Source organism: Vitis riparia, unplaced genomic scaffold (assembly GCF_004353265.1).
Source record: "Vitis riparia cultivar Riparia Gloire de Montpellier isolate 1030 unplaced genomic scaffold, EGFV_Vit.rip_1.0 scaffold303_pilon_pilon, whole genome shotgun sequence".
In the NCBI taxonomy this organism is placed as follows: domain Eukaryota; kingdom Viridiplantae; phylum Streptophyta; class Magnoliopsida; order Vitales; family Vitaceae; genus Vitis; species Vitis riparia.
Genome location: NW_023269666.1, coordinates 147,755 through 219,843, shown reverse-complemented (window position 1 = coordinate 219,843; position 72,089 = coordinate 147,755). Strand labels below are relative to the sequence as shown.

Genomic DNA, 72,089 nt, shown 5'->3' with positions numbered 1-72,089 from the left:
TGCCTTAAAAGCTCTCATTCTTTTTTTGGTGCATTAAATCCCCATTTGCATATCCTTTAGTGCACCTTTGTGATTCATTCCAGCCTTAAGTTGTATTTGAGATATTGTTGAGCTAGGTTGAGAGATTCATTCTTGTTAATTGAGTGTTAAAGCCTTCAAGTGAGTTGAAACTTGAAGAGATTGTGTAAGAGCCCATTGGAGTTGGAATCCAAGTGTAAAGGTGATTAGAAGCTTGGTTGAAGCTTCAAGTTAATGGAACCCTCACTCGGTTAGGAGCTTGAGGAGAGTGGACGTAGGCAATGAAGTGCTAAACCACTATAAAATCTGAGTTTGATTTCTTTAACTCTATCTCTTTATATTTGCTTTTCTTGTGCTTACATTTGTTGTGTTTAAAAAGATTTTTTTTTTAAAAAAAAAAACCCAATTCACTCCCTTCTTGGGTGTTTTTCTCATTTAAGATTAGCCTTTATTTTCTCAATTGGTATCAGAGCTAGACCTCTTGTTTAAGACTTAATCGTTTAAGAAGAAATGGCTAATCCATCAAGCTCCTTTCACATTGAAATTTTTTGCAAAAAATATACCTCCATTTTTTACGGGAACTGATTATCCCTATTGGAAAACTAAAATGACTTGGTTTTTACAATCAACCAATTTAGATATATGGGACGTCATTGAAGATGACCCAACTTTTCCTTCAAAACTAGTTTGATGGAGTCATGGTTCTAAAACCCAAGCAAGAATGGATGAGTGCGATAGAAGAAATTTTCAATTAAATGCTAAGGTCGTTTATACTTTGCAATGTTGTATGGATAGAAATGAATATAGTAGAATATGTCAATGCAAATCGGCTAAAGAAATTTGGAGATTGCTTGAAATAACTCATGAAGGAACAAATCAAGTGAAATAGTAAAAAAATCATTTTACTTGTTCATAGCTATGAATTGTTTTTTTATGAAAGATAATGAGACTATTGTTGAGATGATCACCAGGTTCATCGACATTGTCAAGGGTCTTGAAGCCTAGGGAAAGACCTACAAGGAATCCGAAAAGATAATGAAGATCTTGAGGTCACTTCCATCAAAGTGGCATACAAAGGTCACCACAATTTAAGAAGCCAAAGACTTGATCAAGCTACCTTTAGAGGAGCTCATAGGGTCATTGATGACATATGAGATCAATTTGGCAAAGAAGCAACAAGAAGGTGAAGACAAAAAGAAGAAAAGCATAACTCTCAAAGCTACAACTAAGGAAGAAGAAGATGAAGATTTAGTCCTCATCATAAGAAAGTTCAACAAATTGATGAGGGGTGAAAGGTTTAGAAGAATAAGGTTCACTTCTAGAAGAGACCTTTCTAAAAAGGAATCTTCATCTCATGGTGACAAGGAGAGATGGGAAGAGAAAAAAGACTTGGTGTGTTTCAAATGCAAGAAATCGAGACACATTAAATATGATTGTCCTCTCTACAAAAGTGAAGCCAAGAGGAGAAAAAAAAAAGGCAATGATGGCCACTTGGAGTGAAAGTGAAGAATCCTCCGAAGAAGAAAATGAGAAAGAAGTGGCAAACATGTGCTTCATGACAATAGATGAACTTGATGAGGTAAACTCTAACCTTAGTGATGAAGATATACATGATGCATTTGAAGAATTGTATGAGGATTTTGAAAAACTTAGTTTGAAAAATATTTCTCTTAAAAAGAAAGTTCAACAACTTGAAAAAGAACTTGGAGAAGTAAAAGAAAATTTTTCAAATGTTGAAAATTCTTAAACTCATCTTGAAAAAGAAAATGAGATTCTAATAAAGAAAAATGAATGGTTGACCTCATTTCTTTCAATATTTTCTTGTGGACAAAAATCTTTTGAAATGATTCTAGCTAGCCAAAAATGTGTTTTTAACAAGCAAGGGCTAGGATTCAAATCTTCAAAAAATCAAAAGTATTTTAAAAACTATTTTGTAACGGAATCCACAAGTGCAAATCCTTCCACTACTGGAAACTTTTGCGGAAAAGAAAGGCATATTAGTAGTACATGTCCTTTAAGAAATGGTTCTTAAAAGAATTCAAATGCAAAAGTTAAAAAGATTTGGATTGAAAAATTCAAGGTCACTAACCCTCAAGGACCCAAAAAGATATGGATACCTAAATCAACTTAAGTTTTATGTTATAGGGTTCAAAGAAGGATAAGTGGTTCTTGGATAGTGGATGCTCAAGACACATGATTGGAGATGAATCCAAATTTGCTTTTCTTACAAAGACAAATGGAGGATATGTTATCGTTGAAGACAATGCAAAATGAAGGATCATTGGTCAAGGCAATATTGGTAATGACACATCCTCTCTCATTGAAAGTGTTTTATTAGTAGATGGTTTAAAACATAACGTTTTTAGCATTAGTCAACTTTGTGACAAAGGTTTTAAAGTAACTTTTGAAGTATCTCATTGCATCATCAAAGATATTCAAAATGATAGAACCATCTTCATGGGCCATAGATGTGATAATGTTTATGCTATAAATATTTCAAAATAAGATGGCCATGATAGATGCCTTTCAAGCATGCATGATCAAAGTTGGTTATAGCATAGGAGGTTGGGACATGCTAACATGGACCTTATTTCTCAACTCAACAAAGATGAACTTGTTAGAGGCCTTCCCAAAATAAATTTTCAAAAAGATGAAGTTTGTGAAGCTTATCAAGTAGGCAAGCAAATAAAAAACTCTTTCATAAACAAAAACTTCATTTCCACATCTAGGCCACTTGAGTTGTTGCATATGGATTTATTTGGTCCCTCTAGGACACCAAGTCTTAGAGAAAAGTCTTATGCATATGTTATTGTGGACGAATTCTCTCTAGATACACATGGGTCTTGTTTTTAAGTCAAAAGAATGAAGCCTTTTATGAGTTGTCAAAGTTTTGCAATAAGGTTCAAAATGAAAAAGATTTTGCAATTACTAGTATAAGAAGTGATCATAGGAGAGAATTTGAAAATATTGATTTTGAAGAATATTTCAATGAGCATGGAATTGACCACAATTTTTTGGCTCCTAGAACTCCTTAACTAAATGGGGTAGTTGAAAGGAAAAATAGAACTCTTCAAGAGATGACAAGAACCATTCTAAATGAAAACAACTTACCAAAATATTTTTGGGCTGAAGCGATTAACACTTCTTGTTATACTTTAAATGGAATATTATTGAGGCTCATTCTTAAGAAAACTCCCTATGAGCTTTGGACAAACAAGAAACCCAACATTAGCTATTTCAAAGTCTTTGGATGCAAATGTTTTATATTAAACACCAAAGACAATCTTTGAAAATTTGATGCAAAATCGGATGTTGGAATTTTCCTTGGTTACTCAACTTTAAGTAAAGCTTTTAGATTTTTTAACAAAAGAACCATGATTGTAGAGGAGCAAATCCATGTTATTTTTTATAAATTTAACAAATTTCTCCAATAAAGAGAGAGTTTCGATGATGATTTAGGTTTGGAGACCTCCATGGGAAGATTTCAAATTGAAGATAGGAGACAACAAGAAGAAAAAGGAGAGGATCCTAAGAAAAAAGGATCACTATTGGCACTACCCCCTCCTCAACAAGTGAAAGGTGAATCAAGCCAAGACCTTTCTAAAGAATGGAAGTTTGTCATCAATCACCCACAAGATCAAATTATAGGTAATCCATCTAGTGGGGTAAGAACTAGATTCTCTCTTAGAAATATTTGCAAAAATCTAGTTTTTATCTCTCAAATTGAGCCTAAAAATATAAATGATGCTCTAGATAATGAAAATTGGATGATTGCTATGCAACAAGAGTTAAATCAATTTGAAATAAGTGAAGTATGGGAATTAGTACCAAGACCTTCAAATGAAAGTGTTATTGGAACTAGATGGGTCTTTAGAAATAAAATGGATGAAAATGGCATAATTGTTAGAAATAAAGCAAGATTAGTAGCCCAAAGTTTTAATCAAGAAGAAGGAATAGATTATGAAGAAACCTTTAACCCTGCAGCTAGGTTGGAAGCCATTAGGATGCTACTTGCCTTTGCATGTTTTAAAGACTTTGTTTTATATCAAATGGATGTGAAAAGTGCTTTTCTAAATGGTTTTATAAATGAAGAAGTATATGTTGAACAACCACCCGACTTTCAAAGTTTCAATTTTCCTAACCATGTTTTTAAGCTTAAAAAGGCACTTTATAGTTTGAAATAAGCACCTAGAGCATGGTATGAAAGATTAAGTAAATTTCTTTTGAAAAAAGGTTTTAAAATGAGAAAAATTGACACAACTTTTTTCATAAAAACCAAAGAAAATGATATGCTCTTAGTTCAAATATATGTTGATGATATCATTTTTGGTGCTATTAATGTCTCTCTTTGTGAAGAATTTTCTAAGTGCATGCATAGTGAGTTTGAAATGAGCATGATGGGAGAACTCAATTTCTTCATTGGACTTCAAATCAAGCAACTAAAGGAAGGAACCTTCATCAATCAAGCAAAGTACATAAGAGATCTTCTCAAGAGATTCAACATGGAGGAAGCCAAAACAATGAAGACTCCAATGAGCTCATTGTAGACCTTCCATTTTGTCATCTTAGCACATGTCCTATAAGGTATTTGTCCCGTATTTTACAGCAATCCCCTGGTGGCTCATTACTACTCGTGTAGCCTATCTTTTCTAAGCCACCTTGGGGACTTTGGTTAAGGGATTCATCTAACTCCATTGTGACTTTTGGCAACCCTAGTTTAAACTTAGGCCCATTTAAGCACACTAGGCCCACTTAGGCACCTTTAAGCCCACTTAGGTACCCTAGGCCCATTAGGCACCACCTTAGGCCCACTTAGGCACCTTAGTGTCATAGGATGCTTCAAATGAGCCTCTTCATGGGTTTATATAGAGCCCAGGAAGTTTCTGGAGACTCCTGGAGCCATCTACATTAAGCCATTGGAGGGAAGAGTATGGAAGGTTCTAGAGATGCCTAAAGATGTCCACATATCTCTACACTATGGTGGAAGGCATAAGAGGAGTCCAAGGATTTCTAGAGAATTCTAGAAATCTCTTGTACATAGGGTTGCACATAGAATTGTGTAGGATATTCTAGAATCTTCTTGATTTGTAAGGAACCCTCCAAGGTTCCAGAAAGGTCCATTGGTGCTTATAAATAGGTGAGGGCCTCATTTGGCCAAGACACCACCCAAATCACTTCCTAACCAAGCAAGTGAGTCCTCAAAGCACTTGTAAAGGCTTCCTTGAGTAATAAAAGCTTCTATTCTGTAAGAGTTGCCTACTACGCCTTCTACAACTTTCGAGTCGCAAGTGTTTTAGCCTAGCAAGCTAAGCATTGGGAGTGAGGTTGACTTAGCAAGATCAAGCGTCTTGACTTGTCTAAGTGCTGTAGGAGCTTAGTAAACGACTAAGTCCGTGACATTAGGCCCACTTAGGCACCACCCTAGGCTCACTTAGGCACCCTAGGCCCATTAGGCACCACCTTAGGCCCACTTAGGCACCTTAGACCCATTAGGCAACACTCTAGGCCCATTTAGTCACTTTAGGCCCATTAGGCACCACCCTAGGCCCATTTAGGCACCTTAGGTATGAATGCATGGTTGCATGGCTTCATAGCTCATGTTTTTGCATAGGAGATTTATCATTAGAGAGTTTGGATTTTTTAGGAAAGGAAACTTGGAGGCTATGATTGAGAGATATTCAGTCCATGTTTGAAAATAATAATAATAATAATAAAGAAAGGAAAGAGAGACTCGGGATGGAAAGATAGGAAAATGTTTTTTAGGCCATGAGGTAGACAGAGAGTGAGTCCACGTTTAAGGAAGATGGGAAAGTGTAGCCGCATGTTTGAGGGAAAAAAAGATGATTTTTCGGGCAAGGAGGAGCATACATAGGGAGAATTGACATAACATTTTATGGTGGGCTGAATGAATCTGACTTTCAGGAAAGATACAAAGAGGTTTTTAAAGGCATTACATGAATTTTGAGGTGTGATATTCAAAGTTTTATTGAGAAAGAAATGAGAGTTTTGGGATAGAGAGGATTTAGTCGGAAAAGTGGAGGAAGAGGGAGATCTCCAGAGGAAGGAAGGACTAAAAGAAAAAAAAAAAAAAAAAAAACAAGGGTAATCTGGAGAGGCCGCACCTTGAGAGATTTTTTTTCGAGAACAACCGCACGAAGTGAAGGAAGAGAAGAGGTGATCTAGAGAAGCAACACCAAGTGAAGGAAAGAGAAAGGTAATCTGGAGAGGCCGCACATTTGAGAGATTTTCTAGAGGAGCCACACCATTGAGAGAAAGAAGGATCTTCATTCGATTGTACCGTTCTTCAGGCAAGCATTTTTGGAGGAATCATATAAACTATGCATGCTATCCAGGTATGCTCTCTATCACTTATGTTTTGAAATTTTATGAATATGCATGTTGTTGTGAATTTGATTTATTCTTGATGTGATCCTTAGGTGCTTACATGTATGATTGATTGCCTTAATATATGTTTGATTGTTTGATTTGCCCTTATTAAAACAAATGTTGTGTGTTATACTTCCAAACTAATTTTGATGTCTTGTGATAGCGCTTAAGAAGCGGTCCAGGTACGCACCCTAAATCTCCTTTTTGAGTATGATTGGTTTTTCTTGTTTGGCATGCTAGTTTTGAAATCACCTTAGCCTACCTAGGTATCCATGATCAACTAGTTAATTACCACAGTTCCCTCAACTTAGTCAGTAGAGAGCTTTATAGGGCTTAGAGGGGTGCTACCTCCTAGAAGTAGCTTTCCAATAAATAACGTGATCTTCGGACATAGACTCGGTGTAGACCCCCATTAGGGGCATGTTTTTTTTCTCTCATTTTGTGCAGCTCACTTGCCAGCTGGAGGGCTCCTTGAAAGCCACGTGTTGCTTCATGACTGGCTGCTAGGGAATCACAATAGTGGAGTTGATGGATGAATGAGGGGGCAACACGTATGGGAGGAGGCAGAGGATTTAGAGTCTGTTAAGAGGGGAGCGTCTCCTACAGCTGGGGGGGTGGCTTTTTGGACGTTTTTTTTGGCAGGTGAGGGGGGGCCTTTCAGCGGTGGTCTGAGAGTTCTCTTTTGGGGATTCCAGGGGGAGTTTCTGGAGCTTCAGAAGAGGATAACCAGAGAGGGGGTTTTCTTTTTCTAGGGTTTCTGGAGGCTGTTGAGAGAGCAGAGAAGGTTGTGAGTAGTTTTGAGTGACTTGAGAGAGGTGGAGAGCTAGGAAAAAACAGAGGAGTTTTTCTGGGAGTTTTGAGAGTATTTTTTCTGGGGGAGGCGACTATTTACAGGGAAGGGAGCTTGCAGGCTGCAGGGATTTTTGGAAGGGCAAGTTTTGCTGAAGGAGGAGGTCTTGCTGATTTCTGGCCAACCTAGCCAGAGAGGACCATTTTCAGGTATGTTCATTATGGATTTCCCATTCGTTTTCAACTGGTAAGTTTTTCTTCTCTTGTTTTTGTTGATTATTAGATGATGTTTGTTGGTTGGGAGTAAACATGCTCATATATCTCTTTTTAATGATTTTTTTGTTGAGGACCCGTTTGGCTCTGTTTCAGTTTCCCCATGGGATATTTGTAACTTTGTTTTGATTTTTGTTTGATACTCATTTGATTTCACTCACCTTCATCTGAGCCCATTGATTGATCCATGACATGAGGCTTGTATGGGTTCACTCTGTTCTTGTTAATATGTACTCTGTTTTGCCATTCTTCCCTGTTCCTGGTACCCGTCCTTGGTGCGCACCAGCTTTTTCATCCCTGTCTGAGAGAACAAGGAACTACTAAGGTAGCAAACTGGAGGGGAGTATTTCCAGGTTATGGAATCTGAGAAAGAACGCACAGTTGAGTTTGCGAGGTTCTTATTGAGTTATGCAAGCAATCCTACTGATTTCTCCAGGGAGGAATGATGTCTACGACTGGGAACTTGTTGAATCATCTGTTCAGAATCTGTTGAATGAGTTGATTGAGATGACTTGTAGAGCTCCAGCATCAGATCTGTCTGGGTCAGTGCAAAAATAATTCTCAGATAGATATGGACAAACACCAAGGCCTCTTGGCCAAAATATTGAAATGAAGAGAAGGGAGAGTGGTGATTCAGTAAAATTTCTCAGTTGGATAGCACCACCGACATGAACAGTGCCATAGGAGATGAGGATTTTCCTGAAATCATGCCATTGAGGAAAGGGGTTAACAGGTTTGTTGTCAGCACAAGGAAGACACCCTTAAAATGGAGTTTCTAATAAGATTCTTGACACAAGTGTCAGCAAGAGTTTGGATGAGATCCTTGGTCGCTCATCTGCTGTTTCTGGAGCAGATAATAACAACACCACTACTGCATAAGATGCTTGATTGGAGGGTCGTCCTCCATTCTCTGGCTCAGCTTCCTCACAACATGGATGCCCTAAAGGAAACAATTCCAGCTATGCTCCTTTTGTCCCATTACCTGCAGATGTGTTTGCCAATAAGTCTCATGATCCAACCTTCATTTTTCTTTAACCCTCTGCTCATAGCCGATACCTATCTCATCACATCCTCTCATTTTTCCAAGCCCACTGAACCCACTCTTCATTACTCTTCCTCATACATTGAACCTACTCTTCATTTACGGTAGCTAACCTCACTATCTATTTCTTACCCACTTTCCACTCACACCCATTAAATCCATTCCTCTCACTAATCATTTTCTATTTTGTCCACTCAGTCATAACCCACATATTCATTAAATCACTCGCCATTCATCCCACCCACTTGTTTTCCATCCTGTATGAACGTGAATCCTCATGCAAATGCCCTGTCACTCACCCTCATCATTCATTTCCGTCACTCTTACTTCTTATCTCTCATACCCACTGTCCATCAACAGCCTGCATCACCTTTTAGCGTCTGAGCAAATGTCTCCTTCTAGCCATATGCCTAACACACCGACGCCGGGTCTACTTTCCATCCAATTGCATCCTCAGATCCTAAGGTTTTTATCTTATCCCATACAGCAGTTACATGACTCTTTCCATCATGAAACCCCCCAGGTGGCAATCGTGGGTCTTCTGTAAACATGTATAGATTTCAGCCAAAAGGTAAATCACGTCGGAGTTAATTGGGATATTTGTCTAAAGAATCTACAACTTGGGCTGAGTAGGAGCTTCTCGCTCTAAGCCCGCTGGGTTATATCAACTACAAGGTGTAAATCCTAACGTAAAGCATCTTGCCAGGGCACGTCTAGACCTCATGCATGGAGTCTTGCCTTTGTGGCTGCAGTTAGAAGTTCGTCAGCTTACCTTATGCCCTCAGCGCACTAAGAGGAGGCTCACTTGAAAGTGCGCCAGCAGCCAAAGTATTCATAGGCGGAACTTTGTGTTCAGGATGGAGAAGAAAGTGAAGGGAGTGAAGATACTTACAGTGAGCCACCTGAGGAGGCTAAGCTTTTGTGGGGAATTTGCCTTATGATACTGATAGTGAGAAATTGGCTCAGCTTTTTGACGAGGCTGGAGTTGTGGAGATTGCAGAGGTAATTTACAATAGAGAATGGGTTTATAATAATGAGCACTATTGAAGAAGTCGAAAAGGCTGTGGAGATGTTCAACCGATATGATTTAAATAGAAGGTTTTGACCGTCAATAAGGCTGCTCCTAGAGGGTCACGTCCAGAACGGCCTCCGCGAGCATTTGAGCCTTCATTCAGAATTTATGTTGGCAACCTGCCGTGGCAAGTGGATGATGCTCGTTTGGAGCAAATGTTCAGTCAGCACGGTAAGGTGGTCAATGCCAGGGTAGTCTATGACCGAGACACTCAACGTTCACATGGATTTGGCTTTGTGACAATGTGCAGTGAGACAGAATTGAATGATGCCATCGCTGCTCTTGATGGACAAAGTTTGGATGGCAGGGCAATCAGAGTAAATGTTGCAGAGGAACGACCGAAGCGTGGCTCCTATTAATTTCTAGAGGTTGTTTTTTTTTTAGAGGTTTACGTGAACACTTAAAGGTCCAGTGTCTCCTTTTTGACAGAAGATATCTTAGGGCACTTTTTATGTTCCCTGTTTTATTGGAGCAACATGAGAAAATGCGCACTGCATGGCCACCTTAGCATGGCCACTTTTCTGAGCCACGTGCCCCCTAAAATCCTTTCCCTTTGTTTTCAAAAATAATTTCCTAACTCCACTGATGCCAAAAGGCATCGACCTTTTGATGTTATTGATGTCCCTCCAAAGCTTCTAGATTTGAAAGCTACCCTTGAAGAGCTTCTAAAAAATGATGATTTTGTTTATCAGCAGGATTTCCAGATTTCCACTGTGAGTTTGAAATCCAGTTCCCCATTCCTCTCATCATCCCTAGATAATTGTTCTTTATCTGGTGTCCCAGAGTCAATGTCACCACCACTTGCTTCCAGGCTCAGTGATATCCATGTGTCCTCCATGCCGGAGAAGAAAGAATACCCAGTTGACCCATCTCTTCCTAACATCAAGAATAGCATTTATGCCACTGATGAGTTTCGAATGTACTCGTTTAAGATCCGGCCTTGCTCCCGAGCATATTCCCATGATTGGACTGAATGTCCTCTTGTACATCCAGGTGAGAATGTTCGGAGAAGGGACCCAAGGAAGTTTCATTATAGTTGTGTGCCATGTCCAGAGTTTCGCAAGGGGGCTTGTAGGCGTGGGGACTCGTGTGAATATGCTCATGGAGTTTTTGAGTGTTGGCTGCATCCAGCACAGTATAGGACCAGACTCTACAAGGATGGCACAAGTTGCATGCGTGGTTATTCAGATCCTTTTAGAAAACTCAGGAAGTGAAACGGAATGAGAGAAACTGCAACTGGAGGCAGCAGCATGGCTGAAGTGCTATTTTGTGCTCGTGATTTATGGTATGACATGGTTTTTACGGTATGCTTCAATGCTTAATATGGGAAGGCATCAAGAAGTCACGTTTTATTCGAGGCTTCGACAGCTATGCAACCGTCTCATTGGAAAATATGAGACTGTGGATACATATTACAGGCGTTGTAGTAGTGCTAATTTTGTGGGAAATGTGTCAGTACCACTCCTCTGTATCAGCACTTTGGATGATCCAGTCTGTACAAGAAAAGACCATCTCTTGTATTAACCCATCTCCTCCTGATCACCCCGTCAGTTTGGTATTATGTCACCTATGGCGACAAGTGAGACCAGTGTTCCTCATAATGGGTACGTCATTGGAGTGGTGAAACATGTGGATGGTCAGTCAGTACAGAAAGTCCACATGACTCAGTTGAAGCTGAGCTATTGATACAACAAATGCAGTAAGACTCTGAGATTCATACCTGCGTGGTCGTCAATTCCTATTTCTTCCACTCATGCATGAATTGCATGGCCATCTTCAGGCCACCTGGTTTGCTGCCATTGCACTATTTCATTTCCTCATTCTTTAAATTTTGAAAATAATTCTTCCAAACTCCACTTTGTAAATAACTCTTTTTTTCAAATTGTGATTTTCAAATAATTCCAACTCTCCTCAGTTTTTCGTCCTTAGTTTTTTTTTAAGTCCCCAAGGTCACATTTTTAAAAATTTGCTGCCACTTTCTATTCGGCAAGTAATTTTCAAATTTTCCATGATTTTAAAATGTGTTAAAATAAGCGTGATTGAAATTCCGTAATCCCAAATGATGGAATTTACGAAATTAATTCACTCTGAAATAAATTGGGCTTTGGTGGGGGCCCTACATCAAATAATCTTCTTTAAAATAAAAATGAATTTGAATGAGATGTCATGCATGCTATTGGTGTTTCTTTATCTGGTTTGATGATATGAGTGATATACTTTATGCTCATTACTATGCACTAATCCCATTTTGTGATAGCGCGTTGCCGTTTGCCGATCAGGTACGCATCCACTTTCACTTCGGTTATCCTCTATTGCATATTCTGATACTCATATGTGCATGATTGATTCGAGTATTCATTGATTTTCTCATTGATTGCCATGTCAGCTTCATCTCATTAGTAGAGACCCGACTTTAGGGACTTAGAGGGGTGCCACGGTCTTTATCGTACCTTCCCGATAAGTAATCTGACCCCCGAACCCGATCCGGTTTTTCGTAGATCACCTTTTCCAAATAAGGAGTCACACTTAGGGTTTTTCTTTCTTATTTTGTTTACCCTTTTAAAAATAAAACAAAAATAAGTGGCGACTCCAAGTCATTTTTCAAACAATGAATAAAAAATCAATTTTTCGAATCAAATAAAAATCGAGCTCGCCATTCGAGTGGGAAACGCATTGAGCCGAAATGCGGGGTCCACACTCGGGTTTTTAAAGACACGTTTTTCTAAAAACTATGGAGTCACTTCTTTAGGGTTTTCTTTCTTGTTTTATTTTTCCTTTAAAATCAAATAAAATAAGTGGCGACTCCGATTTTTCCAAAAACAATTTTTTCACAAATAAAAAGCGAGTCTCACAGATCGAGTGGGGGCTCACGTGAAAAATGTGGGTCCACAAATTGGCGACTCCGCTGGGGATTTTGAGGATCAAGCTTGAACACTAGTTGAGGAAAATGTGGCATTTAATTGGTCGATTAGAGGGTACCTCTTTTTTTTTTAGGCAAGATGATTCAGTTTGCTTGCTTCATTGGCTCGCTATCTTAACATGTTTGATTGCCTTGAATGATCACTTGACTGTTTCGTTCACTTTAGCATGATTCACTCTCACATATGCTAGATAAGACTTTGTTTGTACGACGCTTATCTGCTTCGCATGACTATTTGTTACATCTCCTTTGCATGATTGTATGATTGCTTGTCTCTATTCACTATCTCACTTTAGATCTTTGGTTTTTTTTTAATGCACCCATATCCTTCACTGTTCACTTTAGATTATCCCTGAGTGTTAAGAGATGGGAGAGCCTTCACCGTTAGGAAACCCCTTGGGAACGTGAGGAAGTGCATGTGTGGACGTGATGACCACCTTGCATGGAAGCACCCCATCTCCTTGGAGACGTGCAGAGGGTTGTGTATTGTCAGAGGGTACGATCGCTTCTACTAAGGATCCTTTAACCCACCCATTTTTATCTTATAGATCCACCTAAACCTTGTAGGTTAGCCTAGACCCAATTAGGATTTCATTCTTACACGTGGGTACATCGTGGGCCTTTAGAGCTACCTTGGTTACAATTGGGTTCGGTTACCCTCTCCATAGTCTCATTTTGGTATGATCGGATACGAGTATCAGTTTGAGTATACATGGGCTATATGCTTGATTACTTATTAGTCGGTTCCTACAGAGCTACCTGTGTATAGCGTCTCATCCAGTGTTTCCGTGTTTATAGGAGTATTTTTGGTACCCAGTCTAGATTTGCCTTCTTGGACCAGAGTTAGAGGCAGGTTGACCAGAGTATCAAATCAGCCAGACCAGAGAGTAGATTAAAGAGATATGGACTCCTAGGTAGTCACTGTTGACCAGTTTGCAGCGGCCATGGCTTCGATTTAGGAGGCTATAGCCGGCTTCAACCAGAGGATAGATGGGCAGCAGGCCCCTCAGGCCCTGCCTCAGGATAGTGCACAGTATGACTTTGTGGCACCACCACCCCCTCTACTCAGTCAATCGGTTCCACACCTTACACCGTATGTTTTACATAGTCAAACTGATGCTACACCACTTCCTGTCGTAGCACCCATTCAGGAATCAGAGTATGCACATGCTCATATGGATAGACTCGAGCAGAGGATGAAAGAGATGAGGGTTTCAAATGGAGCTATCAATTGGAATGACTTTGATGGAGCACCGGTGGCTAGTTTACCAGCCCAATTTAGGATGCTAAAGATTGAGAAGTATACGGGCATGGATTGCCTTAAGATTCATTTGAGGTGATACAGTAGTATGATGAGAGCCCATTGGTTGGATGAGACCCACTTTATTATGCTTTTTCCCATGTCCTTGAGTGGTGCAACATAGCGTTGGTTTGCTTTTTTAGATGCTTCATGCCGTAGGACTTGGGATGATTTGACCCAAGAGTTTTTGAGACAATTTGCTTTTAATACTGTCATTGACATCTCGAAGAGAGAGCTAGAGGCCTTGAGATAGAGAACAGAGGAGTCAATGACTTCGTTTATCTCTTGATGGATGGAAAAAATCGCCTAAATTGTTGATCGTCCTCCGGAGAAAGACCAGATTAGTATGATTTTGAGGAGCTTACAACCTAGATTTGCCAGACATTTGATGGGATTTCCTCATTCGGATTTTGGATCCTTGGTACAGGCTCTATAAAGTATAAAGGAGGGCATTGCTAAAGAATTGTGGCCCGAGTCTTCCCCTACTGACTTAAATGGGAAGAAGCCCTCAGGAGGACAAAGACCTGGAGATATGAGTACTATTAGTTCAAAAGGATTGAGATCTCCTAAGCGCTATCAGACATTTGGGCAGACTTCAGGAGCCTATTACCCATAGCGTTATGTTCAATATAGACCGCCTAGGCCCATGACTCCTACATACCTACATTCGACCCTAGAGCCCGTTTTTGCCGCACAGGTCTCAGAGAGACCTCCTACCTTATACCCTCGGCCCTGAGTCCCACAGGCTGCTATTCCTCGTGCACAAAGGTCGATACGATAGTTCTCTTAGCTAGGTATGCCCTTGAGTCGAGCTTTCTAGAAGCTTATGGAGGGTGGTTTGTTGACTCAGTTAGCTTCTAGGCTTGTACCCCAGCCCATGCCACCTCAGTTTAAGATGGACCTTCACTGCACTTATCATTAAGGCCTAGGACATGACATTGATCGTTGCTATACTCTAAGACATGCTATACAGGACTTGATAGACCAGGGTTTGGTTAACTTAGGGCAGCCAAGTGTAACCATGAACCCTCTACCGGGTCACTCTACGCATGCAATGCCACCATCCTCGGGCAGTATCCATCTCATAGATTTTGTAGAGGATGACAGTAAACACATGCTGAGTTGGGATGATGGATTTCCAGAGCCGATTGTTTTGCATGATGGTTATGAGGTTGACACAGTGGGTTCTCATACTTCTACACCATCCAGTTTGATTTCAGATTGGGTACCTTTTGAGTTGACTCCTACTGCACCGTCGGCTACGGCACGTTAGGGCTCGTCCATCCCATTTACCCTACGGCCAGATGATGATGATTTGGAGGAGAGAGATGTACAGATTGTCACCTGTAGTGGGAGAGTAGCTCAACCCCCACCTCTAGTAGCTAGGCCATTTGATGGCGCAGTTTCTCATGAGAAGGTCAAGAGAGAGGATGATGAGATACTGATGCAGTTACTGAGTACACAGGCCCGCATATCTATTTAGAGTTTGCTAGCATCTTCTAATACTCATAGAAATGCATTGATTCAGGCTTTGACCCAGATCCGTGTGGAGACCACTACTACCCTAAAGGGGTTGATTCATATGATGATGGCCGACAGGGCCACATGTATTATGTTTTCAGATGATGACTTGTCACTAGAGGGTTCAGACCATACACGCCCTCTATATATTACAGTTGATTGTTCAGGCCACAGAGTTCCATCCGTTCTGTTGGACAATGGCTCGGCCTTGAACGTCTGCCCATTGGCTACTGCTATCGCCCTTGGTTATGCACCTTCAGACTTTGGTCCCTTTACATAGACGGTTAAAGCATATGATAGTACTAAGAGGGAGGTAATGGGTACTTTGATGATAGAGTTTCTAATTGGTCCGGCTACATTCCTTATACTATTCCAGGTTTTGAGGATTCCCACATCCTTTAACCTACTTCTGCGCCGACCTTGGATTCATAGGACCGAGGCTCTTCCATCTTCCCTTCATTAGAAGGTGAAGTTTATACATGACAGACAAGTGCTTCAGATCAGTCATAGTGAGGATGACCTATTTTTTACCAGGTCTACATTTGATGAGGTGCAGACTCTCGAGGTTAGGGACTTCTGCAGAGATAGGTATGTCATTTGATCAGCATAGCAGTACGGTGGTACTCAACTGATTCATGCCTAATTGGTGTCTCAGCTGATTCGTGTCCAGCTGGTGCTCCTTGATTGAGGGAGTAATCAACAAAATTTATAACCTATTACACCATATACTAGGGTAGCAAAGACAAAGCTACTATAGCATAGTGGCTCTAGGATCGTTCACTGGGAAGGGTTTTCAAGCTGAAAATGATACCAATTCAAAGTGAATTGGTGCTGTTTCATTTCAAGATTAGCTTAAGAAATAAAACACAAACTTTGATTGAAAAAGGGTTAGATTTAGACTAACGGCACAGCAAGTAATGGAAATTACTTAAGAGAAAAACATTCCTTGGAGATTTAGGTCCACAGGGGAGGTTCCTCATGAAAAAACATAGCTCCGGTCAGTTGGTTCATTTCCTCGCATTAGAGAATTAACATAAAGTCAATTCTCTAATCGGTGTTGTACAAATGCATCCCTTAATTGGGTTTCAGCTCTAATTCCCTCTCACTGATGCAACTTGCAACGGTTCGAGCCTCTCACTTAGCCTTCACCATTCAAGGTGATCCTTAACCTTGGATTTCCCTTCTCAAGCTCGCAAGAGATAACTAATGGATGTCTCCTTAGAGTCCAAAAGCTTACCAAGTGTTGGCAATTCTAGAAAATCCTACCTTCAAGTCACCTCTCAAAGGCTCGCAAGGGGTAAACTAGTGCATCTCCATGGGCGGAGATCACTTGCTTTACCAAGTGTTGGCCCAGGTGACTCCAAGGCGTTTTAAGTTAACTAAAAAGATAGAAACCATTAACGGGACATACTTTTCTCTTCATTCATAGCTGAAACCACAAAGCTGCTGATTCTTGCACTTGGAACCTTTCCCGGCCACCTTAACTCCAAGGAACTAAAGGTTTAGTTACTCATTCTCTGGGGAAGCTTCCTTAGAGAATGCATAACTAGAAAATGAAAAAATACAATCAAATTGATCAGGTAAGGCAGAGCTCAAGCTCTGTATTTTACTTTCTTTCTAATTCTTACAAAAGGTCCATCCCCTCAGAACAGGCTCTTCGGGCTCTATTTATATGATTATTACAATAATAGCTATTACATGGATATTTGGTCTTTTTCCTAACTTAAAAGCTAAGGAATCCTATAATTGGTGGCTTACAAGGAGAGTTTAGGGATTTATACAACAAAAATCTAAAGAAAAATATCTCAGAGAGTCGGTCACAAATATCAGGAAGCTCTAGGGACCATTTCACAGGTGAAAATGAGGTCTGCGAGATTTCGCAGATGTACAAAAAGGGCTGCGAAATTACTTCGCAGCAACCGGTTGGTTTCGCACCGCTGCGAAGTGGTCTTCCAGCTTGTGGCTATCGGCTTCCAACTTGACGTGAAACTTCAAGGGGAATTCACAGCACTGTGCAAAAAGGCTGCGAAATATCTCGCAACAAAAGGGTGATTTTGCAGCATTTTGCAAAATCTTCCTTCAGCTTGAGTGATCGGCTTCCAACGGCTGTAACTTCCTCATTTCAACTCCAAATCATACACGGTTTGAAGCGTTGGATTCTTGACTTCCTGAGCTTTGAAATGGTATATAGCATGTAGAAAAATGGACTTCAGAAAGTGCTCCAAAAGTGCAAAGGAAGACTGCAGCTGCTGTCCTCTGTTTTCTTCACTCTATTTTCCTCTTTGCTTCTCTCCTTTTTGCATTCCGGATTTGCTTATGGCAAAGGACTTCAAAACTTTGGTTCTTCATGTTTCTAAGCTTTCCATTGCTTTGCCATGGATTCCAAATAACTCTCCTCAATCTCGGATTGCTTTGGTGATCAAATTACTAACAAAAACACCAAAACTTACACAATTTGATTAGAATTGATTGCAAGGGTCCTTAACATGTTAATTGGGTTAAAATGCAATAACTACTACTCAAAAGTGTTTAAAAGGATTAATTGCAAGCTATCAAATAGCACTTTTTGAGTAGTAATTACTCCCCCCAACCAACATATTGCTAGTTCCTTAGCAATAAAGGAGAGAAAAGTAAAAATAAACAATACTATAATTTACAATATCATGCTAATCACTTCAAAAAATTTTAAGTGGCATGATGATCTCATTCTCACATGGAACATTAAAGAAATATAAACTCAAATTCCAACAAGAGTTATCAAAAACTTTGCTAAATACTATTGATCAAGGGAATGCATTATGCAAATTGAAGTTTTAAAATCATTTTCACTTCCAAAGAACCAAACTTTATTCTTCCACAAAAATCTATGTGTAAGATGATAGTTCCCGAAAATAACATGCTAAACTAATCTCTCCCCCCAACCTAACTCTTTTCAACACTTAGCAAACTGACCAAATTTAATAGGCAGAGAACACACTTTTCGTCTTTTTTTTTTCTTTTTTTTTTTACAGGTACAAGGCTTAAAGGGCATCCTTTTCTGTTTTGTCCATGTAACGGGGGTCCATCGATGACTCCCAACCAATCAAGGTTTAGGGCATCAAGCTTTAAGGATCTTTCAACCACTAACTCCTTGGATTTTACCCCGGACTTTTGAGAATGAATTTTAATACCCAAGCACCTACAGCATGTTAAACTCCACCTATCCACCCATCTAACGAGCATTGAGGTCGGTGACTCCCAACCAATTAAGGCTTAGGGCACCAGGTTTTAAAGATTTTCACCATATACCCCTTAGACCTTGCTCGGGTTTCAAGGCAAGTAAACATTTTTCTTTTTCTTCTTCTTCTTTTTTTCAAAGACTCATTGGCCTTTTATACGGTGTCCCAACACTATTAAATGAGGTCAAAGGTACCAAGTCCCAAAATTTTTCTAAGTCAAGAGGGAAATAGTTTTTCATCTTATAATCGGAACCTATTGTGCACAGTGGTGTATAGCTTAAAGTGGAAAGACTAAACTTGATTTCAATAGAAGCTTCAACAATTAAACCACTTTAGTAAGCATAATCCAAACTCTAAGTTAAGTGAAAAGCAAAAGTTCAGTTTCTCCTCTTTTAATTTGAAAATTTTTCCTCAAAATCCATGGAGATCAGAGTAAAAAGCAACTAAAAACTACAACTAATTTAAAAACATAACTGAATTACCAAAATGACTTAGCATACTTCCTTCCTCAATTCTCCCCCCCAACCGAGCTGAGCATTGTCCTCAATGTGATATGGGTGATTGGAATTAAAGGGAGGAAGTGGTACCTCCTGAATGATATCAATTTCGAATACTGATTGGAGAAACCACATGTTTCAAAAAGAATAAAAAGTGTGAGCAAAGGAAATAAAAATAAATTAATGCTAAGAGTTAACAACAAAATGCTAGATGTGTATTACTTTAATCATTTGAGTACAAGTAAAAAGAAAGTAATATAAGCAATCCCCATATATGATATCAAAATGAGGGGATTTCATAACAGACTACCGAAAATGAAATACATAAAAGAAATATATATTAGATATATATGTGATCAGAAAGGTGGATAATGTTGGAACTGAAGGCTTAGGCAGCTGGCTCTGCCTCTTCAGTGGCTGACTCAGGAGGGGCCTGAGGCTCTGTGGCCTGTGAATGTGGCACTGCAGTGGGGGAAACGAGATGCTCAGCAGTTGATGGGAGACCGAGATGATGCTGGAGCTGCCTCAAGATGGCAGTGTGCTGAGCCTGAGTGGTCAACATCTGCTCCTGGCGAGCTCGCATAGCTGCTATCTCCTGAGCAAGGCTGCTCTGAGACTCGGTCAAAGTCTGCAATGCATGGCATAAATCTCTATACTCAGAGATGGGAATGGCCATCCTTGGCTCAGCTAAAGTAGAGGGCTGTGATGTAGCTGGAGTAACTGGAGGGGCTCTGGCTATGGTAGGAGAAGCTATGGGTATACCCTCAGGTATGTGACGTGGTGATGCTCTCCTAGCAGCTGGTATCTGAGCTGGCTGTGGAAGCTCTGGCTGCTCCATTCTATACGCTGTCATATTGGTCCACTTGTCGAAAGTAAACACCTCTCGACATATACGTTTGCGCTCCAGCTGAGGATCTGATGGATGCACCAGATGCTCTAGAATTTGACATAGCAGCCGCGGAAAAAGAAGTGGAATGGCATCAGCTCGCGGCAGCTTCTTCTTATGCACCTTCTCTTCAAAGTAGAGAAGGGCAGCCATAATCAGGTGGTGAGGGCCAAAAAAATATCCCTCAGAAATCCTGAATAGGGCCTCCAAAAGAACTCCTCTCCTCTGAGTCCAGTGCTGCAGTGGATAAACATTATGACGCAAGAGTGCATCAATGAGAAACATCCTTGGAGGAAGTTCCCCCCTCAATAGATGTGGATGTGTGGAAGCTCCTCTGGACAAGATATGCACCATTTCCAGTTGAGAGGGACTAGCCCATGCTTTGTAATCATCAAAATGGCTTGGCTCGTATGGTATATGCAGGGCTTCTGCTATATGGTGAGCTCCTAGAATGCCATGCCGGCCATCAATAGTGAAATGGATTAGAGTAGGATCTCTGACCTGCTGAGTAGTCATGGACTGATAAAAATCCATGGCTACTCTGGGATAGAAGAAATCTCGTGGGGTCAGCAATTGCTCCATGCGATATCTGCGCAGCAATTGGAATGAACCTTCAAGCTCCGGCCGCAATTGGAAGGTGGCTGTGTCAAAGCACAGCTCAGAGTGAAATGGCCGAGCTCGGCAGTCCAAATTGCCTTCAATTGGTGGTTGAGTGAGCATCGGACGCCTGATCATCACTTCAGGAGCTGTCTCAGACGGAATTTGGGGCTCAGAAAGTGGCGGCTGGCTTGCTTGAGGTTTCACCGGCGGTGCCGGAGATGGCACCGGAGAAGGCTCTGGAGAGAGAACAGGGGACTGCCCTGTTAAGTCGATGGGCTCTGAGCTTTCAACCCTGGCTCTTTTTTGCAGGGGACGGCCCCCTGACCTGGTGAGATAACGCCTCGCCGGAGGTTGCTGTATTGCGGGCTTGGCCGGACGCGAAGCAGCTTCTGGCCGTGGAGACTCAGAGGGAGATGCTTGAACAGGCGCCTCACGCGGCGTTCGCTTGCGGCTGGAAGGAGAGGAAGATTTGGCTCCTCTGGTTGGCGCCATTTCGAATTGACGAAATTTGGCCGGAAATGATGACCGGAAGAGTTGACCGGAGGTGCGCACGTCGTCGGGCTCAAGCAAGGAGATGAACGGACGGTTGCTGCGGCTTTTCCCCTTTCTGAAACTCTTTCGCAGCTCAAATGACCGGTATTTCTAAAAAATAGCGGAATATTAAAGGTCACTTTGGGTTTCGCAGAAGAAGGCCGATTCCGCAGCAAAAATGGGGGTTTCGCAAGAGAAAACCACTTTCGCTGCCCACTTCGCAGCTGCGAAATTGGAGTCACTGTACCGCGAAATGGCACTCGTGTGCCAAAAATCGGCTTTGCAGCTGCGAAATACCCTGCGGAATGGAGATATTGCTGCGGAATTAGGGTTTTTTTATGCCTTGGAGCTTCGCAGCCGTTTTCGCAGCTGCGACATGGGGGCTCCTGTACTGCAGAGTGGCACTCGTGTGCCATTCTTGGATTCGCAGCTGCGAAAATTTTCGCAAAGGAGTCAAATGTGTTGCGAAATGATTTCGCAACAAATAATCGTTTTCGCAGAGAATTCCTCTTTGGCTGCGAGATCTCGCAGAGCCCTATTTTTGCTATGTTTTCACTCTGATTTCTTCCCGATTTCTTCCTTTGCATTTTCTCCCACCTGAGATCATTCAAAAAGATGAAAATACACATAAATACACAATTTAAGATAAAAAATTAGGATCAAAAGCATAGATAAAACTTTAAAATTTACAAAATTTACAAAAATTTTGGACTTGGGTGAAACCAAGTCCATCAAACCCTTATTTGCTCAGGCTTTTTGTGGCTCAAGGAGGTTGATTTCCTCCTTTTCTGGTTTGAACGGCTCCATGAATGGCTTGAGACGATATCCATTGACTCTAAAGGTATCCTTGCCATTGGAATTCAATAATTCCACTACCCCATTGATATGTACTTGATGAATAATGAAAGGACCTATCCATCTTGACTTAAGCTTTCTAGGAAAAATATGGAGTCTTGTGTCATAGAGTAAAACTCTTTGTCCCTTCCGAAATTCCTTGTTGGAGATTAGTTGATCATGCCACTTCTTCATCCTCTGTTTTGCAACTTTGGAATTGATGTAAGCATCATTTCTCAATTCCTCCATCTCATTAAGGTCTAAGCACCTCTTTGCCCCTGCTCTGATCAAGTCCATATTCAGCTTTTTGATTGCCCACCAAGCTTTGTATTCAACTTCCACAGGGAGATGGCACGCTTTGCCATAGACAAGACGATAGGGGGACATGCCAAGAATAGTCTTATAAGCTGTTCTATATGCCCATAAGGAATCATGAAGCTTAATAGACCAATCTTTCTTGCTTGAATTCACCACTTTCATCAATATGTTCTTTATCTCCCTGTTTGCTAGCTCAACTTGCCCGGAAGTCTGTGGATGATAAGGTGTAGCTACCTTATGCTTCACTCCATACTTGGCTAATAAACTTTCAAAAGGCTTGTTGCAGAAATGAGAACCTCCATCACTGATTATAGCTTTGGGCACCCCAAATCTTGAAAAAATGTTCTCTTTCAGAAACTTAAGAACCACTCTATGATCATTGTGTTTACAGGGGACTACCTCAACCCATTTAGAAACATAATCCACCCCCACCAAGATGTAAGAATAACCAAAAGACATTGGAAAAGGTCTCATGAAGTCAATGCCCCATACATCGAATAGCTCGACTATTAGAATGGGGTTCATAGGCATTTGATTTCTTTTTGTCAGCCTTCCAAGCCTTTGGCATCTGTCACAACTTCTACACATGATGTGGGCATCTTTGAAAAGAGATGGCCAAGTAAACCCTGATTGCAAAACCTTCATAGCTGTTTTCTGAGAGGCAAAGTGGCCTCCACATGCATTCTCATGACAATGGTTGAGAATACCTTGTTGCTCTTCTTAAGGCACACACTTCCTTATGATCTGATCTGCACAACATTTAAAAAGGAAAGGCTCTTCCCAATAATAAGCATGGATTTTTGCAAAGAAGGGCTTCCTGTCCTGTGCATTCCACTCACTTGGAATTTCACCAGTAACTAGATAATTAGCAATATGAGCATACCAAGGAGTTTTTACAAGGAACATAAGTGATTCCTCAGGAAAGTCATCATTAATAGGCAAGGCATGGGAATTATGTGCTATAGCTAACCTTGAAAGGTGATCAGCTACCACATTCTCCACTCCTTTCTTATCCCTGATTTGAAGATCGAATTCTTGTAACAAAATAATCCATCTAATCAACCTTGCTTTTGCATCTTGCTTTGTCAATAAATACTTCAAGGCTGAATGGTCAGTGAAAACAATGATGAAAGACCCTACCAAATAAGCACGAAATTTGTCCAAGGCAAATACCACAGCTAACAATTCTTTCTCTGTAGTTGTGTAATTCCTTTGAGCTTCGTTCAATGTTTTGCTTGCATAGTAGATCACATAGGGCTTCCCATCTTTTCTTTTGCCAAGCACAGCTCCTATAGCAAAGTCATTGGCATCACACATCAATTCAAAGGGTAGTTGCCAGTTAGGGGCCCTCACTATTGGAGTTGTTGTTAAAAACTTCTTCAGTTGGTCAAAGCTATTTTGACATCTCTCATCCCATACAAACTTAGCATCCTTAGCTAACAGCTCACAAAGAGGTTTTGAAAGATTTGAAAAATCTTTGATAAACCTCCTATAGAAGCCTGCATGGCCAAGGAATTGCCTTATTCCTTTTACAGTTGTTGGGGATGGCAATTTGACAATAAGCTCCACCTTTGCTTTATCAACTTCAATGCCTTTTTCGGAGATGATATGGCCAAGGACAATTCCTTGACGTACCATAAAATGGCATTTCTTCCAATTGAGCACCAAGTCTTTTTCAATGCATCTGTGAAGAACCGCTTCCAAATTGACTAAGCATTCCTCAAATGTACCTCCATATATGGTGATGTCATCCATAAAAACCTCCATAATTCGCTCCACCATATCACTGAAGATACTCAACATACATCTTTGGAATGTTGCAGGTGCATTGCATAAACCAAAAGGCATTCTTCTATAAGCATATGTTCCAAATAGACATGTAAAAGTGGTCTTTTCCTGATCTTCCACATCAATTTCAATTTGAAAATACCTTGAATACCCGTCCAAGAAACAGTAGAACGGATGGCCAGAGACTCTCTCCAACACTTGATCGATAAATGGCAATAGAAAATGATCTTTCCTAGTTACTGCATTCAGCTTTCTATAGTCAATACACACCCTCCACCCTGAAGTGAGGCGTGTAGTAATTTCTTCTCCTTCTTCATTCTGAACCACTGTAATCCCTGACTTCTTTGGTACCACTTGAGTAGGACTCACCCAAGAACTATCAGATATAGGGTAAATAATACCTGCTTGAAGTAGCTTCAGCACCTTAGCTCGCACAACCTCTTGTAAATGAGGATTCAATCTTCTTTGCAATTGACGAATCGGCTTAGCTTCCTCCTCCATATAAATATGATGTGTGCAAACTAAAGGACTAATGTCTTTCAAATCAGATATTTGCCATCCTATTGCCTTCTTACACCTCTTGAGAACTTCAAATAAACACTTCTCTTGATGACTGGTCAGAGATGAAGATATTATGACAAGACATTGATTATTTTCCTTAAGGTATATATATTTCAGCTCCACGGGCAGAGGCTTCAAATTGAGTTCTGGGATTTCTTTTTCAGCATTTGCTCCTTCTTCTTTATTGAACAAAGGTAGAATCTCTTCTATCTTCCTCCAACTTTGTAAAGTAGCAAGCACATTAGGGGGTTCAGACAAACCTTCATCAAAATCCGCAAGACTTTCATTCAGCTTGTCCTGCATATTCTGATTACAGTGCTCCTCCACTAGAGTGTCAATAATGCACACCTCTTCTGGACCCTCTTCTTCTTCCGGAGTGATTTGCTTTTTAGACATATAGAAAATGCTGAGATCAAGTGTCATGTTGCCAAAAGTGAGTTGCATGAGCCCATTCCTACAGTTGATGATTGCATTTGAGGTAGCAAGGAATGGCCTTCCAAGGATGATAGGAACTAAATTAGCTTCCTTTACAGTTGGATCTGTATCAAGAACAATAAAATCCACCGGATAGTAGAAATTATCAACTTGAACCAAAACATCTTCAATTACTCCTCTGGGAATTTTTACTGATCTATCTGCTAGAGATAGAGTGATTGTTGTTGGTTTCAACTCACCAAGTCCCAATTGCTTGTAGACAGAATATGGAAGCAAATTCACACTTGCTCCCAAATCTAACAAAGCTTTCTCCACTACCTTTCCTCCAATCATAACTGAAATGGTAGGACTTCCCAGATCTTTGTACTTTAAAGGAGACTTACATTGTAAGATTGCACTTACTTGCTCAGTCAAGAAGGCTTTCTTACTCACAGTTAACCCTCTTTTGATAGTACATAGGTCCTTTAGAAATTTTGCATATGTTGGAACTTGTTTAATCATATCCAACAATGGGATATTGACTTTAACTTGACTCAATACCTCAAGAATTTCTGATGCATTTCTAATCCCCTTTTTCCCATGCAATGCTTGAGGAAAAGGCAGAAAAGTTGATTTCTTCAGCATTTCTTCCTTCAGAATTTCCTTCTCTGGATTAGCATTCATTGTTGATTCATAGTTCTCTTTCTTTCCACTGATCTCTCCCTTTTTGTCTTCCATTTCCTCCTATTTCATTGTCTTCTCTTCTTCCGCAACAGGTGGCTTCTCAATTTTTTTACCACTCCTTAGAGTGATCAAGGCTTTGACATCTTTCATCTGTGATGATTCTCCCTCATGGCTTTCCACTTCATGGACACCCTTGGGGTTTTGGTGGGGTTGAGAAGGAAATCTTCCCTTTTCTTGCACTGTGTTCAAATTTGTGAGCCTTGATATTGAGTATTGGAGATTATCTATCTTTTGGGTTATATCATTTTGCATTCCATCCATCCTTTTGTTCAGAGTACTCTCCACTCTGTCAATTCTTTGATTAAGTTGAGCATTGATGGCTTTTTGGTCTCCAACAAAATCTCCCACTACCTTGCTGAGATTCACTATGGCTTGTTCAAGACTTGAAGATTGTCGAGATGCTTGATCTGGCTGTTGGTACTGAGGTGCTCTAGGCTTCCATGAAAAATTTGGATGATTCCTCCAACTTGAGTTGTAAGTATTTCCATAGGGTGCATTGTTATTGGGCTTAAATTGTCCAACAACATTTGCTTGATCTCCAAACATTTCCCTTTCAGCTGAACTTGCAGGGCATTCCTCCACCAAGTGTTCATATGATTGACAATTAGGACAAAGCTTCACTTGCACTGGTGCTTCAGCAACAGCTTGCACTTCATGCATCTTTTTCAGTTCCAACTCCTCTAATCTTCTTGTCATAGCTGCAAACTTTGCTTTCATATCATCATCTTCTTTCAAGGTATACATCCCAGCCTTAGCATTGAAAGCATTCAGTTGAGACTTCATCTTTCCCACTTCTCCTTTGATCGGTTCATCCCATCCCCTTGAAACTTCAGCTACATAATTCAAAAAATCCATAGCTTCCTCCGGATTTTTGCTCATGAAATCTCCTCCACACATTGTCTCCAGGAGTTGCTTCATTAAGGATGACATCCCATCATAAAAATAGCTCACCAACAGCCAAGTATCAAAACCATGGTGAGGACAAGCATTTATAGCTTCCATATATCTTTCCCAACACTCATAGAATTTCTCATTCTCTTTAGCTGAGAAATTAGAAATTTGCCTTTTCAAGCCATTTGTTCTATGAGTGGGAAAGAATTTCTTAAGGAATTCAGCTTGTAAGTCAGTCCAAGTACGGATACTCCTCGGCCTTAAAGAATTAAGCCAAATTTTGGCTTTATCCTTTAAAGTAAAAGGAAATAACTTAAGCCTCATCAAATCAATTGAAGCTCCTCCCTCTTAGAATGTATTACAAACTTCTTCAAATTCCTTAATATGTGCGTAGGGATTCTCACTTTCCATCCCATGGAAAGTTGGTAGAAGTGGAACAATATACGGTCTAATCACTAGCTGCTCTGTAGGAGGTATTATACATGATGGTGCACTCATACGAGGTGGATGCATGCGGTCCCTCATTGATCTAAATTCATTGAGATTGTCTTGACGACCTTGGTGACTATGCTGATCTTCAGGTGTAGTTTCCATGATATTCAAGCTCAGTTCCAATTCCTTATTATGAGGTGTATCACATTTAACAAGCCTTCCTCCACTGCCTCGTATCCACTTTGGCATACACAACTAGTATCTATCTGTAACTAAAATGAAAATAAAGGGCAACAAAAGAAAACAGGGCTGCAAAAGCAAAATAAAACTTAAGCAAAAAGGAAAGAGAAAGAAGAAAGAAAAAAAAAAAGAATTAATAAAGCAAAAGAAACGTTACCAAACTTGTGATGAAAATCACAAGTACTCAGAAATAGTATCACTATAACTTGACACCTTCCCCGGCAACGGCGCCATTTGATTCATGCCTAATTGGTGTCTCAGCTGATTCGTGTCCAGCTGGTACTCCTTGATTGAGGGAGTAATCAACAAAATTTATAACCTATTACACCATATACTAGGGTAGCAAAGACAAAGCTACTATAGCATAGTGGCTCTAAGATCGTTCACTGGGAAGGGTTTTCAAGCTGAAAATGATACCAATTCAAAGTGAATTGGTGCTGTTTCATTTCAAGATTAGCTTAAGAAATAAAACACAAACTTTGATTGAAAAAGGGTTAGATTTAGACTAACGGCACAGCAAGTAATGGAAACTACTTAAGAGAAAAATATTCCTTGGAGATTTAGGTCCATAGGGGAGGTTCCTCATGCAAAAACATAGCTCCGGTCAGTTGGTTCATTTCCTCGCATTAGAGAATTAACACAAAGTCAATTCTCTAATCGGTGTTGTACAAATGCATCCCTTAATTGGGTTTCAGCTCTAATTCCCTCTCACTGATGCAACTTGCAACGGTTCGAGCCTCTCACTTAGCCTTCACCATTCAAGGTGATCCTTAACCTTGGATTTTCCTTCTCAAGCTCGCAAGAGATAACTAATGGATGTCTCCTTAGAGTCCAAAAGCTTACCAAGTGTTGGCAATTCTAGAAAATCCTACCTTCAAGTCACCTCTCAAAGGCTCGCAAGGGGTAAACTAGTGCATCTCCATGGATGGAGATCACTTGCCTTACCAAGTGTTGGCCCAGGTGACTCCAAGTCGTTTTAAGTTAACTAAAAAGATAGAAACCATTAACGAGACATACTTTTCTCTTCATTCATAGCTGAAACCACAAAGCTGCTGATTCTTGCACTTGGAACCTTTCCCGGCCACCTTAACTCCAAGGAACTAAAGGTTTAGTTACTCATTCTCTGGGGAAGCTTCCTCAGAGAATGCATAACTAGAAAATGAAAAAATACAATCAAATTGATCAGGTAAGGCAGAGCTCAAGCTCTGTATTTTACTTTCTTTCTAATTCTTACAAAAGGTTCATCCCCTCAGAACAGGCTCTTCGGGCTCTATTTATATGATTATTACAATAATAGCTATTACATGGATATTTGGTCTTTTTCCTAACTTAAAAGCTAAGGAATCCTATAATTGGTGGCTTACAAGGAGAGTTTAGGGATTTATACAACAAAAAGCTAAAGAAAAATATCTCAGAGAGTCGGTCACAAATATCGGGAAGCTCTAGGGACCATTTCGCAGGTGAAAATGAGGTTTGCGAGATTTCGCAGATGTACAAAAAGGGCTGCGAAATTACTTCGCAGCAACCGGTTGGTTTCGCACCGCTGTGAAGTGGTCTTCCAGCTTGCGGCTATCGGCTTCCAACTTGACGTGAAACTTCAGGAGGAATTCACAGCACTGTGCAAAAAGGCTGCGAAATATCTCGCAACAAAAGGGTGATTTCGCAGCACTTTGCAAAATCTTCCTTCAGCTTGGAGTGATCGGCTTCCAACGGCTGTAACTTCCTCATTTCAACTCCAAATTGTACACGGTTTGAAGCGTTGGATTATTGACTTCCTGAGCTTTGAAATGGTATATAGCATGTAGAAAAATGGACTTCAGGAAGTGCTCCAAAAGTGCAAAGGAAGACTGCAGCTGCTGTCCTCTGTTTTCTTCACTCTGTTTTCCTCTTTGCTTCTCTCCTTTTTGCATTCCGGATTTGATTATGGCAAAGGACTTCAAAACTTTGGTTCTTCATGTTTCTGAGCTTTCCATTACTTTGCCATGGATTCCAAATAACTCTCCTCAATCTCGGATTGCTTTGGTGATCAAATTACTAACAAAAACACCAAAACTTACACAATTTGATTAGAATTGATTGCAAGGGTCCTTAACATGTTAATTGGGTTAAAATGCAATAACTACTACTCAAAAGTGTTTAAAAGGATTAATTGCAAGCTATCAAATAGCACTTTTTGAGTAGTAATCATCAACATGATGAGGGGTATGTCTTTTATGCCTGGTTTAGGTAAGGACGACGTCGGCATGGACCCATGAAGTTTGTGGCTATTGTCGATCATGATACACCATTTGGGCTTGGGTTTGTTCCTATAGAGGCTGACTATAGGTATATGGCGCATCTGCACCGGGAAAGAGTGAGAGCCCATCTAACTTGCACACCATTCGATTATCCTGTTCGTCCTTATAGGATGAGCTTGGCAAACTATTTCGTTAGAGGATCAAAGGCCCATCCTCATATAGGGGATTTTGACGTTGTGACTGATATAAAGGGAGTAGATGAGCTTCAGCATCAGTTTCACCATTTATAGTTAGGAGATGAGACTTCTGGCGCACCAGTGTTAGTGATGATTATTCATTCGTTACCAGATCAAGCCAGCTTCTTATCTCTGTGCTTTCCATAGGAGACTACTGATTGTGGAGTAAACGTTGAGCCTACTAGGGTAACTGATGGAGTTTCTTCCTTGTGACTGGTATAGGATTGAGATGGATATGATGAGTATGAGTTAGATTGCTGAGATGGTTTAACCTCAGTCTACTTCATCATTCAATCTATTCAGGGTGTCTGCTATCGAGGTTGTCGAGGAGATCCAGACAGTTCTTACTCCAAAGCTTATGGAGGATGTTATAGTTGGTGATGATGAGTTTGAGGACACTTTTGGCTTTATTGAGGAAGCATTCGACTTTGTAGACCCGCCTATTTTATTTGACATTTTATCAGGATTCATTTACCACTCTGACGATGTTTATGATTCTGTATCTATGGATTTGAGTATTTTCGAGTATTTTTCTGTCTCTTGTGATAGTATTTATATATCTATACCCTACTCACTCACTCCACAGATACTTGATATAGATGACGAGATCGCGCAGCCTGATTCAGATAAAGACTCTTCTGATCATGACTCAGATCCCATAGATGAGAGAGTTTCACCTGCTATAAGGGATGTTGAGACTATTGATTTTGGCACAAAGGATCAACCTAGAGAGCTAAAGATTGGTTCACCCCTGTCTACATACAAGAGGGATAAACTTATTCATTTACTCAGGTCATACTTGGATGTTTTTGCATGGTCTTATGAGGACATGCCAGGTCTAGATCCCTCCATAGTCTAACACCATCTGCCTATTTTGCCACATGTTAGACCCGTTAAGCAGAAACTAAGGTGATTGCACCCACGTTGGAGTCTATAGATGAAAGAGGAAATTTAGAAACAACTTAGTGTTGGATTTATATCAATGGTTGAGTATCCAGAGTGGTTGGCTAATGTCGTCCCTATTCCCAAAAATGATGGCAAAGTTAGAGTTTGTGTTGATTTCAGAGACCTTAATCAAGCTAGTCCTAAGGATGATTTTCCTCTCCCATATATTGATCTGTTAGTTGATAGCACTACAGGTCATTCGATGTTGTCCTTCATGGATAGATTTTTAGGGTATAATCATATTCTGATGGCTCCAGAGGATATGGAAAAGACAACCTTCATTACCGAGTGGGGTACCTACTATTATAGAGTTATGCCATTTGGGTTGAAGAATGTAGGAGCTACTTATTAGAGAGCCGCTACCACTTTGTTTCATGACATGATGCATAGGGATGTGGAATTTTATGTGGATGATATGATTGTGAAATCCCGAAGTAAAGCGGATCACCTAGTGGCTCTAGAGAGATTCTTTTAGAGGATTCGAAAATTTAGGTTGAGGCTAAACCCCAAGAAATGCACCTTTAGAGTGACTTTTGGGAAATTGTTGGGCCATATGGTCAGTGAGCGGGGTCTAGAGGTTGACCCAAATAAGATTAGAGCCATACTCGACATGCCTATGCTGAGGACTGAGAAAGAGATCAGGGGTTTTTTGAGCATATTACAATACATCAGTCGTTTCATAGCCAGATTGACAGAAAAATGAGAGCCCATATTTTGTCTTTTGAGGAAGAACCAACCAACAGTTTGGAATGATGTACTTAGGGTACTTGATGATGATGCACATGATCTCATGTTGCAAGAGCATGACTCGCGTACTCCCTTATGGTCATTTCCTCACTAAAGTGTTCAAGGATGTCAGCGTTGACTTAAGTAGAGAGACATATTTTGAGGTTCCCAGCACTTATGAAATGTATGATGATTAGTTGATGGCGATGATGAAATTTGAGAAGGTCCCCGATGGTTCTTGGGTTAGGAAATTAGAGAGAGCACCAACACAGGCCTTGGGATAGGGATAGGCACATCTCGAAGTAGAAAAGGAGGCCGAGATACGAGAGATGGAGAGAGAAGTAGACCCTCAGAGTGGCTATCAGTAGAGAGAGTCCGAGCTTGACATTCTTCCACTTCAATCAGAGGGTGTTCAGTTTGAGGCTACCTTCTCTGATCCGATAATGTTTGAACCGACTTATACAGCTGGACCATATACTCAACCGTCTTTCATTGATTCTTCCTCTGGACCTGGATTCATTGAGCCTCTTTACATTGAGATACCACCTCCTCAGGAACCTCTAGCTTCTTACCATACTCCTTGGATGGATCTATATGCTCAGATTAGCTCTCTAGGCAGTCGCATGGAGGAGCTTGTTGTAGACCCTCAATTTTGTCCCTCGACACTAGCATTTATCCTTCGGGTGTCACATCCACCCATCGTTCGCATATGGCACCACTAGGGCCCCTTTTGGGCTTAGTCGGTGTCCGAGCCTCGTGTGGGTTTGTCTGTGGTCCATTGAGGTGCATATGTGGTTCATTTTGGAGGGTCACCATGGCCATTTTCCTAATCGTTCACATCACGCTATAGGAAGGAAGTGGGGTCATCCCGATGTTTTAGCTTAGTTGGAGTTTATAGGGGCATGTTGAGGTTCGGAGCACTCGGGCTTGTTTTGATCGTATCTCCCTCATCCAAACTTGGAATCAAGAACCGTTTCTTTTTATGGATTCCTTATTCTTCCAGGAACATTCTATAAAATTTTCAAAATTTTTTGCAACCGGTCGGCTGGTTGGCAGCCGGTTCAGCCGGTTCATCGAGTCAGCCGATGTAGAACACTGATTTTTGGTAATTGTTTTGATCATATCTCCCTCTTCCGAACTCGGAATCATGTACCATTTTTTTTCATGGATTCTTTACTCTTCTAGGAACATTTTTTTCAAATTTTCAAAATTTTTTTCCATCGGTTCGACCGGTTGGCATCCGGTTCGGCCGGTTCAGCCGGTTCATTGAGTCAGCTGAGGTAAAACACTAATTCTAGTAATTTTAGGGCCCAAATCCTACATGGCTCAGGCCCGTAAGCTCCAGATCGGTTTTGGGCAATGTTTTGGGTCCATTTTGGGCCTTCGTTTGGGTTCCTTGCAGCCCACCACGAATCCATATGGATTCTTGGTGGTGAAGCAAGCTGAAAACTGAAGGGAGTGAGCTGGCCTCGTAAGTTTAAGATAAGTAATGAGGGGTGTGGTTCCCATGCTGATGAAGGGGATTTCGGTGCTGAAGGGGAAGGAACCCAGGAGGCTCAAATGCTAAGAGGGGTATGATTATAAAAGGTGAGAGGATAGGAGAGCAAAGGACCAGAGGGGACATTTTGGAGAGGGGAAATTTTGCTGGTGAGAAAAACAAAAGGTCGGTAGCATCTTCTGAGTTGAGAGTGTGGGGGAAAGCTTCAGCATTGTGGTTTTTTTGAAGAGGAGAGTGACAGTATCTCAGTTTTGGAAGTCATCATCGGCATACACGGATCATATTTGGTGGAGATTCTGAGGTAAGCATGCTGAATTTTCTTTACTTACAGTTTATCTTCCTCGTCTTCATATGCTTTTTCTCCTTCCTCATCATCTTTTCTTCCTTTTGATATGAAGATTGTATTGCTTGGGTGTGGATAATAAAGGCCACACATAATTGTTGTTGATTGGTTATGAATGGTTTAGGAACTTTCTGACCGAATTTGGGATTTTTTATCAACCGGTTCAACACAATAGCTGGCTGCCTCTGTCAGCCATGAGGAACTCCTGCCTTTCTTTGTCTGGTTCTCACTCATCCAGGCTTGGAATTGAGAATTGTTTCTTTTGTTTGCTTCCTTAATCACTTAGGAACTTTCTGACCGAATTTGGGATTTTTTATCAACCGGTTGAACCGGTTGGGAACCGGTTCAACCGGTTCAGCACAATAGCTGGCTGCCTCTGTCAGCCATGAAGAACACCTGCCTTTCTTTATCTAGTTCTCACTCATCTGGGCTCGGAATTGAGAACCGTTTATTTTTTTTGCTTCCTTAATCATTTAGGAACGTTTTGACCAAATTTGGGATTTTTTATCAACCAGATGAACCAGTTGGTAACCAGTTCAACCGGTTCAGCACCATAGCTGGCTGCCTCTGTCAGCCATGAGGAACACCTGCTTTTCTTTGTCTGGTTCTCACTCATCCGGGCTCAGAATTGAGAACCGTTTCTTTTGTTTACTTCCTTAATCACTTAGGAACTTTCTGACCAAATTTAGGATTTTTTATCAACCGGATGGACTGGTTGGGAACCGGTTCAACCAGTTCAGCACCATAGCTGGCTGCCTCTGTCAGCCATGAGGAACACCTGCCTTTCTTTGTCTGGTTCTCACTCATCCGGGCTCGGAATTGAGAACCGTTTCTTTTTTTTACTTCCTAATCACTTAAGAACTTTCTGACCGAATTTGGGATTTTTTATCAACAGGCTGAACCGGTTGGGAACCGGTTCAACCGGTTCAGCACCATAACTGGCTGCCTCTGTCAGCCATGAGGAACACCTGCCTTTCTTTGTCCGGTTCTCACTCATCCGGGCTCGGAATTGAGAACCATTTCTTTTGTTTGTTTCCTTAATCACTTAGGAACTTTCTGACCTAATTTGGGATTTTTTATCAACCAGCTGAACCGGTTGGGTACCGGTTCAACCGGTTCAGCACCATAGATGGCTGCCTCTGTTAGCCATGAGGAACACCTGTCTTTCTTTGTCTGGTTCTCACTCATCCGGGCTCGGAATTGAGAACCGTTTTTTTTGTTTGCTTCCTTATTCATTTAGGAACTTTCTGACCAAATTTGGGATTTTTTTATCAACCGGATGGACCAGTTGGAAACCTGTTCAACCGGTTCAGCACCATGGCTGGCTAACTCTATCAGTCATGAGGAGCACCTGATCGGGCTTTGTTTGGTTCTCACTCGTCTGGGCTCGGGATTGAGTGTCGTTTCTTTTGTTTGAATCCTCACTCATTTAGGAGTTTTTTAGAAAAATTTGGGAATTCTTCTCAATAGGTTGTACCAGTTGAGAACTAGTTCAACCTGTTCTGTTGGAGGACTTTAGGTAGCCCTCGATTTTGGCATTTTTCGAGCCCTTATCCATTGGGGCTCAAACCCATTCGCTATAGGGCACTTGTGAGCCATCTTGAAGGTTCAAACCCATTCGCTATAGGGCACTTGTGAGCCATCTTGAAGGTTTAAGTCAGTGTTTGATTTCAGTTAGTATGGGCAATTTTGAATTTATGGGTGGTGTGGTCTAGATGAGTCTAGTTCGATTTGTATGACATTTGGGGAGTTCCTTACCTCATTTCAACCAGCTATCTTCCTTTTTGGCACAAGCTTGGATGCTTGATTTTGAATACATGTTGTGTGACTAACTCACCCTCTGCTGTAGCACATGGCTAGGGACTACAGGTACGCATCGTTGGTTTTGATTGTTGAATCATATGCATGCATGGTGCTTAATCTTGAATGTTTGTTATGTGTTTATCGACCTTTTATGTAGCGCTTGGCTAGGGACCACAGGTACGCACCCATTATTTTGGTTGGTTGAATTCATATGCATGCCAAATACCAACTAGGATTGTGTGATTCATGACATCTATTTAGCCTAGGGTTTCATCTTTAACCCATATGCTCCCACATACCCAATTCATTAGTAGAGACTGAGTTCCGGGCCTAGAGGGGTGCTACCTCGCATGAGGTACCTTCCCAATGGGTAACCTGATCCCCGGACCCAGAATCTAGTTTTCGCAGACCGTTTTTTCCATACTGGGGTCATTAGGGGTTTTTGTTCTTACTTAATTTTCCCCATTTTAAAAACAAAAATAAAAAGTAAGTGGCGACTCCAAACAACACCGTTCCTCACCGAGGGCGGGTTTTTCAAAACTGGAAAACACAAACTTTCTCCTTCTTTCTTTTCTTTTAAAAGCGAGTCGCGCCGGTCCAGTGGATCGGGTGAGGGTCCACACTTGTTGTAGTAAGTCATACTCAATTTTATTCCATGGAAGATCGCATGGATCAATATCAGGCTATTTTCACTTCACAGTTTGAGCATCTCCAACAGAGGTTTGAGCGTATTGAGGATCGAATGGATCAATCAGGCTGGCTTCACTTCACAGTTTGAGCATCTCCAATAGAGGATTGAGTGCATTAAGGATAGCTTAGAGAGTTAGCATGAGGAGATGATGGCTTACATGAGTTCTGTGTTTCCACCTCCATCTCCTCAATCTTGATTGTGTAGAGACCTCTTTTGTTTCTTTTTTATGTTGCCAAAAGGGGGAGATATTTAGTCTATAGGAGACTTACATGCATCTCATTGTCATATCATATGTTTGGATCGTACATGTTGGATAGTGATACATTTGAATTATATATGATATGTTTGTTTGTTTCATGTCCATTTGACTTATATATGATATGCTTATATGTTTCATGACTTATTTTGTTTCTTATTGCAAATTCATTCTTTCTAGCATGCCTTGATTTTTCTTGGTTTTAACTTCATAAATTTGATTGTTGACCCATGATTGGTTTGAGGGGGAGACTCTTCTTCTCCTAGATAACCAAGGTTTGTCATCATCAAAAAGGGGGAGATTGTTAGCCCAAGGGTTCTCCTAATTAGGTTTTGATGATAACAAACCATTGTTAAGTTACTAATTGGTTTGATTTATAAAGAATTTCAGGTGTTAATTTGAAAATTCATCAAAGGACTTAATGAATGCAAGATCAAGACCTTTGAAAAACCTTTAATCATAGGAAACATATGTAAGATGAATGCATGGGTGCACTTAGGTTTTACATATCATTTCATGCATCTTTCAAAAACTTAATTTATTCTTTAAAGTCACAGTTTCATCAAAACCCGAGTTTTATCAAATGAACCTTAGTCAAATCTCTTCAAAATTGGCATATTAATTTAGCTAAAGACCTTGCCTAAGTGTTAGAAGAGAAAAGAACAAACAAAGATAGGTTTTCGGGCCAAAAATGGTGAACCAGTCCAGGCACTGGCCAACCGGCTTAACCAACTAGGGGTGTCGGTCGATCGATTCCCAATTCCCGATCAAGGTCTGGTCGAGAGGAGCAAAAAACACTTTCGCTTTTCCAGTAGCCTTTCCTTCTAGGTCGAGGTATTTGCCTTCTTGGTCGACCTCCGGTTGAGGGTAACAGTCACCTACCAAGCATTAAATGCTCAAATGGCTAGTGAATTGGTTGACCCCGAACTCCACCGGTTGAGGCTGCTTTTTGGTTTTCTTGGCTCCCGAGGTTAGAAACCTATAAATAGAGAGCTCCACTTCATTTGTGAGTAAGAGAACACCTGCATTTATTTGTCTACCCACTTGTTCTTACCCTAAAAGCTCTCATTCTTTTCTTGGTGCATTAAATCCCCATTTGCATATCATTTAGTGCACCTTTGTGATCATCCTAACCTTAAGTTGTATTTGAGTTATTGTTGAGCTAAGTTGAGAGATTCATTCTTTTTAATTGAGTGTTAAAGCCTTCAAGTGAGTTGAAACTTGAAGAGATTGTGTAAGAGCCTATTGGAGTCGGAATCCAAGTGTAAAAGTGATTAGGAACTTGGTTGAAGATTCAAGTTAATGAAATCCTCACTTGGTTAGGAGCTTGAGCAGAGTGGACATAGGCAAGGAAGTGTTGAACCACTATAAAATCTGAGTTTGATTTCTCTAACTCTATCTCTTTATATTTGCTTCTCTTGTGCTTAAATTTGTTGTGTTTAAAAAGATTTTTTTTAAAAAACCTAATTCACCCCCCTCTTAGGTTTTTTTCTCATTTAAGATTAGCCTTTATTTTCTCATATATATATGAACTTTTCTAAATAAAAAAAAAAAACCCAACTAACTTAATCATCGGAGAAGGTGATCCTAGGGAAAAATCGGGCGAGCCTTGTGTAATAGGTACAAGGAAGCACGCAGCAAGAAAAGGACGATTACTTAAGAAATTCTCAGCTCCAACAACAGTTGCAACTTTAAAAAATAAAAATAAAATAAAAACTATATGAATATTATTAACGATTTTGAAACAAATTTTATTTATTATTTTTAAAAAATTTTCTTGAAATCTTAGTATATTAATTATCATTAGTACTTAATAGTAAATCTTAATATATTAAATAGTTGCGATGTTCATGTGACATCTATCATCCAATTGGAATTTTTTTAAGCCCGTTAAGGGTATTATTGGTATTTCTAGTTGATAAATTCTTCAAATGTTCTTCACATCAATTATGCATACACTTCTATGCTTTGAACCCAAATATGTATTTTATATGGACCGCCTATTTGTTGGGAATGAAAACCCTTAAACATAATTGTTTCTATTTTAAAAAGTAAGGTGAGAAGGAACGTTTTAAAGAAAAATGGTGGAAAAAATGCACCACACACCATGGAAAAAAAGAAAAAAAAGAAAAAAGAAAAAAGAAAAAAACAATTGTTGGCCTAATCAACCAATTCTTTGATCCGACGATTCAAAATCAGTTTAAAGGTGAAAATGGTAAAAAAATGTGAATCCACCCAAGCATGCAATCAATCAATAATTTGACCAATCTAATTCGATTTCAAAAACATTGTTTTGCCTTCTCCAATAGGGTAATAATGACTCACTATTGATCACCTAGTTTTTGGGTAAAAGTGATTCATCACAATCCTTGCCTTCCAACTATCATTTTAAGGTTGGGTCAATATATACAAAAAGGGTGATCAATCACATCATGTTACATGTATATTTAGGTTCCATTTCTTTGTACTAAGTTTGATTTTATTGCTTTATATCTTGTTCCTATTTTTTTGCACCTTTGTCTTATTACTTTGTAATTAATCCTCTTTTCTTTTGTGCCTTCATCCCATTATTTCAATCCTCAAGGTAAAAAATTTAACAAGTAGATCCTGATTGGGTGCCTTAAAATTTTTCATTATTTATTTTCGTCATTATATATATATTTATATTGGCAACTTTAAAAACTTGTTCATGGTATTGAAAAAAATATATCAATTTTTAAAAATATTTCTTAAAATATGATAACTAAAAAATTATTCTTAAACTTATGGTATAATATGATAAATCAAGAAGTTATCTTTTAAGACAAGCCAGTTAGAACATTAAAGCATATGCTACAAGTCTATCGGCAAAAAGACACACGCCTCTTGAAGTTGATTGAATAAATCATCAATACATGGAATGAACATCGATTAAGAATGGTAGCCTTATTAGAATCTCAATAATCTATGCATAACCTCGTATTACCTTCCTTTTATACAAAGAGGACATGGGCTCCCCATGGTGACACACTTGACTGTATGACTCACATATCCAATAACTCCTATAATTGGACCTTCAACTCCCTAAGCTCTGTTGGAGCCATACGGTATGGCACCTTGGATGTTGGTGTAGTTCTTGGCACCAAGTTTATGGCAAAGTCCATCTCTTTCGCTGGTGGTAATCTAGGCAAGTCTGTTAGAAAAGCCTTTAGAAACTCACATGCCACTGGCATGTCCTCAAGTCATGGCTCTATAGCATGACTATCCACAACATGAGCAAGGAAACCCCAACAACCCTCTCTTATCAAATCACTGCTTCCATCGTTGAGATCAAATATGGTGGTGCTAAGACCCTTGAACACTTAACTCCAACCTCAAGGGCACCTGATAATTTGAAAAATAATCGATAAAAGCATGATATGTGGCTAACCAATCCATCCTGAGAATAACATCAAAGTCTTGCGTAGCCATGAGTACCAAGTCTACTAGCAACTCCTAGTAACTAATGCTCACAACACATCCTCTATATATTATGTTTACAATCACCCCATCCCGATTGGAGTATTTTTATTTTTATTTTTTAATTTTCAAATGATAACTTAAAATAAAAAAATACTAACAGTAAATTATAAAACTAATAAAAAGAGAATAAAATTAAATTATAAAATTATTTTTTTTATTTAATAAAATTAAAGATATTAATATATCTACATTTTATTCACATTTCACTAACTTTAAATTTTCTCATTGTTATTTATATTTTATTAATTTTATGATGTTATTATTCGATTTTATGTAAATGGTGAATAATCATTATATATTATTATAATGGTAATTATAAATAGAAGGAATTTGGTCTTTGGTTAACACATTTCCCCTTTTACATAAAGAGGAGCCCTAAAATGGGGCTGCCCACCACCCACATGACATTTGAAATATTAAAGTTTAAAAAAAGGGTAGTTGAAAACCAACTTTTTATGACTAGGTGTACCTTAACAGATGTATAATTGATGCTAACTTCATGAAAATTTATGTACAATAACATCTTTTACTATTAGTATTCACACGCATGTATTTGCACCATTTTCTTCATAATCATTATTTACTTTTCATATTAAATTATTGAAAATATTGTTTACATGCATGTATAAATATCAAATATAATTTTTACTTTTATCTTTTATATTTTCATATATATATATATATAAACACTTGTATTTAATGTACACGGCATTTATACCATTAGTAGAAGACATGTATAAGTTTATATATTTATGTATTTTTTTCATTTTCTTTGACTATTTTTTTTTATAGTATTGGAAACATTATTTTCATAGATGCATGAATGTCAAATACAATTTTTTAAATTTGTCACACATGTACAAGTTACTTATACTAAATATATAAGACATTTATACTAGTTGTATAAGGTTTGTACAAATGTACATGTTATGAATATGAAAATATTAAAATGTTGTACATCCTTTTTATCCGGTTAATATGCAAATAACTTATCGATCATCTCTAAAAGTGAAGCAAAGGAATTGATATAATGATCACTAAAATTGCAAATAAAAAATATAAGTAATTAATTAGAATTTGATTATTATTATTTATGATTTAAAATATCCTATTAACCCATATTATCACTTATAATTTAAATTAAAGATATATTTTCTTAATTTGAACAATTAAGTAATACTAAGTCTTATTGAGATTAAATAGTATGCAATTTAATATAATTCTATAGTTTAATTGTAAATATGTTCGTTCCTTAATGAAATTTCAAAACTAAAAAATAAAAAATAAAAAATTATAATAATTGAACCTTAAATTAATAAAAAATAAATAAATTAAGATACACTACAACAAATATGAGGTTTTGTCATAAATTAATTTTTGATTAAAAGATATTATTTTGTAGTAGAAGATTTTTTATTATATGAGAAACTTTATTAAATGGAAAACAACACGAGGATTTGATGTTCGGACTTGAGGCTCAGAAGGTGAATACAAGTCCACTCAACTACTTTTACTTTGTATTTAGTATTGCAAACCAAAGAATGATAGAACATGATGCTTTTCAAAAATTTTATAATAATGAAAATGTAAATAATATAAGTAAAATAATGTAATATTTTTTAAAATTATAAAATAATATTATTGATCTTCATTTAAATATTATATTTTTTTATTTAATAAAATGTTAAAATATTAATATATCTATATATTTAATTAATTTGATAATATTAAAGACGAAAAAATAAATATTATTGATTTTTATTTTCTTTATATATATTTACATTTTTTATAAGTATTTTAAATTTTAAGAATATATAGACTATATATTTATAACATTATTCGATCTTGATTTGACCACGAATCCAACTATTGAAATGTAAACTAGTGACTTTTCTAATTCAATGACTTGTTCGGTTTTGAAACTATTGTTTGTATCAACTTCTGTTGTATCAATCAAGTTCTCCCCATCCGCTTTTGTGCCAAAAACTGGTTCTACATTTGGGGGTGCTAGCACTGTATTTTGTCATAATAAACTGGTTCACAGTTCTGAAAACTAGTTCTGCTTTTCATCAACTTTTCCGGTTCAGAATATGTATGATGTCAATTCAAAATCAAATGAGATGAAATTACCCGAATTATACCACCATGAACTCCTCTTAAGTGGTCTCGCCTCTGTAGATGACCATGTTCCAGGCCAATGTGAACCATCAGCCATTCAAGTAGCTTTTGGAACGTTAATGGCTTCCAAAAGATGACCAATTTCGGAAAAATGGTGAAAATATGGACCTTGAGTAATCACCACGACGTCCATCCCTATTATTTTAGGGTCCAAAAGACATTGCCATTGTTACTCTCATCAGATTCCATGTTATCCAAGTGGAGAACTCAGGATAATATATTGTATTGATAGTAGTCTCATTTCTATGATAGAAATATAGTCGAGTCTTTGTTGAGAGGATGGCATTTATGAGCATATATATCTTTACGTTTATCTCTTCTTAATGTAGGTTAATGAGCTGGGTCTTAATTTTTTCCTCTTTGTATAAAGAATCCGCTATTATCAACACATATTTATCCATGTCAGATTACTAAAAATATAGCTGTTAAGTTGTGGTCAATAAAAACATCTAAGCAGCTTTTGGAACTCTAATGGTTTCAAAAGATTGTCGGATTCTTGATAAATGTAGTGCTATTAGGGAAAATAATTTTTAAAATACCGTAGATTGGAAAATAATTCCAATTCTACGACACTTTTGAACATGTAAGATAACACGTAGGATGAGAAATGAAAACCCATTCCCCCCCTTCTCATTTCCCTTCCAGCCCGTTTTTCTTCTCTGCATCAAAACTCCTTTGCCCAAAAACCCATTATCCCGCACGATGATCATGGGGTGGAGATCCTTGCCTCAACACCAATAGGAAGGAAGTGAAATGCAGATCTGAGAGACCATTGCCCTCGGTGTTTTCTGTAAGTTTTGTGGTTATATTTAGTGGTGTGGTTGTGTTTGGTCACCGAGAAAGTGTGGGAAAGTTGGAAAAAAATAAAGTTTTTGTTTTTTTTACAATGAAACCGAGCAGACTAAAAACTATGGAGAAAGTTTTAATTTTTTTTTTGTGGTTCGGCTTGTTGTGATTCTGTTTGGTTGCCAAGAAAGTGTGGGAAAGTTGAAAACAATAAATTTCCCAATATTTCCTACCAGTCCAGCCTGCGCACAGGATACGAAATCTATCCATTTTTTTTTTATAAAAAAACATAAGATGCTATTTGGTAATCAGATCATGATTTGCGAGGAAAGGTTGTGTTTTTCAGCCTGGCTAAAAAAATCGTGGACTTAGGGTTCGTGAAATTTAAATCCAATGGCACAAAAGCAAAGAGACCCTTAGAACATATCCAAAAAGCATAGGGAGCAAAAAAAAAACATTTTTTTTTTTGTTTTCCTTGGGGGTTTTGCATGGATTTTCTCGAAAATCAAAGGAGGATGAATTTTCCCAAAAAGCGAATGGGGGATGGATTTTCTTGGGAATCAAACGGGGGTTGCAAAAAAATAAAAAATAATAACTTGATTAGATTAGTACCTACAAGAATTGAAATTCAAATTTAAATTCAAATTCAAATCCAAGGAGATTCTTCACTGGGCAAAATGGATATACTATCTTTTTATTTGTTAAAATTAAAAATAAATAAGAAATATTTTTATTGTTTCATTGCTTTCAGGTGTTGCAAGAAGGTATGTTGATCTTTAGTAGGCAATCCACATACATCAGTTGAAGGAATATTTTTATTTCTATACGAATCTTTGGTTCTTTTGTTTAATAATTTATTCATTCTTGATCTTTAGTAGGCAATCCACATATATTAGTTGAAGGACTAAAGTAAAGGTGGTGTGGGTATCTATGATACGGTTTATATTTGGATAAGATTGAATTTGTTTTCATCTAGTTAGATTGATATCCATACGGATATAGTGAAAATTAGACTAAAGTCCAAGGTAAACAGAATCAGAATGTAACTGTTACATATTTGGATAAATTTTTAATATATTAATAATATTAAAAACATTATGAATAAAATTATGATATATTTTTACTAATCAATTAAATGAAAAAATTTCTTTCAATTATAAAATAGTTATAATTAATTTGTTATTTAAAGTGTTTTCTTTTTAATATTGTATTTATATCCTAAATTTTGATATATATTTCTTTAGTGCATATAATATATCATGGGGCAAGTTTGTCCTAGTGGAGCTGGGATGCATGTTGAACCTTTTGTTGGGGGTTCGAATCCCCCAATAGTGGCAAAAAAAGCTCAATTTTGTATGTACATGTTAATAAAAAAAAAATATAAATTTGATAAGTGTACATTGATTATTAAATGATATAAAATATTATTTGATGATAATATTGTGATATGTGATTATAACATGTTTAATTTTAAAATCTATTTAATATTAAAAATTATGATATATTATAAAATAAATGATGATAAATATATAAATTTTTAATATATTATTAATATTAAAAACACTATGAATAAAATTATGATATATTTTTACTAATCAATTAAATGAAAATTTTTCATTCAATTATAAAATAGTTATAATTAATTTTTTATTTAAAGTGTTTTTTTAATATTGTATTTATATCCTAACTTTTGATATATATTTCTTTAGTGCATATCATATATCATGGGGCAAGTTTGCCTTAGTGGAGTTGGGAATGCATGTTGAACCTTTTGTTGGGGGTTGAAATCCCCCAGTAGCAAAAAAAGCTCAATTTATATATAATATTGTACATGTTAATAAAAAAAATATAAATTTGATAAGTGTACATTGATTATTAAATTATATACAATACATTAAATTGAATATGATAAATTAAAATAAATTTAATTTAATTTAGTCTTATATATCTTTTATTTGATTCTTTTTAGGTATATTAATGGATAGTTTGCTTACAATTGTGTGTTACAAGGATGGTGAAATAATTGATGGGTCAAATGGGGTGTGTTACAATTGTCCTCCTAAAAAAGGTGTTTTAGTGAACAATTTGATCAAATATGATGAGTTGGAGGATAAGTTGTGTCATGTTATGTCGATCGATCGCGCTCATACCATGTTATCCATGATATTTCGGTATCCAATTCTTATGCCGATTGGAAATGGGAACATTAACTATATACAATTACCAATTAAAGATGTTGATGATGTAAGGTTAATGTTTCATGTTGTAGCACAAATCCCACCATCGAATACTATTGAAATGTATTTGCAGACACGTCCAAGGGATCATTCATCTAAGTTAAGTCCATCATTTGATCAAGAAATTATGGGTCATGATGTGGAAATACCAGCAAAGGGGAATTTGGCAGTGCACACTGATGAAATGGATGAGAATTTAGCACACAATGAAGAAATGGGGGGGGGGGGGGGGGGGGCGGGGCGGGGGAATTTGGCAGTAGTAACTCAGTCAATTATGAGAGCGACAAACAACTATGTTGACATCCCATTTACAAATGAAAATGATGATGTGGAATTTTATGATGAGGACGAGATTAATGAGATGCATTATGATGATGAACCTCCAACAAATAAGGCTTCTTTAAATGATGGTGAACATATTATGCCTTCCCCAATGTCCAAACAATTGAATTGTGATGTAATAAATAGCATGACTGCTAAGCCTCTCACATCACGTACCGGATTGTGGAATGAATCCAATGAGTTGTTTAAAGGATTGAGATTTGAGAGTGAAGAAGACTTGCAATATGCTATAAAACGTTATGCAATATGTCGAAATCAACATTTGGTGGTTTGTGAATCAGAACCACAATTGTGGGTAGTGAGATGTAAGAAGTGGCAGGAAGGATGTAATTGGAGGCTTCGTGCATGTCGTCGTAAAAGCCATGGAATGTTTGAGATAACCAAGTACGCAGGTCCTCATACTTGTGTTTATCCTAAATTATCACAAGACCACTCTCAATTGGACTCTACATTGATTTCAAGAGAGATCCAAAATGTAGTTCAGAGGGATCACACTACCTCTATTGCTGCATTACATCAGATAGTGAAGGATAAATTTGGATATGATGTCCATTATAGGAGAATTTGGGAAGCTAAGAGAAAAGCAATGCTTAGAGTTTTTGGTGATTGGGATGAATCTTATCAAGCATTGCCAAAGTGGATGAACATCCTTTGGCTAACTAATCCTGGAACAAAGATTGTTTGGAAGACAATACCTTTAGGAGGGATTTCTGGGAACGTACGATTTATGCGTGTTTTTTGGGCATTTGGGGCAAGTGTTGAAGGGTTCAAGCATTGTAGACCAATTATACGAATTGATGGTACATTCCTACATGGAAAATACATGGGGAAGCTTTTAATTACTACTTCAATTGATGGAAATGGTCATGTATTCCCCCTTGCGTTTGCAATTGTTGAGGAAGAATCATAGGATAGTTGGTCTTGGTTTCTTATTGCATTAAGGCACCATGTCACTCAAAGAGAAGGGATATGCTTAATTTCAGATCACCATGCAGGAATAAATGCTGCTGTTAGAAATCCATCAGTTGGATGGAGCCCCCCTCATGCGCAACATCGATATTGTCTTAGGCATGTAGTGAGCAATTTTAATGACAAATTTAAGAATAAGTTCTTAAAAGAGTTGGTGTATAGAGTTGGATGTCAACATCAACCGCGGAAGTATGAGAGATACATGAAGGAGTTAAAACGATTAGATGAAAAAAGTGTGGCTTGGTTTTCAAAGTTAGACACTCAAAAATGGACTCAAGCATATGATCTAGGATATCGGTATGAGTGGATGACCACAAATATTGCTGAGTGCATTAATGGGGTGCTTAAGGGAGTGCAAATGTTACCTATCACTGCACTTGTTCAATTAACTTTTTATAGATGTGTGTCATACTTTGAGACTCGTAGAGCAGAGATACGTGCTAGAATGGTAGTTGGAGATGTGTACACTGCGTATGCAATTGAAAAATTTAGAAGAGCTGAGGCCAAAGCTAGTGGACACATTGTCACCATTTTCCATCGAATTCATGAAACATTTGAAGTAATTACTGCTCTCCATGGGTTTCATATGGATAAAGGACGTAACAAACAAGTTGTTAAGCTAAATGAAGGTACATGTAGTTGTAATAAGTGGCAATCATTTAGCATTCCATGCTCACATGTGCTAGCTGTTTCTGCTCATATGAGGATTGATAGTTGGCAATTAGTTGAAAAATACTATAGGCTGGATGCCTATGCTAGTTGTTATGCTCCTGAATTTAATCCCATTCCTCATGAATCTTATTGGTCGTATCCTGATTTTCCTATTCTCCACCCTGACCCAACTTCGATGAGGGATAAGGGACGTCCTAGATCATCAAGGATAAGGAATGAAATGGATTTGAAGGAACCAAGCGTTAGGGTTCGATGTGGCTTATGTAAAATAGCGGGCCATAATCGTCGCAACTGTCCTACAAAAGATGAAGGGCAATCCTCGAACCCCCTTCCTCATGACAATTAAGTATGAAAGATTATCCATTTTGATAATATGATATTTCTATGTAATGTCTGTAAATTTGTAATCATACTCATGATAATAAGAATTAATGGTTATTTGGTATATGTACGTATCACCGTACGATGGAGCCTGGACCCTTGGATCCGACAGTTCTACATGGACAGGCCACACATAGGTCATCTGTAGCATGGACAGGTGTTGACTCAAAGGAGCTTCATTATAGACGGTGTGAGGCGATCTTCCATCGCACCAGTGTACTCAATGAGCGTATTATTCCATTGTTGCAGCAGGCAGGCTTCTATGGTGTTGCACACTTAGGATTCATTTCCTTAGATTGGCATCTTATTACTGCATTTGTTGAGAGATGGCGACTTGAGACTCATACCTTCCACTTACCTCAGGGGGAGTGCACGATTACAATACAGGATATTGCCATGTTGATTGGACTACCAGTAGATGGAGATGTAGTTACTGGTAGCACATGTTTAGATTGGAGGCGTGTATGTTATTCTCTATTAGGACTCACTCTTGGAGATACAGACATAGATGGCCAGTGCCTTCATCTTACATGGTTGAGTCGGAGCTTCCCTACTTTGGCACCAGATGCTGATGAGGAGTCTATTCAGCGTTATACTAGGGCTTATATCTTACAGCTCATTGGAGGTTTCCTATTTTCAGGAAAGTCTAGCGATAAGGTGCATCTTATGTTTTTACCCCTTCTAGAGGATTTTGAGGTTGCTGGTAGGTATAGTTGGGGTAGTGCCTATTTAGCCTGGCTTTGTCGACAGTTGTGTCGAGCCTCTCATATTGATACACATGATATATCTGGCTCACTGATTTTGCTCCAGTTATGGGTATGGGAGAGGTTCCCATTTATTGCACCTCATCGTTTACGTATAGCTCCACATGATGACCAGCTGCCTCCACCTCCATTGGCCGTTCAGTATATATTATAAAATTACGACAAATTTTACTATTATGAGGATACATGCATAAACTTAAATTCTAACATTTTTATTTATTTAACTATGCTTTGTCATTTTAATTTTATAGGTGGAGAGATGAGTTTCGAACTACTTCGATTAGCATGCACGTCTTAGCTCAGTATAGGCACCATCTTGATCGACTTACAGCAGATCAGGTGATAAAAGTGTGATTCATTTCTTATACTTGTTTCTCTAAACAAATTCTAAACCACTGATTATATCTAATGTTTCTTGGGTACAGATTATATGGCAGCCTTATGTTGATGACATAAATGTTGGTCTTCTTGATTATTGTACTACTGGGAAAGATATATGGTGCACTATCTCACCTTTGATATGTTTCCACATAATTGAATGGCATAGACCTGATCGAGTATCGCGGTAGTTTGGATTTCGTCAAGGGATTCCTCAACCATGTGATAATGAGTTAATCTTACACAAATGTGATTTGAGAGGTAGACATGATGTTGATTGGACTACTCGACATGCAAACTACATTCGACATTGGAGCTCTAGGCGTGAGCATATTGTTAGAGGCGAGATGGCTATAGGTTCATTGGGGTATCATGATCCATACATGGTGTGGTATCGTTCCATTACTATTCAATTTCTTACTTGGACTGGGTCCTTCCACGAGCTATTGGTAATTTTCATGTTTTATATTTTTATTAAAGTTTATTTTATTTTTATAAGAATTTAATTTAACTCTTATTTGACTTACAGACTACCAGCATACACCAGATATATGATATTGCACCTCCAGATGATTTTCGCATTTGCAAGCTATGTACTACTGTATTAGAGGCCATACATGAGATGGATCGCTTAGATGCTCCATTTAGTGTTGATGCTACTACACAGCTCCAGCCTCCATCAAGAGATGTATGACCTACACGACAAGGGCCTCGTACAAGGGAGATTAGGCATACACCAGTTGTTGCTCGAGTGCGACCATCGATTGACATTAGTCCACCACCTCATCAGCAGCCAATATCATCCATTACTCAATCAAGAGGTGTATGGACTAAAGGGGGAGGGCCTCATACGAGGAGTAGTCCACCACCTCATCAGCAACCGATATCATCCATTACTTGATCAGGAGATGTATGGGCTAGGGGAGGAGGGCCTCATATGAGGAGTAGTCCACCACTTCATCAGCAGCCGATATCATCCATTACTCGATCAGGAGGTGTACGGACTAGAGGGCGAGGGGCTCATATGAGAGGGACTAGGCATACATCTGTTCTTAGAGATGCACCATCGACTAACATGAGCCTGTCACCTGTTCAGGAGACTCCTATTACACCTATGGAGGTGCCATCCACCCCACCTGTAGTACCACTTGTTGCATCATCACCACCATCGATAAAGGCTACATTGGTTCATGAGGAGTTAGTTCATATAGCAAATGATGATCAACAAGGACAAAAGACTAATCATGGTCGAGGGTATGGTCGAGGATGTGGTAGGAGACGTGGTCGTAGAGCTCATGGAGGGTTACATGTTAGCCCCATAGAGCCAATAGTGGAGCATGCACATCATAGATGTCCACTACGGAAGAGGAAGGCTCCTTCGTGTGGTACACATTGAGGATGTTACTACATATGACTTGTATTTTGGATACTATTAGTATTTTGCATATCATTATTTTGGACAAATACTCAAGATGTATGTTTTTACTTGTTATATTTTGGATTAACTAACTTTTTATTAACATAAGTTCTATAGTATTCTATCTATTTTGGACTTATTTTACACAAAATAGTATTGTTACTATTTTGGAAAGGTGTTGATTTTGACATTTGGTTTACTTGTTTTCATTGGTTTTGGATTGAATGTAAAAATATTGATTATAATCTATACAGGTGATAAACTTTAAACATTTGGTTGTACAGTAGCACTACAAGAAAAAGGGTCATTGTTAACATATATTATCTTTACTTAAAGTAGTATATGTCAATATCTTTTATTTAAATGGGCAACTATGACATATAAAACTTAGTTAAAAGAAATAATGACATATATGAATTCCAGTGATTATTCCATGACTTATGACGATGCAACTTTGACAAAGAATTTATAAGTCAATATAAAATTAATATATTCATATGTAAAGGTATCTAAATAAAGGCAATAATGACATATGTGGAATTTGCTAAAATTTTATTTAATTTATAGTAATACAATCTTGATAGAAAAATTATAAGTCAATATATGGAGTTAAAATATTTTTATGTCAAGGTTGGTAAAAGCTATCTTGACAAATAATTTATAAGTCAATCTAATTTTATTAATAAATCTATCAAGGTTATATTAGTAAATATTAAAAATCTCACTTCTCATTTTTTTTCTTTTAATTCTTTTATTTTTCTTTTAATTCTATCTAGGCCCATTCCCATCTACAAGCAACTTGAAAGAAAATCCTAAGACAATAGGCACTATTAAAAATTTTGTGAAAAGTAAAAATAATTTTTATTAAAATTTATTGAATTAGATATTTATTCTCCATGCAAATATATATCCTTTATAGGGTTTTAATTTTTGTTTTTGTTTTTTTGCATTTTTTATGACATTTATTAAATGATGTAACATGACTTCCTTTTATTTTGTTTATTGTTGCAACCATAATAATGTACTCATGTAAAATGTATGCAGTCAGTGGTCTTTGTCACACATGGACAAATCATTTATAATGATATTTAGATTTAACAATTTGGTGTTATTTGTGCCTAATACTTAAATAGCCTCTGCAACTTGCACCCCAGTTACATAATACCATTTCAGAATTTCTACTAGTAGAGGGAAATTTGGTGGGATAATAAAAATTATATGCCTAAATAAATGCCTTTGTGGGCAGTTTAAAGTTGCCCCAAATTATTTGAGTAAATTACAAAATCTCATAAATGCTCCAACGGGACATTCAACTGTAAGTCCCAGAAATGACAACCAAAAAATATGTTTGTCAACCTTCTCATGGGATCATGCAAACATATGAGCGTGAGTTTAGCAGAATACTACAACAAAAAATGCCAAACCCACAAAATAGAGGGTTATTGGCTACAGATTTAACATTCATGGATTCATCTCAATCCTCCTCAAGCTCCATATTAAGCTCCAAACCCTAATAAACCATCTAATTCAAGAAAAGCTAGAGGAATATTATATTTGCAAACTAGCGCATGTAGAGTTTAGCATGTCAAATGTAGTTGTAAGAAGTCTTAACTAATGTAGGTGAAATTTAGCTGAAATAAAATAAGGGTAAAATTGGCAGAATATAGTCACGTGTACCTGAAATTTCTCTTGTATTTGGTGTAATAATTATGAACTTTAGCTGTCTGTGTGAAATTGATAGTCCTTTTAAAAGTAAGAACTAGGAAACCAGTCTCATTTCTTACTTTGGAATGTTCATGATGTATTATTCATCTCATTATATGTAAACAGTTCTTATTTAATAAAGAAATTCCACGGGGTAGGACATGGGATTGGAAGCTCAATCTGAACACTCATTCAAGGCTTCCACATCTGGTCAAGAGCGGCGCATTGATCTCATTTACAATGACCTGTTTCTTATGAAATACAAATTGTCCACTTACACTTCAAGGCGCCGCATCCTCACACGTACATCACAACACGCCAAAACATGGCCAACTCATACATCTGCATATTATTCTCCAAGGAGAAACCACATGTTTCAAAGATAAAAGAGTAACGAGAAAAGGGAATATAATCAAAAAATGATATCTATATAAGTATTACTTGGAAAAGAAATACAATATGCATGATGTTCAAGTAATACATCCAATCCCAGTATATAAAACATCAAAAAGATGGGATTCACAAGTCTAATATAAGATGTAAGTAAAAAAAAAAACATAAAAAGATCAGATAGTAGTGGGATCATGTGATGGCTCTGCTCTGATCTCCTCATCTGGTATGGGCTGCTCAGCTGGTATGGTACCCTCATCTAGTATGGCCTGCTCAGCTGGTATGGTCCCCTCATCTGGCAGTGGAGGCTCGGATGGTCCAGACCTATCATGCCTAGGAAGTGTCTGCATACTCAGATACTGCTGAATCTGATGAAGGATCGTGGTATGCTGGGTCTGAGTAGCAATGATCTGATCCTGGTGTGCACGAATAGTGGCCATCTGCTGGAAAAGAGAATCCTGAGCGGTGCTCAGTGTTTGCAATGAGTGCACTAAGCCTCTGAGTTCGGTAAGAGAAACGGTGACAGTGGGCTCAGATGAAGGAGGAGGTGCTGAGGTAGCTGGCACGACTGGTGGAGCTGGCTGAGTAATAGGAGAAGCAGGAAGTGTGGCCTCAGGCATGGGCACTGAGGTGTGTGCTATAGGGGCAGGAGGTATAGTGTCAGTGAGAATCTCATCGTGCTGGGCCTGAGGTAGCTGCTCATCTTGGGGTAGCTCTGGAGGTGAGGGCACATCTGAGGCTCCCTGAGGTGGAGGCACAACTGGGGCTCCCTGGGGTGGAGGCGCAATTGAGGCTCCCTGAGGTGGAGGCACAACTGGGGCTCCCTGAGGTGCAAAGTCGGCTGCCAAGTGATGCCATTTGTCGAGAGAGAAGTCCTCTCGGCAATGGCGGCGCCTCTCAAGGCGGGGCTCTCCAGGATAGCCCAGGTGCTCTAAAATCTGGCAGAGGAGCCTCGGAAATAATAATGGAATGACATCTGCCCTCTGAAGCTTCTTCTGATGGACTTTCTCTTCAAAGTGAAGAAGAGAAGTCATAATCAAATGATGAGGGCCAAAGTAATATCCCTTAGAAATCCTAAATAACGCCTCAAGTATAGCTCCTCTCCTCTGAACTTTATGCTGAAGTGGGAAGATGTTGGCACGCAGGAGCACATCAATAAGGAGCATCCCAGATGGAAGCTCTCTCCTAGTCAACACTGAGGCTGTGGAAGTCCCCCTGGACAAGATACGAACCATGTCCCTCTGAGAGAATGAGGACCACTCCCTGAAGTCTGCCTGAGTCACAGGCTCATAAGGTATACGGAGGGCCTCAGCAATGTGGCGAGCTCCAATGGCACCCTGGCGTCCATCTATGGTAAAATAGATGAGAGTAGGATTCCGGATGCCTCGAGTAGTCATAGACTGATAAAAGTCTAGAACTACTCTCGGATAATAGAACTGCCTAGGGGTGAGGAGATGCTCCATGTGATACCTCTGCAGCAAACGGAATGAATCCCTGAGCTCTGGCTGCTGTCTGAGAGCCTCGATGTCGAACCAGGTCTCTGAATGGAAGGATCGATCCCTGCAATCCAGGTTGCCCTCTATAGGTGGCCCTGCGATCATAGGACTTCTGATGACGGTCTCGAGAGGAATCCCCACAGGAATTTGAGAGTCCGGCTCGGCCTGAGGTGTCTGGGATGGCTCTCCAGGACCCGAGATCTTGGCCCTTTTCGCGGGTGGCCGAGAAGCAGGCCTCTTGGCTTTGGCGGCGGGCGGCACGGGTTCAGTGGGTGGCCTCCTGGTGGGATATCGGCGCTGAGAAGGCATTCCACCCTCAGATGGGGGAACGGTGGAGTCCTGAGCAGGTGGCGAAGTGGCGCCTCCAATGGCGGACTGTGGTGGTCGAGGCACCGGCGGCGAGGATGGGGATGCGGAAAGACCTCCCCTAGTCTTTGCCATGGCGGAAATGGAGCGAGCGAGATGGCTGTTCGAGTCCAGAGGCTCTTCAGTTTCTCTCCTTCAGGGGTTTATATAGAGATGGGGCTTGGGGTGGTTTAATGTTTAAAAAATCCCAAGGCAACCGAAAAGTCGTTTTTGGATGTTAGGCAAAACCCTGGGGGTAAAAATTGAGTTTAAAAGTCAGAGTTTTCGCAGCTTAAAAATTGATTTCGCACCTTGAATTTGACTGTGCGAAATTTTCGCACCTTGAACTGAGAATTTCGCACCTTAAATGGAGTTTCGCACTAAATTTGGCACTATGCGAAATTTTCGCACCTTGTTTCGCACGGTGCGAAAATTGGATTGAGGTGTGCGAAATGGCACTCGTGTGCCAGGAATGTGTTTCGTAGGGTGTGAAAATTTTCGCACATTGAATAGTGGTGTGCGAAATTGAAATTTAGAAAATTCGCACCTTGGACAGGGATTTTCGCACCTTGGATTAAGGTGTGCGAAATTTTCGCACCTTGGATTTTGGTGTGCGAAATTTTCGCACCTTGATTCGCACTGTGCGAAAATTGCCTTGAGGTGTGCGAAATGGCACTCGTGTGCCAGGAGTGTGTTTCGCACGGTGCGAAAATTTTCGCACCTTCAATAGTGGTGTGCAAAAATGTTTGATTCCCAAGTGTGAGAAATTTTCGCACCTTGGATTGAGGTGTGCGAAATTTTCGCACCTTGATTCGCACTGTGCGAAAATTGCCTTGAGGTGTGCGAAATGGCACTCGTGTGCCAGGAGTGTGTTTCGCACGGTGCGAAAATTTTCGCACCTTCAATAGTGGTGTGCGAAATGGTGCTTTGGAATTTCGCACCTTGAAATGCATTTTCGCATGTTGGATTCCTCCGTGCGAAATTTTCGCACCTTCAAATCTAGTGCTCTTTCCCCTTTGCTTTACTCCCCTGCCTTGCTTTTGAAGGCTTCTCCACATTTTTCTTGATTTTTTTCTGAAATTTAACATCAACATTGACTAGAATTAAGACAAAATAAACCAAGTTTGAGCAAGAATTAAAATCAAAATAAATAAAAATAAAAATAACAATACAACTATATTAAACTATAAAAATTCATGGACTTAATATAGTCCATGAAACCCTGCTTTCCCTCAAAGTTGCGTGGTTCAAGGAGGTTGATCTCCTCCTTGTCTGCATGGCTCTATGAATGGCTTGAGATGATGGCCATTGACTTTGAAGGTTTGATTGCCTTTGGGATTGAATACTTCCACCACTCCATTGGATGCACTTCATGAATTATGAAAGGACCCGTCCACCTTGATTTCAATTTTCCTGGAAAAAGATGAAGTTTAGAGTCATAAAACCATGCATAGAATGCACCCACCAAGGATGAGTGCACCCTCATGCATCGTGCCTCCTCTTGAGCAATTGATCATAAGGCCCCATATTGTACCCCTCCTACCAAATTTCCATGGAATGGAGACTGAGAACCCATATGCCCACGTCAAGGAGTTTGAGGAGGTGTGCAATACTTTTAGAGAGGGAGGAGCTTCAATAGACTTGACGAGACTCAAGTTATTCTCTTTTACTTTGAAGGACAAGGCAAAGATATGGCTTAACTCTGGAGCATAAGGAATTGGGTTGATCTGCAGGCCGAATTTTTTTAAAAAAATTTCCCCGCCCATAGGACCAATGGGTTGAAAAAAATTTTCCCCGCCAATAGGACCAAGTTGAAGAGACAAATCTCAAACTTTTCTGCCAAAGAAAAATAAGTTCCATGAATGTTGCTTGTGATAGAAACAACACACACCCCGACACCAGCGTTATTCTTGTGACAGATGGATTTTGGGCAGCCCAAAGCATGGGCTGTGATAGAAGAAAGACGGTTGATGTGAAGGTGGTAGGGATAGGTTTTTTTGATTGCCTAAAGGATAGGCTGTTGCACGATATGGCATGGCCTGACATACTTGTCTTGAGCAACTAAAAATAAGCTTTAAAGAGAGAGTGGTATGGCTTATGGGTTAAGATACGTTTTCAGCCATCTAAAATAGCAAGAAAACACGATTGATGGGTGAGAGAAATGGGAAGCTAGGCTCCTATGGACACTATTGTTGGACGGTTGACGCATGGGTTAGATTAAGGTGTGTTTGCCTTGTTTTAAATTATATGAAGGATAAATATAAATACTTCATAAAAGCATACAAGTTACATATATTTTTTTTTTTTAGAAAATTAATTTATTTTATATTTTGATGTGTGAATTTTAATATCATATATGGATTTTACTTATGATTCATGATATCTAAAAATAATAATTATCTTGACATGTTTATTATAAAAAAAATAACACATTTTATTTTATATTTTAAGACATGAATTAGATAATCATAATAAACTCAAATTTTAATTTTGTTTTTGGTTCATAAAGTATTAAAAGGAGAATTGCTTTGATATATTAATAAACTCAAATCTTTATTTTGATTTAGGATTCTTGTAATGTTAAAAAGGAAAATTATTTTATCATAAAATAAATCTTAGAATATATATTTAATAACTTTAACATATTATTTTTCAATTGAATCATTCAATATATTGATTAATAGCTCAAGTTCTATAATTTATAAGATAAAGTTAACAAATTTAAAAAACTTGAATCTTATTAAATTATTTAAAAACAACAAAAAAAAAAACTGATTTCAATTCATTATCAAAACTCTTATTGCAATTCATATTTTTAAAGAAAATGAAATCAATTATTATATTATTTTAAAACATGAATTTATTTGTAAAAATTAAGGTTTTAGAATTCTAAACAAACTTAAATATGTTGTAAATCAATAAAAAAAACAAAAAAAAAACAAAGTCCTAAACTAATAATTAAGGGTAACTACAGACAAAATTGGGATCCACTTAGTCTCTCCAAAATATCTCATTGAAAATCTAAAACTAGTGATTGATATAGTCTTAGTGAACCATCAATAAGAGCTCAAAACAACTGAAAAAATGACTACAATTGCACACTAAAGGGTCAAAGAATATAGGAAAACAATCCTATATGGAATGTGTCAAGAGAACAAAATAGAGGATTTATAATATTCTAAGAAAAAAACCACGTTACCATATACATAATCACTTGGTAAAAATTTTTTTCATTAGGATTATACTTAAAATGCTAATATATAAATTAAATAAGATGTAGAAATTCATTATGTTTCTTATATATTATTGTATTAGGATGGCATATTAAATTATAAATAAGAATTTATTGGAAAACAAATATAAATCGTGTTTAACTAACTATCAAATGAAAACTAGATGGAGCTAAATATAATTTTACAGTATTGTGTTTTCCTTTATTTGTATTTTATGATTTTTGATTTATTTAATCTTTTCATGTATTTTATTTTATTTTTTTAATATGGGCAAAAAATTTCTCTTAAGAAGTTCCCTATATGGTTAATGAGAAAACAATTGTATGATAATGATGTTAATTTCTACAAATAATTTTTAGTTTTTAAAAATGAAACTATAGTTTGAATGGTAGTACTATTAGAAAATATTGTTATGATTGACTAACTTGTCTTATCTCGTAAAACAAAAGGTTCTCTCTCCAAGTACAAGATGTCTGTTTTGAGATTAGTTTATTTTTATTTTTTCTTATTTTCTCTCTTTTTAATATTTTTTTTTTGTTTTACGATTCCCTAATCATAATATGTGTTTGTTTTTACATTTATTATAATAATTATAAGAGATGGATGAATGCACCTTCTTATTTAAATTTATATATATTTTATATTAGAAAATGTAGTTTTTTTTAAAAATATCCTATTATTCCAAATGGTGGTCATGGTAGTGAGATACTAAATGAATATATATTTACTCAATTCCAAAACTGCAACCAGCATGAGAAAGAGTTCATTGAAAAATAAATTGGACATGACAAAGAGTTCATTGAAAAATAAATTGGACATGTTATCCTCCCAACCAGCAAGTGTAAAGTCAATGTTAGAGAAGGTTAGGAGCCTTGGAGGTAGTGGAGTCACATCATCATCATCCTAACTATTGAGTGCTATCAAGTGCTTATCGGCTGCATGACTAATGAGAAGTGGAGAATTGTTATTCTTAATAATTATTTATATAGAATGAGGAAAATTTTAACCTCTAATTTAGGAAAAATCAAATTTTTATCCAAACAAAGCCTTATATTTTGTTATATAAAGGAGTTGGGATTTTAAAATGCAAAATTAATAATATTAATTTTATGTTTAATAATGATTTTAGAAAATGTTTTTAATATTTTTAATATTATAAATTTACCTTCAAAAAGCTCTATTTAAGGTAGAATAAATAATCGGAATAATCATTTATTAATTATTATTTAAATATAACTTCCCTCCCTCCCATTTTAATCCAAATTATTGATCATAAAAAAATAAAAAAGGAAAAAAGCAAAGGAAAAAAAAATTATAATTCAATGGAAAATCAACAAATATGAGAGTAAAGGGCGTGAAAGGCGGGAGAAGGCGTTTCAGGAGCTAACAAGTTAGATAAAATGTGGTGGATGGGAGTAAAGCGGGTGTAGGCCAAAGCCAAACAGCATCCCCATCATGGAGACTGTGAAAGCTTAGGTGGGAGGGCTTCTCTACTCCCTTGGACCGGCTTGTTTTTTTTATCTCTACTAAATCCAAAAATCAAAAGGCCACCCTCTTCATTGGCTCGGGCATCAAGAAACCATTTCTGAAGTTGCCTTCCACATATCTTTACTAAATCTAAAAATCAAAAGTCCACCCACTCCTCTGACTCAGGCATCAAGAAGCCATTTCTGAAGTTGCCTTCCAGACGAGAGAATCCCTGAAAAGGCCCTTGTTTTCCTCTGCCACTCTCATTCCTCGCAGGTACTAATCTAATCAGGTTATTATTATTTTTGCAATCCTTGTTTGATTCCCAAGAAAATCCATCCCCCATTCGATTTCCGGGAAGATTCATGCTCCTTTGATTTCCAAGAAAATCCATGCAAAACCCCCAAGGAAAACCAAAAATATTCCTTTTTTTTTTTGCTCCCTGTGTTTTCTGGATCTGTTCTAGGGGTCTCTTTGCTTTTGTGCCATTGGATTTAAATTTCCTGAACCCTAAATCCACGATTTTTGACCCAGGCTGAAAAACACAACCTTGGCCTGCAAATCATGATAAGCTTACCGAATAGCATCTTTTTTTTTAAAAAAAAAACGGATAGCTTTTGTATCCTGTGCGTGGGTTGGACTGGTCGGAAATATCAGTAAATTTCCCGAAATATCGGTAAAAATACCGATAAATACCGAAATATCGGAGAAATTTTAAAAAAATTATCAAAATTTTCTAAAATGAAACGAAACATAATAGTTGTTGACATGTAGGGATTATGTATTCCTATATGGGATAGGAACCACCACCTAAACTAGGAAGTTGGAGATGTTAGAATGCATAAGACATGTAGTATAAGTTGATATTAGTTTAACAAGATAGAATCATGAGAGTTAATTATGTTTCTTGGTTTAATATTTTGATATATAATTTTATTTTAATTTTACAGAAATATGAATAATAAATTATCTTTGACGATTCGAGAGTGAATAAAGACTTAAACAAATGTAAGATATATTTATTTCTCATTTGCATGGTAGCACATCAACTAGATAGGATCATAATTCTATAAGAGAACCACATTTATTACTTTGGTTCAATACCTAATGAAATTAAATGTATTTAATAAGATGAAATATCATGAAGTAATAGAAATTTTAAATTGATAATTTGTGGCATTAACTACAATGACATGAATTGAATAAGACAATTTTTATAATTAACTACCCCACTTTCATATACTTGTAGACAACATGGATATATTACATGATGAATCCTTTTGATATATGATACAACATTAACATTTCAAAAGTGTTAAAACAATTGCTTTGTAGACAAAAAAAAAAAAAAAAGGTCTAATGCATGGAGCAAGAGCCCTTACTCTTAACAAGTTGATTCTAATGTTAAAATTCCTGATGATTAATTCATTGTGTATTTGAATCATAGAATGGATCGAAGTTGGATGTCTAAAGATAGAATGTCAAGGGAGTACGAGGAATGAGTTGAATACTTCATTAATTTTGCATTAGAACATTGTCCCAATCAACGTGGAATTCGTTGTCCTTGTATGCGATGTGGAAACTTAATACATCATACACCTACCAAGATTCGGGAACATATGTTTTTCAATGGAATTGACCAGAGTTATTGTACATGGTATTGGCATGGAGAAGCAGGTCCTACTAGTAGCCAACCAACTGAAATGGCACAACGTTATGACACGATGGATTGTAGTGACGTTGCTAGTACAGTAGAAATGGTTCATGTTATAGAAGATGAGTTTATGACAGACCCAATGTCATTTAAAAAATTGCTTGAAGATGCTGAAAAACCTTTGTATCCTAGTTGTATAAAGTTCACAAAACTTTCTGCACTAGTTAAATTGTACAATGTGAAGGCACGGTATGGGTGGTCAGATAAAAGCTTTTCAGATTTACTCCAAATATTAGGGGATATGCTCCCGGTCAACAATGAGATGCCCTTATCCATGTATGAGGCAAAGAAAACATTGAATGCATTAGGGATGGAATACAAAAAGATACATGCATGCCCAAATGATTGCATACTATACAGGAATGAGTTAAATGAAGCATCTTCATGTCCTACTTGTGGAACGTCAAGGTGGAAGGTAAACAAGGCAGGGGCAAGAAACACTAAGAGGATTCCCGCAAAAGTGTTGTGGTATTTCCCACCCATCCCTAGGTTTAAGAGGATGTTTCAATCTCCCACAATAGCGAAAGACCTAAAATGGCATGCACAAGGAAGAGAAAATAATGGTAAACTTCGACACCCAGTGGATTCCCCAACATGGCAACTAGTGAACTTGAATATTGGAGATATTTTTATATCCGACACAACTTGGATGTCATGCATATAGAGAAGAATGTTTGCGAGAGCATCATTGGAACTTTGCTTAACATTCCAGGTAAAACAAAGGATGGAGTAAAGTCTCGACTTGATCTTCTCGAAATGGGCTTAAGGCCTGACTTAGCACCAAGGTTTGGGTTGAAGCGAACTTATCTTCCTCCTGCATGCTATACTCTTAGTAGAAAGGAGAAGAAAATAGTATTGCAGACTTTAGCTGATTTGAAGGTTCCAGAAGGTTATTGTTCAAACTTTAGAAACCTTGTGTCCGTGGAAGAGCTAAAGCTTAATGGTCTTAAGTCACATGATTATCATGCACTTATGCAACAACTACTACCAGTAGCAATAAGATCCGTGTTGCCTAATCATGTCAGATATGCCATTACAAGATTGTGTTTTTTCTTTAATGCACTTTGTGCAAAGGTGGTGGACGTGTCAAGATTGAATGATATACAACAGGACATAGTGGTGACTTTGTGCTTGCTAGAGAAGTATTTTCCACCTTCCATCTTTGACATCATGCTTCATTTAACAATGCATTTGGTAAGAGAGGTTAGATTATGTGGACCAGTGTATATGAGATGGATGTACCCATTTGAAAGGTACATGAAAGTCCTGAAGGGTTATGTTAGAAATCATAATGGTTCAGAAGGGTGCATTGCTGAGTGCTATATCGCAGAGGAAGCCTTAGAGTTTTGTACAGAGTATTTATCGGGCATGGATGCAATTGGGATTCCTTATAGTGTGAAAGATGAATGGAAATGTGGGAAACCATTACTTGGTGGTCGTGCAATAACTATTCATGATTATAAATTGGTGAAGCAAGCCCATCATTATGTTCTACAAAATACAACCATTGTACAACTGTTTATTGAGTAAGTGTCATATATGTGAATATATGATTTTAAAACTCTAACTAATGTTTATACAAACCATGACTTGCCTATTTTTGTTTGATAGTGAACATATGAAATATTTGAAGACAAAATATCCTCGTCAATCAAAGAGAGTGAAGTGGCTAGAGGATGAACATGTGCGCATATTTAGTTATTGGCTTAGAAAAAAGGTATGAAACTATTCATACTCCCCTTAAAATTTAATGATTACAAAATTTAAATTACATTAACTTACATATCATTAATGAACCTTATAGGTTTCAGATGACATAAGTAAGAAAGAACCTATTGAAAAGGAACTTAAGTGGCTTGCACAAGGACCAAGACAACAAGTTCTTACGTACCCTGGATATATCATTCATGGTTGTCGTTACCACATCAAGAAGCGTGATGAGGCACGAGTCAACCAAAATAGTGGTGTTAGTATTGTGGCATCGACCATGCAAATTGCAAGTTCCAAAGATAAGAATCCTGTGCTTGGTGACGTGTTTTTATGGGATTATCACAGAGATATGGGACCTTGATTATAACATGTTTAACATTTGTGTTTTTAAGTGTGATTGGGTTGATAGCAAGAATGGTGTCAAAGTTGATGAGCTTGGTTTTACATTAGTTGATTTGAGCAAGATAGGACATAAATCAGATCCTTTCATTTTGGCAACGCAAGCCCAACAAGTTTTTTATGTAGAAGATCAAGTTGATCCAAGATGGTCTATTGTATTATCAAGGCCAAAAATGGAGTTGTTTGACATAGAAGGTGATGACAACATAGCCGACAATTGTATGGAGCATCACCCATTTGCGAATGGGATGCCTAATATTAAGTCTTTTGATGAAGTTGAAGATTATGATGAAATTTGTATGCCTAATATTAAGTCTTTTGATGAAGTTGAAGATTATGATGAAATTTGTATGCGTACTGATTGTGAGGGGATTTGGATTGAAAATTAAGCTTAATGCTTTTTTGTGGTTGTGATTGTGATTATTAAGTGTATTATGTGATTTTTGAGTTTTTGTTAATATACAATATGATGTTCAACAATGTTATGTTTTTATTTTATTCTTGTCAAATATATTTTTATTATTATATACTTGGTAAGATTAATTTTCATGTATTGCAAAGTTTGTACAACAATGATTTATTCATACTTATGAAATCATTTCGTAACTAATTTCTTTAGATTTAGTTGAGATACATTTTCAAGTGTTGTTTATTATTGCCTAATTCTGAATTATTTGGGAACTTGGGAGAAAAGTGCTACATTTTTACGGATGGCTCCACCAAGAAGAGATAAAAAGCAGGTAACTATTAAAATATCATGTTTTACTTTTGAATGTAAGATATATATATATATATATATGTATGTATGTATGTATGTATTATGAGTTTAATCACTTAGTCTTTTGATTGTCATGTAGATGGATGAAAAGGAAGGAAAACAGAAGATTACTTCACCAAAAAGGTTAAGAGGCCCAACTTTAAAACCTGAAATTGCTAAAAAGAGAAGTGAAGGACTGAAAATTGACATTCAATATAATGATGATGGTGAGGGAGTGGGTGAGGGATATGTACAGCTTGTATCATACATGGGTGTGTTAGCACGAACCATGGTGCCAGTTTATCATACTGATTGGAGAGTAGTGCCTGTGGAATTGAAGGAGAAATTATGGGATTGCGTTAAGGTATATAGAAATCTATTGAAATTATTTTTCTATATTTTGTGTAGACTGACATGATTATTAAATAACCAATATCTTCTTATAAAGTATGTAGTAATCTAATGAAATTATTTTCCTTTATTTTGTGTAAATAATCAAGATCTTATATTTTAGGGTGCATTCTTGGTTGATGAGAATAGCAAAACAACGTCATAGCATCCATTGGGACTAGCTTTAGGTCATTCAGGCACAGATTGACAAAAGAGTATATCCTGCCTTATAAGGATAAGCCCGAGTATCTTTTGCAGCCACCAACTGAATATAATTACATTCCAATTGAAGACTGGAGAAAGTTAGTGGCTAATAGGTTGTCAAAAGAGTTTCAAGTTAAATCAAAAAAAGGAAAAGAAAGGAGGGCAAAATACGTTTATATTCATCGAGTGAGTAGGAAAGGATATGCAGGACTTCAAGAAGAATTGGTAAGTTGAATTAGTATATTTTATTTTGTTGGACATTTACTTTTGTAAAGTTTAATTACTTCACTTTTTTGTTTTTTGATAGATGCAAAAGACAGGTTCGAGGAAACCTATTGATAGATGGGTCTTATGGAAGCTAGCAAGATTGAAAAAAGGTGAATATGATGAAGTTACGAGGCCTGTAGTGGAAAAGATTGTAAGTTGTCAAACCTTTACTTAGTTTTAGTCAATTTCATTTGTTTTTTTTTTTTATTTAATATGACTTTTGAAGTATCTTATATTTTTTTGGAGGATGAGTTGACAAAGGCTGTTGAGGAAGGGAAGATCACATGTGTTGGCCAAAAGGATATCCTCACTTTAGCATTGGGTACATTAGAGCATCCTGGACGGGTTAGAGGAAAAGGTGGAAAAACAAAGCCCAAACAATTCTTCAACACACCAAAACCCACAAAAACTCTTGAAGAGGAGGAATGTCAAAGGATGTTAATGGAGAAAGTCAAGAGCTTGGAAGAGGAGATCATTGCTTTGAAAGCTGGAAAAAAAGAACCCCTCACACCCCGCTCTGAAGTGAGCAGCACAAACATAAGGAAACAATTGTTGCAACATGAAGAAATAGGAGGGAAGACTGATGATAGTGCTCATGTGGAGAACCTATCAGCACAAGGGACTCGAAAAGCTTCTCCACTAACTCAGGTATATATGCCTTTTTCTAAGTTAAATTTATACAAACAATATATAAAATAACTATAATGAAAGACTAAGGATTACAAAATATGTTTTTACAGGTTTATAAATGCAAATTAGCTCTTGAAACTGAAGATAACATTGTTGCATATGGAACTTATTTACGAGATTCACAGATTTCCATTGATGGTGCTGATATATTAGTGGTCATCCTTTACCCTTTCAACCTAATGCACTTCTTCCATTCCCACTTTCTGAAAACATTAGGACAATAAGGGAGGGTGTTGGATATGAGGTTTTGTGGCCTATTGCATTTGTGATAAATGATGATGATGAGGTGAATAACGTTATACCCAAACTTTCAAAGTTGAGTTATATTTTCCTACACTCTTGGTTTCTTTATTTTTCATTTTAATGTCATGCATCTATTTATGTGTTTAGGATGTTGGCAAGAGAAGAATAAAATGAAGAAGATACAAGCATCCCCAAAGAAAATCAAATATGAGAATCCTAGAGATGTACAACTGTTTTCTAAAACAGTTTCAGCAATGTTGGAGGGTAAACCGGCACCCAAAGTTGACTTTCCAATCAATGTTTTTGGGATGAAATTTCAAACTTTCCTCTTGACAAGTGAAATGAATGATGTAATTTCTGCAAAAGAGTTGACTATGAATTGCATATGTTTCTATATTTGGTGAGATTTTGTTGTAAATTTTATGTTACATTCATGATATAAATAAGTAGAAGCTGTTTTTTTTTTTTTTTTTTGTCAAGTAATTCTAAATTGGGTGATATTTCATTAGGCGGTTGCATGAACATCTGGATGAGACACTACAGGAGAAAATTATATTTATTCATCCAGGAATGGTGTCCAAGGCTGGAACAATAGCCCCACAAATTGAAAAAAGAGCAAGGTTCATTGCTGATCGCCTAATTGACTCCAAATTGGCAGACTTGGTTTTTCTTCCATATAACCCAAGGTAAGTTGTTAATCATAATTGTTTTTAATTTCTTAGCCTTATAAATGCTATTTATCTAAATTATATGTTAATATATTGTAGGTTTCATTGGGTTTTGGCTGTAATTGACCTCAAAGCACAAATAGTCTACTATTTAGACTCGCAATTGCAACAGCCATACCAAGATATAAAAGATATTGTGAACATGTAAGCCTACCATAATTTTAGTTTTCATATCTCAAAACGAACACTAATGTAATCTTATTTTTTGTAGGGGGTTTCGAATTTTTGTATCTCAAAAGAAGAAAGGATCTAAAAAAGAGCTCAAGTGGATGGTTGTTGAGGTTACATTTTTTTTTTCTCCAAAACTTTTTGAAGACTTACCTACATTTAAGTTGCTTTCTTGAATGAAAATTTACTTGATTTTTGAAATGTAAAGATTCTATATGGCTTTCTCTCACATGAATATAAATCTATATATATATATATATATGAATTTTCTTAGTTTATAATTGTTTTTGTTATTATTTCCTATTTCTAACTTGAGTTGAGAAGGATACATATATGTTTGTTTCACTACCTTACGAAAATATAATCTAAAATGCTATGAATACAATGTACTCATATGTCCATTATTCCACTATTAATTAATGAAGTAGTACTAAAAAAGAACAAACCCATTTTTTCATGTGATTGAAAGATTTATGATCCATTTTTACCTTCTACAATTAATATTTCAAGAAATAGTAATAGAAACTAGAAGAAAAATAGTAAACTTTTTTTTAAAAATGCATGACTAGAATACTTTTTTCAATTGTATTATGATGTGGAAGATCAAACCTTAGAAAATTCAAGCATAAAAAAATTAATATATACATAATTAGTCAATTTGAAATGTTGGTCATAGGAAGAACAATTATTAAATTTTGATCACTATATCCATAGCATTTACAATCCTTTAGAACAATTTAGATGTGTGTGTGGGTAAGGAAGCAATGGGGATCCTTTAGATAGCTTTGATCATGTTACTTAGGTGTGAGTTGTTCTTTATATCTTTCTTTTAACCTTAGTATGTCTTATATACATCCTATATTTAGTTTAGATGTTTCTTGTAAGGCACAACCTCTCTCTCTCTCTCTTTAATCAAAACTCTTTACTCTTTTATCCATCTTCAATCAAATTGTTCATATGTAAAACATTTATTCCTTATAATTACTAATTGCATTTCTCTTCTATAATGTCAATCTATGAGATGTAAAATGAGGTTAATAGTACATATTTCCAAATATATTATCGATAATTGCTCTTGAAGCTTGATTGATTTACCTTAATGAAGTCTTCAAAGTCATGATCTTTTCTAAGGGATATTCTCACATAGACAAAAGTTAACTATTATATTTTTTAAAAGTTAATCATTATTCTTAATAAATATAATTAATCATTACCTTTATCTATTCATTTTTTTTCTCCATATTTCACATATACATGGTATTGTACATTCTTATATTTTACCTAATTTAACCCTCCAAGTTGTAAACATGGGAGCTTAAGGTATTATGCTAGACATGTATTGAGTATAATTTAGGTGTAAATTTTACTTGAAACTAACATTATGTCATTCATTCCTTTTTTAAATTTAAAATGTGAATGATGAAAAAATTGACCAAATTTATATGATGTCATATTTAATTGTGAAATTTTGTTGCTATAATTTTGCTCATAGGGGCCCAAACAGTTGGATGGTGTCATGTGCGGATATTTTGTCATGCGATACATGCGAGACATAATTGCAAATAGAAGTCTCTTAACATCTCAGGTTTATCTGCCTATGTATTTTCATAAGTACATGAGAACTTATACATATATTTAATGTTTCACAATAACATATTTTCTCTTGTCATATATTTTAGTTTGAAGGAAAAAAAACCTATTCACGAGCTGAGTTAGATGAAGTGAGATCTGAATGGGTCTCATTTTTTAGCACTCTTATCTTAGACCAAGTATAGTGGGTATGTTAATTTATAATTTTTTAATAAAATTTCAGACATAAATTTCAATTAATGTTGCATCTTTTCTCTTTGCAAGGTTTCGGGTGACATTTGCAGTTGTTGCAATTTTGAGATGACAAGATCATATGTAAGATCTTATTGTCATGCATAGATGCTAAGTTTTGGATACTTTTGGGTACATACCTATATCTTTTAAAAGATACATTTGATGAAAGTACTAATTCATGTTTTTTTTTTATTATGTATGTTTGTTGATTCTTTTGCATAAATTTTGGTACATGTTAATATCATTTTAGTAAAATTTCAAATATAGACTTAAAGTAATGTTTTTTTTTTTTTTTTTTTTCTTGCAAGAGGTTGGGTGGCATTTGTAGCACTTGCAATTTTTAGAGTATAAAATCATGTATAAATTCTTGGTATCATGCATAATTATTTAATTTTTGGTTCTTTTTTAGTAAATATCTTATATATATATATATATATATATTTGATAATAGTATAAGATCATGTATACTTGTTAGGTTGTTTGTGGATACATTTTGATATATTTAGGATACATATTTATATCATTTTAATGAACTTTCAAACACAAATATAAAATAATGTTGTTTTTTTTCATACTTGCAAAAGATTAGGTGACATGTTTAATATACATTGGATGTAGATTTTATGAATAAAAAATGATACATAATCTATCTAAAGCAGATTTTACTTGGCTGTCTTAGTAATGCTACAAAATGAGTTTAACCTTGCCTTTTGTTAATCTTGCAGGTTCATAGAAATGTTATCCAACATAAAGGAAAGTGCCACTCTTCCTCTCCATTGAAATGGTGTTCACCATGGAAGGAAAGCTCCTCTCATCAATTAGTTTTTGGTTTGCCAATGCCATAACAAGTTAAGGTTAGCTCCTTGCTAGTGATTAAATTTGAGATTTCAAAATTTTCAAAGATCGTATCAACTTGAATTTGGTTTAGGAGTTGAATGTCTTAGTCCTACATGGTATCCATTTTAAATAACACATCTTGTCTTTCATTTCACATCCATGGAGTTGAGGTTGTAAACATGTTATCAAAATCTAAAGCTGCAGTCCTAGAAGTTGTCCCAAACAACAAAGGGACTCACAACCAAGTAAGTTGAAGAATAATCTTTCAATGCATTTCTCTTTGGTTATTAATGTGTTGTAGTACAAATTAAGGTCATAAGATAAGTACATTATGAATTTTGTATATACAAACAATGGTCTTTGCTAATCTGATAAGATGTCTTATTTGTTGCACACCATCATGTTATTACTACAGATCATTCTTCTTCCTGTTATAATAAAATAGGATCTCTTTCAAAGATGGAAAGGTCAATTCACCTCGAAACTTTCTTGCTAGTACCCACTTCGAGGTTGTTCATAAAAATCAAATGACTCTCTTCAATCCCCCATTTGTATATGGTTTTCTCACCTTTTGGACTTCAACTGCTTCTCAAGTGCCATCTTCTAAGTCATATATCAAGCAATCTAAATCAGGAACATACCTTGATTCCTTCATATGCCCAATCAAATTTTCCAGAACTTGATATATCCCCTCTATTTTGGGGCCCACCTCATCCCCAACAACAAAACTATAGACATGATTTCCTACCTCGACCCAGCTCCTACCAGTCTCCTTCTTATTTCCCATTCTTTTCATCAACTTTCTCAGTCTTACAAACTCCCCCACTTACCATCAGCAGCATATATATTTGATAGCATCACATAAGTCCCTGCCATATTAGGCCTCAGATCCAATATCCTGTGAGCAGCTAATTTTCTGGAATTGGGAAACCTGTGTGCTTTACAAGCTCCAAGAAATGGCCCCCAAACGCACTCATCAGGCTTGAATGGCATGCTCTCTATGAGTTCATAAGCTTCCTCAACTTTCCTAGCACGTCCTAGCAAATCCACTTCACACCCATAAATCTCCTGGTCTGGACTAATGTTATAATCACCCACCATTAATTTAAAATATCTCAAGCCTTCATCTACAAGTCCAACATGACTGCAAGCACTAAGAATGCCTATAAACAAGACTCAGTCAGGCTTAATATCTGACCTGATCATCTTGTCAAACATTCAACAACCTCTTCTCCATACCCATGAGTCTCATACCCAATCATCATGGTAGTCCAAGAAACCAAATCTCTACGAGACATACCCCCAAAAACTTGGTATGAATCAGCAATATTTCCACATTTGGAATACATGTCTATAAGGGCATTAGACAAGGCCAAATTCCCATCAAGGCCTCTTCGAATAATCCTCCCATGAATCTGTTGTCCACAATTCAAAAATGCTAACGTCACGCAGGCAGCCATAATGCTGGTAAATGTGAAGCTAACTAAGATAAGAAGAAATAACATGTAGGATAAATCACTCAAAGAGGGTATATCCAAGTCTCAGAAGAATTTGACACTGGTCGGATAAATTTTATACTTAAACTGAATATAGAATGTCTACCCACCTGGTTTGAGTGAAGATCTAATGTCCCTAAAGGAGAAAGTGCCCCAATCTCTGCTGGTAGCAAAGACAACACATTATTCTTGAAACTTGAAGCCACAACAACTAGATGAATATCAAATATAAAAAGATTTAAAATGAAAGAAAATCTACGTACACCAGACACTCCCAAATATCTAAATTTTTTTGCAACAAGGAATGAGAATATGACCCCATATAAAACTCTGCAAGGGAACAACAACCCTTTATTGATGCTGGTATTGATCAAATTCCTGCATAACTCAGATGCACATGTTTCATTAGAAGAGTTGGGAGAAAATAGTTCAGATAAAAGAGTATACTTAAAAACCACTATTAATTCCTCTAAAACTTTACATACGTACTGGAAAAACCTTGTAGAGACTAGATTCACTAACTGTTCTGATGAAAGTCAAGACGAATGAGACGTGAAAGCCTTCCAATATTCTCTGGCAAGCCAGTCAACAAGTTTCTTGCTGTGAAAATAGCAAGCAAACACAGTTTTGAGAATACTTTAAGTATATTTAAACAAAGAATCAAATATTGGTGGCATCAGATAAAGGACTATTTACATGTCTCAATTGGATTGGATCTTTCATATCCCGCGATCAAGTGTTCCATGTGATCAAATCCCTTTGATTCATTTCATAGAAATATCTATTTGCTTCAGAGAAACAACTACACCTGCAATACATGTCTAGTATAGAATTCATGACAGGAAGATTGGATTCAAACCCATGTTTAGTCACTGCTGCATGCAGTTTTGGACTAATTGAATCGAGTTTCTCACTATGAGTGGAATTGGATGAAAATGAGTGGTAGATAGTAGTCATGAGTGGATACATCTAGTGTTCTAATCTTGGTTCAGAACTATGTTTTGGACTATTTGATAATAGTATAAGATCATGTATACTTGCTGGGTTGTTTGTGGATACATTTTGATATATTTAGGATACATATTTATATCTTTTAATGAACTTTCAAACACAAATATAAAATAATGTTGTTTTTTTTTCATACTTGCAAAAGATTAGGTGACATGTTTAATATACATTGGATGTAGATTTTTTTTCATTGAATTTTTAATAAACTTTAAAAAATAAATATAAAATAATGTTACTTTTTTCTTTCTTGCCAAAGGTTAGGTGACATTTGCAGTGCTGCAGTTTTTAGAGGAGAAGATCACGCATAAATTTTTGTTATCATGTACAACTACTTGATATTTGGTTATTTTTGGGTAAATATCTATTCTTTTTTCATATATATTTGACAAGATAACAAGATTTTATATAGTTGTTAGGTTGTTTGGGAATATATTTGGATACATGATTATATCCTTTTATTAATCTTTCAAATATAAACATATACTGATTTTTTTTTCTTACTTGCAGAAGATTTGGTGGCATTTGCAGCAATTACAGCACTTTTGAAGGCACAAGATCATGGCTACATTATATTTATCATGTATAACTATTGGATTTTTGGGTACATATATGCCTTTTTTTGGATGTATGTGAGATAATATAAGATTATGCAAGGATATTAAGGTTTTTTTTTTTTTGTCAATATATTTGCCTACATGTTCATATTTTTTTTAAAGTATATTTTATACATTCATGTACTTTATATATATATATATATATATATATATATATATATATATATATATATATATATATAGACACACACACAACAGGTTCAATTTTGATGCAGATTATTTGGGCAACATGTTGACATGTTCCATATGCAACCTTGATATGAAATAAAACAATTTCCTTTATATGAATAAAGAAATCTTGACATAAAAGAAATTGTATTCCTTGACATAAGAATAAAAGAACCTTAACATATTAAATTTCAACTTTGAAAAAAAAAATAACAGAAAACATCCTTGACATATGTGTAAATTAAATTTAAAAGCATTTAAAACAACGTTGACATATATCATACTTAAGCTTAACATATAATGAATATAATCTTGACAAAACAATGAGTTAACCATCACATATGTTTAACCTAACCTTGACTAAAGTGGAAGAAACGTTTTAACATATGTCATATTAATAAGATTCCTACATTGATAGAAATAAGGTCTACTTAACATATGCATATGTCAAGCTAGCTTTTATCATTTCTTGACACTGGCATAGACGACATATGTGAATACTGATCTACCTTAACAGATATACCTTATCTTGACGATGAAAAACTGTCAATGAAGACCTTTTTTCTTGTAGTGATGCACTCTTAGCTCATCAAGATGCATT

General features: G+C 37.2%; 2 protein-coding genes and 1 pseudogene across 2 annotated transcripts; 1 reads left to right on the top strand and 2 right to left on the bottom strand.

Annotated features, from left to right (window-relative positions):
• Positions 1–20,107: 20,107 nt before the first annotated feature.
• LOC117909732 (CASP-like protein 4A2) lies at positions 20,108–21,015 on the bottom strand. Its single transcript, XM_034823794.1, has 2 exons — positions 20,535–21,015; positions 20,108–20,160 (listed from the first exon to the last, which is right to left on the bottom strand). The coding sequence occupies exons 1-2, from the start codon at positions 21,013–21,015 to the stop codon at positions 20,108–20,110; spliced, it is 534 nt and encodes a 177-aa protein (XP_034679685.1).
• Positions 21,016–44,987: 23,972 nt separating this feature from the next.
• On the top strand, positions 44,988–45,965 carry LOC117909731. Its single transcript, XM_034823793.1, has one exon. It carries the CDS (start codon positions 44,988–44,990, stop codon positions 45,963–45,965), a length of 978 nt encoding a protein of 325 aa, XP_034679684.1.
• Positions 45,966–68,696: 22,731 nt separating this feature from the next.
• Positions 68,697–70,671, bottom strand: LOC117909749 (annotated as a pseudogene).
• Between the last annotated feature and the right edge of the window lie 1,418 nt (positions 70,672–72,089).

What these genes read in the sequence shown, in the direction of transcription:
- LOC117909731 (XM_034823793.1), top strand. Translation starts at nt 44,988, where the DNA reads ATGAGAGCGACAAACAACTATGTTGACATCCCATTTACAAATGAAAAT.
- LOC117909732 (XM_034823794.1), bottom strand. Translation starts at nt 21,015, where the DNA reads ATGGCGCCAACCAGAGGAGCCAAATCTTCCTCTCCTTCCAGCCGCAAG. An exon ending in ATTGCGGCCGGAGCTTGAAG is followed by an intron (nt 20,161 to 20,534) that starts GTTCATTCCAAT and finishes TATCCACTGCAG; the next exon opens with CACTGGACTCAGAGGAGAGG.